Here is a 72,089-nt window from a genome sequence, read left to right as displayed (position 1 = left end):
GTGCATTAGAAAACTAATGAAAACGGGTGTGTGTAGCAGACAAATCTTAGCACACATATGCGCTCGGCGGAGGGGGTGCACCCGCAGGCTAGGGGGAACTCAGGCCTGAATACCCTTTAGGTCCCTTTTGACACGATCACACGATAATACTTTGTTTGCATGGCTTAGGAAACAAGTGGAAATCTTTATCTACCATGCATAGAATTACACGTCATTTGGGTGTTCCTGAAATACTTTTGGGCTTATTTTGAGTGGTCAGGGTATTGTGTTTTATAGACCATATTGTGGTAAGAATAGTGGTAAGTAACTACTTTTTCACCCGGGTAAGTCGGGTGAAAAATAAAGAAAATAATTAAATGTTCAAAGCTAATGTTAAATACGGCGCTTTCGTCTAATGATAAATATATCATTGTGATTTCTTCCTCAGGAGCAAGGTTTTAGGCTCAGGATTTCCTCAATCATAACCAGACATACAATAACTTTATTCTGCACTTCGAAAGATGAGAATGGTAACATACCATGTTTTTAGATAGACTCTATATGTATTAGTCTTCAAACTTCCAAAACTTATTGGGATAAATGTGCGTGCGTAGCGCGCAAAATTGGTATTTTACACCATGTCTGGCCCCATGATTGGGGTGAATTTTCGTGGGACATTTTTTTCCTTTGCCCCTCCATTCGTTATCAGGGGCCTTCAGGGCATTGCTTTATTGCCTCAAGCACCCTTTCAAAGTTTGAAAGTTTGATAGACTTGTTGGCAAAGTCCAGGGCTGGATTTATGATCTTCTTTTTTTCTAGTGGGGGGGGCTGTGCCAGGCCCCAAACTCACCGTGAGGAAGACAAGTACGCTCAAATGGCCAAGTTTCGGGTTACAAAAAGGAGGCATAAGATTGATAGTGGCGGTGAGGGTGACGAGCATGCATGTTGTTCCAATTTAACTGGTACATTTGTGCGCGAAGCGAGTGAAAAAAATTTCAATTTTGGACTATTTTAGCCCAAAATGAAGCGCTTGAAATTTGCAATATTACCATATTTTGGTCCAAAATATGGTGTTTTTGGTCTAAAAAAGAACATGGCCATGCAATTTTTGTTGGAGGCCCTGGGCCAATGGTAAATCCGGCTCTGACAAAGTCATGGTAGTATGTTTTGACACCACTCTTCAGTCCAGGTCGTCCTTTTCGCACTGGCACTTCTGACTTCTTAGTATCGATACACTGATTTTCCTCATATATGACTTTTTCCATAACATCCTCATTGCCCCCTCTGTGTAAATTTCCTCAGTTATGTGGCCTATTTCCACCTACCTTCACCCAACTTCTTTCTTTTTTTCTGTTTACATTAAATTGAATACCTCCTCAAATATGAATTAATACCCATTTCCATATTCTAACACCAGCACCTTCATCTTATTCCCTGAACAATCATGTGAATTCCTCAAAAGTTTGCACTTGAAACCAACCAGTGTCTTGAGATTTCCTCTTCCATTATAGGCTTAATTTCACTGCCTCACAGCCCTCACCTATTAACTTGTTATCTTATGCTGAGATGTTTTCCTCTTCGTCATCTTCTACCTCACTCCTCCGCCTCCTCCTCTTCCACGTCTTTCCTCTTTTTCTTCTTCCTCTCTTCTTTTTATTTCCTTCTCCCTTCCTCTTTTTCCCTCTCTTTCTTTTTTCTTCTTAAGGCATCATTTCCTCAATTTTGACTGCCATTTCCTAGGAGCGGTGCTCCCCGCTCCCGCACAATTTGCATCCCTGAAATAAAACATAGCTCAATCATAACTTAAAGCCATATTATAACATTTGCTGAGTCCTCACTGAATTTTTGAAATTCTTTTTACACGATTAAATTGTACTTTATTAAACCAATATAGGCCTACCCTGCAAAAATCAAGACTATAGGTGCTGTAGTTTTGTGAAAATCCGAGATTTTGAATAAAACGCCGGAACCGGCGCTTTATTATTACGATGGAATTATTAGTCGAACGCATACACGATGTTCATAACACACAGCGTACACGGCGTGCGGGACGGTGATATACACAACAAATGGTCGTACCACAACATGACCGAAGGAGTGGTACGTATTGGCGACATGTGCGCTGGTAGTAAATTCCAATTTTCTTTGCTTTCCCGTAGTTGTTCGGCTCAAAAATAAAAGGGCATATATCTGACAGTAAAAGCTAACATTTTATGGCAAAGAAATACTAATCTATTTTGTTTGAAAATGTTATAATATGGCTTTAATCAAACCAAAGGATGATCTTTTAGTTTGAACCAAATTAAAAGGGCATTACGTGATCCACAGCATCATACAACAAAAAAATAAAAAAAGGTTGAGATTTTTATACCACTGGAAACCTCTGGCTACATAATGTTTATGTACAAAGAATTTCTTGCAGATTAATTTGTTTAGCAAAGATATCGTGAAATTTTAATTACAACACATTGTCTACAGTGTAGGCTAATACAATATCATGCATAATTCGCAAACGCAAAATCGGAATCAACTGAAATTTTGGAAATGCGACGAGTTGTGTTGAGTTGCGGCAAAAAGTAATCGATATATCGGCACCGCACCGCACCGCAATTGCGGCGTAGTATGAACGGACCTTTAAGCACTCCTTTTAATCCAATATTTCGTCACACATCAAAATTGACGAAATATTTTGACTTTTATTGCCAGTTTAATAGTTCCAACTACATGATTAAGCTAAGTTCCATTGGCAAACCAGGGTAGACCCTGATACCTTTTTTAATCCCAGAAATTTAGTGCTGTGTGTAGATGTAGAATTGGGAGTAGTTACAAGAAATTCGCTAAGAATCGCTAGTTCTCGGTGATACTCACTTGAGGCCATCCTTCTCCCGCATTTCTTTGGTACTGAAGTTAATATAGCACCCACATCCATTCCAATCTCCCTCCACTGGCTTAGGATCCAAAGACACTCCCACACCAAATTCTTCCGCCACACGGTACATAATAAAACGCGAAATCCAGCATTGGTCGGCTGCCTCGACACCGGGTAGTGGGCCAATTTGGTACTGCCATTGAGCGGGCATAGTACCAGCGTTGGCACCACTTATTGTAAGGCCAGCGTAGAGGCATGCACGGTAGTGGGACTCCATGATGTCGCGTCCGAAGACCCTGTTTGCACCTACAGCGCAGTAGTATGGTCCTGTAGGGAAAATGACAAATCTGGTTGATTTTTCGAACAAATTTTAGCGCTGTCTGAAAATTCACATTCAGATTTTAACGCATCCCCGCGCCGTTGCCATCATTTTGGAAAGAGCAATACTGCAGAAAATAAAGTAGGCTACACAATTTTTTTTTCCAGCTGCAAGCTGACATACACAATAATTATCATTAAACGTGATTCACGATCAGAATGCCCAAATTCCAGCATATCGGCATTACTTCATGCCACAAAAACCAAACGAAAAGTACAAACTATTGACACTGCCATTCCGGGCTACCATTTATTTAATGCCTTGCTATTTCGGCAGCAAGCTATTTCGGCGCTGAACCCGGGTCGTCATGAAATGTGCGTCATTCCGATACACTGCAACGTTTAAGTTTCGGACTATATTATCGCATCTTTTATTGTTGGACCTATGGCAAAGAAAATGATTTTCGGACTCGCGTATCCCTAGATTGTGTTGTCGGATTACCAACGGATCGGACTAACGGCGTGTCGGACTAGCGGTGTGTCGGACTATAGCAACATATATATATGAACCCAATTAGAACTTCTGCAGTTCTTCGCATTTACCATAATAACATCAACGCGAAGTCATTCTGCCTATAACGCGAGGTACTTGGTCATATCAACATGCAGCGTAAGACTATATCACAAAACAAGTTAGACCACGTTTAACTTTTAGACCTGGTCTAACTATGGAGATTAGTCCTATGGAGAATGAACATTTTGGTATAGATCCTGATGAGGGCAAATACGTGTAGCTTAAGGGATCTAAAATGAGCGTTTATTGCGTTTCGACAGTATTTTTTGTGGCACATGAGAGCACCTCAGACCTATCGAATTGTATTCTGAATACGAAGCATGTCTTTCTGATATCAAATAATTTTCATTTTTGAAAATCACAATATAATACAAATTTTATGACAAATTATAAAAATTTGATATTTTTCGAATTTTTGATATATAACAGTCCTCGAAGTTAATTATATAAATCTAATGATATATTCTTAAAGTGTATGTAGCAGGGAGGAAAAGCCGACGGTCAATTGAAAATGTTGACCTTTCATATTGAAGATATGGATTTTTTTCCCAAAAAGACCTAATTTTTTTGGGTGTTTTGGGAAAAAAATCCATATCTTCAATACGAAAGGTCAAAATTTTCAATTGATCGTCGGCTTTTCAACCCACCTACATACACTTTAAGTATAAATCATCAGATTTATAAAGTTTACTTCAAGTACTGTTAAATATCAAAAATATCAATTTTTAATGATTTGCCATAAAATGTGTATTAAATTGCGATTTTCAAAATTCAAAATTATTTGATATCAGAATGACATTCTTCGTATTCAGAATGCAATTCGATATGTCTGATGTGCTCTAATGTCCCACAATAAATACTGTCCAAACGTTCATACCCCAGCCCTTAATATTAGATGGCTGCAGTTTAACTTTTAGAACTAACTAGGAGTGAAGAAGGAAAAGAAAAGAATCAAGCCCCCCACAAATCTAGCCTTTATAGTTAGACCAGGTCTAACATTAGACCTGCATGGTTTAACTTGTTTTGTGCATTCCGACCAAGTTACGTTTTAGGGATGAAATCAAAACTCGACCGGCGGTTGACCGGCGGTTCCATCCGGTTGCCATTGTTCAGGACAATAGCAACCGGACGGAACCGCTGGTCAACCGCCGGTCGAGTTTTGATTTCATCCCTATTGCCTTATGTGGTCGATTGACACCCTCTCAGACAAGAAGAGCAGCTATATTGTTGTTTTCTTGATCAAAATATTTCACAATTTTGAATAGCGCCACCGTTAATCCATCGTGATTCGGTCTAGACCTACTTACCTTGTGGACCAGGGAAGCCCATCTTAGCCCATCCCAGAGGATGTGAATCTTGTGCCATGAAGGTGAGCTCCTGTTCAAATCCAACCAATGGCTGATGGTCACTAACAGCTGATCTTTCCACTGTCTTGCTTAAGGCAGACCTGAAATTGGTTTCTGTTGACAAATTAAAATTAAAACAAGAGCACTAGATTGGTTTTTTTTATCTAGAAACATTTTACTGCGCATCACAGTACAAAATAAATGAGCGCAACATTGCGCTAAACCAACAAGTTGCTCACTATGAGCGTGTTTATAGTGAATATACCGCATTTTGAGTATACCGTATACGATAATCCCCGCGATAATCCTTGTATATGTACCGATACCCTTGCTGTTTATAGTGAGACACAGTTACCGCATATACCAACTAACATTATCGTACATTTGCAATGACCCCGAGGTCACACAATGTGTAAATATTGTGGCGCGAGCTATAACATACTGCAGTTACTGTCCGTTTCCCTATACACAATACACAGTGCTCTCACCATTGACGCGTGACCCCTACAAATGATGTATGTTGGGAGAATGGACACTTGCCTAGTTAACATCACTGTGTGAAAAATAACCAGCCAATATTTTATTTATTCTCCAAAACTTCTAGCAAATATATTTCTCTAACATGACCTAAAATTACAGCTAGGTTAGATGTTCAGAAATGGTCGTACTTTTGTAAAATATGAGTGAGGGCAAGGCATAGCTAGCCAACTCCCCGTGTTATTTGAATGGAGATTTGACCGAAAATATTGGTATCGGACCGCTCACTTCTGAAGGATGCCACAAAAAACCGGTAAAAGCTACATTTAAATTATTCTAAATAGGTTCTAGAAAATAAAGTTTTGTAACATGTCCTAAATTTTTAGCTAATTTAGGTGTTTGGAGAGGTCGTACTTTTGTGTTTTAGGAAGGACATGTAAACGACAGATAACACCAAAAATATGAAGAAATTATTTCTAAACCGTGTTCAGTCAAAAATCATTATGTTGCTCATTTTCAAGAATGCTGGTTTACAAAAAGCACGACATTGTCTGATTTCGTGAACAAAGCCACACATAACATTGTTTCCTTTCGTTTCCTTTATAATCGGTTACCCAACTGAAGCTATGAATACCAGCTTTATTGCGATATCGCACATGAAAACAGTCACTTGTGCACAACCAGAGAAGATCCGATTTAATCAGTTGAGCTGTTTCAATGAGTGTTATCTTGGTTTAATAGCTTTTAATGGGGTTAATCCTGCAAAGGTCGAGATGAATTCTACTGTAGACATGACTGCATCATGAACAGCCCATTCAAAATATGATCATGGCGGCAAGCTTCTGTTTTGATAACTATTGGGGTGAGAATCGTTCCGAATGTCCTGCGCGCATTCTACGCATCATGAAGAAGCTCCTACTTCCGGTAATACCGCACACAATTTATACTGGTGTGTTTATAGTGCAAATATCTCGCGACAATATCCTTCGGTTGAGAATTAAGGATATCGATGTACCGTACAAACATAGGCCTATACTGCTAGTGTTTATAGTGGGAAGTATCCGGATAATTTCTGACCGGATAGAAATTATACCGCAATGTACCGCACATCTGCTCCCACTATAAACACGCTCAATCATAGTTTCTTTAATAAAATTGTCAAAATTATTTTGAAGTGCATAGATTACGGTAATTCATAAACATTTTGGTTGAAAGTTCGTAAAGTCTGCTTTATTATAAACTGTTCGATTTTAGTATGTCTCCAATTCTTAGTCAAATGCTCCAAATTGTATTCACTGTCTTAAATAATGTCTAAGGATTTTTCGTGGAAACCCTATCCATTGAAGTAGCACACGTATGCCTTTACTATAATGCGAGTAGAATAGAAACGTACGTCACGTAAAACTTTGGAATAAACTTGTATTTCTTCGTCACCATTCTAGATAGAGATGAAATCAAAACTCGACCGGCATGATCGGCGGTTACGTCCGGTTGGAGCCGGTTTCTATTGTTCTAAACAATGGAACGCGGTTCAACCGCCGGTTGACCGCGGTCGAGTTTTGATTTCATCCCTAATGTTATCCTTACCAGCAACTCTCTGGTCGTACTTGTAGACATCACACAGCACTAATACATTAGGTGCTCTGCGGAATGGATCTTTGTACATGGCTCTTGGAATTATGTACATATCACTGTTAGATCCCTCCGCTTGATATGTGCTGGATCCATCGTAGTTCCACATTGGCAGGTCTGCATGGCAATAAACAAAATCAGAACTATTGAAATTATTTCATAGCTATTGGCGTTATTCAAATGCACGGTTGGTTGGTTGATCGATCGGTCGGTCGGTCGGAAAAATACACGAGCAACGCAATCTGAATAGACAGATTGACAGAACAGAACAGACAAATTTCTCAAACTGATTGAATTAATCTCCTGTGAAGCAAAGAACGCCTTTTTGAATACCAATCTTGATCGCGTCATCGTTGGAAGTGGTCTCCTAGCTGCAAACAGCTCTTTTCACAACCACAAAACTTCGACCGATCGATTCATTCTAGAGCCACCGTACCAATTCTATGGGCCGCAGACTAGGCCTTTCATCTTTTCAAAGCCATCTGTGGGCAAAACTCAGGCTGAACTTTAATATCCCTTTTCAGAGTCACTGTCGCGGCGGAGAAAGGTAAATCCATCGTCCGACGTCTATGATGTGCGATCGCTGCCATAAATGGACAAATTGACATATGTCGATTTGCTTATTAATGCCAGCGATCGCACGTTATACGCTGTCGAAGTTATGTAATAATCGGATTAACTACATGTACCATAGCAATAGGTGAAAACAATTTTTGAATATACCGCGCTGCACTGATACGTTCACCCTGTACCTCTTCATTGAACCATATCATTCTGATTACTTGCACCTGTAAGATTATTATCTTTGAAAAGACCAGTACTGTATTCAATCTATGATTGCATACATACACAGGTGATGAGTGTAACCTGCTTGTAGTGCAGCGCGATATGTTCAAAATTGTTTTCACCTATTGCTATGGTAATTAACCCGATTAATTACGTAACTTCGCCAGAGTATATATACGTCCGGTCCGAGGCTATTGCAATGGAAAACGCAAGAAAAACTTTGAAAATGTGTATGGGTCTTTATACATAATGAAAACTTGTTTTTTAAAACAGCATGTCGGATATTCAAAGAATGACAAAGATAATTTGTCACAAAACATGCAAAATGACAAAGGTGATTACTATGCGAAAAACTGATTTGGATCTCAGCAAAGCGAACGCATCACATATGCTGCATGCATGGACGTTGAGCATGTTGAGTGGCAAATGCCTTAGGTTCAGGAGTCTCATATATATCTTACCTACGATAGAATTTGGCGGCTTCGACAGTGTCTTTGTTTTACATCGCAAGCCTTCTCCCGTACCGTCGATCCAGATATACATGGCCTGGCATTCATCTGGGTTTGCGTTGGGCAGGTCGTAATACTTCTTAAGTACCTTCTTGTCTAAGGCTCCTGAAAACTTGACCATGATGAATTCTTGCTAATTTTATACGATCTGAAAACGTGTTTCTGTTAAGCAAAATTAAAATGAATAAGTTGTAAAAATGTGATTTGTCTTCATGGCTTCGTGTCAAATGTGAATTCACAATAGAACGTACCTCTTTTTTCTTTCGTTCGTTCGTTCGTTCGTTTTCTTTCTCTTTTCATATACTTTCTTTCGTTCGTTCGTTCGTTTATTCGAACCAAACCTTTCAAATCAGCAGATAGGCGAGATCTGCTTGTTTTCTGTAGACAAGGGGCAGTCTTCAGTGAACGGCTCTTTTCAGAGCCACCAAAGCTTAAAATTTAGCAGATAGACGAGGTCTGCTTGTTTTCTGTTGACAAAGGAAAGTCTTAAGTGAACGGCTCTTTTCAGAGCCACCAAACCTTTAAATAAGCAGATATGCGAGATCTGCTTGTTATCTGTTGACAAGGGACAGTCTTCAATGAACGGCTCTTTTCAGAGCCACCAAAACTGTAAAAATTTAACAGATAGGCGAGGCCTGCTTGTTTTCTGTTGACAAAGGGCAGTATTCAGTGAACGGCTCTTTTCAGAGCCACCAAACCTTTAAATTAGCGGATAGGCGAGATCTGCTTGTTCTCTGATGACAAGCGACAGTCTTCATCGAACGGCTCTTTTCAGAGCCATCAGGCAAGGGCGGCGATGTACAATGTATATTTGGTGTGAACTACCTGTAGCCTACTGCAGCCCATTCTCATTGCCCAGGAATGTAATAACCTCCGGCGCTGTTTGTTAAATGTAATAATTAACCCAATTCGACGCGTTTATTTAATTTAATTTCAGTTACGGGTGGTCTTATATGCCCGATTCCGTTAAAAGTTGGTATTGATTTGTATGTAAATTAATGTATAAATTTCCATTTTAAAAGTTGCATAAAAATTGGAGTTGTCGTTTTCTTAAAATGGCTATTTCACGTCGAAATTAAGGATGTGAACGCGCTTTGAATTCCAAACAATGGATATAGTCCATCAAACCAATATTTACAATTATTTTGACATTTTTTAATATAAAAAGAAATATGATATCACTCATTGCAAACAACCTTGTTCCAGTATGTCCCTTTTTAAAGGGATTTTTATTTAATCATGCCGGAATTCACATACTACGCAATAGGCCTTGGGCATGGTTTAAGGTCAATGCCAAGCCTTGCCTAGGTTTTGCTAGTGCCTGGATAGGTCTGACCTTCTACCATATGCCGTGCTGTTTCCCATTATATCCCTGCCAATTGTCAGGAAAAGTAACCTGAGCATTGAGGCACTGCGCAGATCAACAACCTCCCAATAACTGGGTCACTCCCACTATGCTTATACAACTGTTAGGGAGTGTTCATTTATATGGGATGTCTAAAGAAAGTCGGGAAGAAAGTCAATTCCCAGTTTCCGGTTAGATTTTTTTCAACCATTTTTGGTGCAAATTTTCGAAGTTTGTCAAAATCTTAAAAAGCAAAAAACAAAACAAAACAAAACAAAACAAAAAACGGGTCCTTTTAGATATATGTTTATCTAGTTTTAAACTAATAAAAATTTGGGCCATAAAAAACAACTTGGCTTTTCTCCAAAAAGTGAGCATTTGTACATGGAGGCCTAGTGCCCAAATTTAACCTCACATCAAGTCTTTGCGACTCTATAAAGGCCTACCTTGATACATGTATTTTAGATCAACATTCGTCTGTGGTAATGAGGCCCAAAAGTTTGCGACAACCCGTTGGCACGGTACACGGGCGTGGCACGCGCGTTTTCTTTGGTTTTAAATGTTTTATGCTGGATGAAACATTTTGGTTTACTATGGCAACTCATTGGTGTTTTAATATTTGATCTAGGTCAAGTCAAGCAAATTCTGGTGATCGTGGTCCGTGAGGGCTTGATTTTAAAATATAGCCTGCATGGTATATCATTGTTCTTGTTTATAGAACCCCAAATCCTGATTGAACATATTTACCGATTCAAGTTCAGCCTAGTTCGCTTCTGTTTATTGTAGAAACATGGTTCTTGTGTAAAAGTGTCAACACAGCTAGCTGTAAATATTTCAATCTTTTAACGATTGATGACAGGATTCAATGTATTGAAAAAGGGATTGAAATAGTTTTTTGGTTTAAAATCTTACTCTTTTTTTTGTAGACTGATCACTATACATACATACATACATACATACATATTGAGCATTTATAAAGCGCTGCTATACATAAAGAGCGTAGCGCTACAAACAATATTGAAGGTGGCAAAAGGCCAAAATATATACACAAGCAAAATATATACAGAGCAAAAATATAATTAATTATACAAATGTGTCTTAAGAGACTTCTTAAAAACGGAAAGTGATGCAGATTCACGGATATTAACAGGTAAACAATTCCAAACTATCCAATCATGTGTTACCCGGTACCAAATAATGTACTGCCAAATGGCATGTGTTGCATGTTTCGAATGAGATTTCTAACTTTTTAGAGTGAATATTTTCAATTTTTTTTTAATTGGAAAGGATTTGTCCCTAATTCCTGTCTTCAAAGAATTGAAAAACAATGAAAATCAAACCTTTTACTGAAAATTCAATCGAAAAAGATTCGCCCCTATTAAACGTTAATCGTTTTGATTAAAAAAAAAAAGTCTGAAAATTCAAATCACTCGACGAATACAGTCGAAAACGATTTGTCTCTAATTCGGGACGGCAAAAGATTTTTGATTGAATATTCAAATCGGGCAATTTAAAATCCCATTCAGTGATCCCAGCGCAAGTGTAAAAAATAAAATTGTTTATAAATTGCTTAAAAGTGAAGAATACGTCATTCAAATTGTCCTTTGATATTTTTTGAAATTAATAATTAAATAATAAATAAATCATTTTGGCAAAAAAATTAAGAAAACAGCAGTATTGCCGAAGTTGAAGTGCCCCCTGACAAAAAAAAATGAAAGAAAAAAGTGCCCCTCTGACAAAAAATAAAAGGGAAAATCAGGAGGGCAAAGGAAAAGAAAAGGGGCAAGGAGCCCTTTTCTACCGAAATTCAGCCCGAAAATACACAATTTTTCCACGCTACGCGCGCATATTGCAAAGATTTCGCCCATTATCAGGATGGACATGAAAATTATAGGTCAACCCCATAGAAAAGCATATAAACTCAATTTTTCCAAGAAAATTTATGGTCATTTTTTTCAGGCCCCCCCCGTAAGAGGGTCAAAAATTTTCTGGCATCAGGCCCCCCTTACAAGTGTTTGTGAACGGTCCCTAACGTGTTTAAAAAGTGTTACAGATAGGGATTTACATTGCCCTTTTCAAAATCAAAAAATCAGATTGATTTCTGGCTACTATAAAATTGGCCATGATGTAATGCATCTTTAAATGGATCTGGCTTGTGATTGGTCCCCCAGATCTCGTTATGGTTTAAATCCTCCGGCACCTGTCATTACCATTAATAACTACATGGTACACAACTATATAATACCGCCCTTTGTGTTGGCGGGAACATTAAACTTTCTGTAGGTGCATGAGCGCGTCTTGTACTTGATTGCGGTTTAATTGGATTGATAAACAAGTATGATTGACAGTGTGTGTGTGTTAGGGACTTTGCCCGTTCAAAGTCCCGTTTAAAATTCAAAGTACATAGTCGATTTTTAACTCGGGCTTTCGCGATTAATAAACTGGCAGATTCTAAAATTAGAATTGTTCAGTAGTTATGCCATTATGATATGTTGCATTCAATAATATAAGCCTACGTATAGTTTACAGCTTTTACTGTCACAAATATAATTATAAATATAATTATATATTTCATAACCATTTTATACTAGTATTTTGATGTAATAAATATCAGTACCGTATAATTTCGAGTTCAACTGAATGCATTCATCATGATTAATAACATATTTTTATTTATCAAAAATCGACTATGGCATAGTCTATAAAGGCCTTCTTAGCTATTTGATCATTATCCAATTCAATTCTAGCGACAATTGACTTCCGCTTTGAAACTGTGTAGACTCTCATTCATCTGGGTATGTTGAAATTATTTGATTTAAATCAAATCTTAACTTCCGCTTTGCGCTTTTTGCCCAATCTTTTCACAATTCACATCGAAATTTTCCTCCGTCCGGTACTTTAATAGTTTTACACAAACACATGTGTATTTACAAAACAAAACCTTTGGCCCTTCCGGCATGTTTGGGATTTTTCGTTTCTGGACCCTGTAGTTTGACCCTATGGTTTGGCTCTGTGGTAAAGTCCGGGTAGGTCAACCCACAGTCGTGATCCCGGTCGTGATCCAGGGTCTGTGATTTGGCAGGGAGCTTGTGAGGTCCGCTTGGCGTACCTGTGATTTAATTATAATTGGAATAATTTGTATGGACACTGAGCAGCAAGTGGATATTTTACATTCGGATTTAACTTTCTTTGTTTGTTTTTCATAAAAATATTAAAATAGATGATCTTTTACACCTTGATATATTTATATTTTTGATATTTCCATTGTAACTCAAGTTGTCTATGTTGTATGGATAAATAAAATTATTTGATTTATGCCTATAGTAAAACATGCGTCGCGATCGCGCTACCATCTGTGACCATTAAAGGCCGGGCCATAAGGAACAAACCAAAAATAGATCAGACGATCTATAAAATCACAATTTGTAAATATCACACCTATACGAAAATTGCCTGCTTTCAGAGATGCGCCTGAAGAGTCTTTCAGAGCTCTAATTTTTGGTCAAATTTAAGGGGTCTTTTGGAGCTGCGAAATCCAAGGGGGGACAAACTGTTATGGTCATTTGGGTTAAGCCCGCCCACCCCCACCCCCAAGTAGTGACTCAGTTATGTTAGTCTCATAATGCGGTATTAACGTATTTATTTAGATGATAAAAGTAAACGTAAGGATAAAAAACAACTGTCTGTTGAATTGCGTACTCCTCGATTAAATAGTCTTCAACAAAATCATCCGCAGAATCACGGTGTAGGCCTAATGCCATATAGGCCTACTAGGCCTTTTTGTAGGCCTGAGTTTGAAAAGTTTCTCGAAGTGGTAATAAGTATCCTGTTCCCGGATCCTGTTGCAGCCCCGTGTCGTGATAGGCCTAGATGGATTTATTTTTATTATTTGTCAGCGTAGCGAGGAGCCATTGAAGTTTTAGTTAACCCTACTTCAGGTATGAGAATATGCAATAAACTTCTGGGGGGAAGGGGAAAATGCGTAGAATATGGCAAAAATGCTAAAAAACGGGCTAACTTACATGCTTAAGGAACAGAGAAAAGGAAAAAACGCGGAAATCTGGGCCAAAGACAAAAAAAGGAATTCCTTTAAAAAGGAAATTCTCATGCTGGTAGGCCTCCCGGGGTACTCAACTTTAGAAGTGACGGGTATGTGCCTACTGGTGTCGCGAAGTAGGGGCCTATCGGTAACAAAGCGTTATTTTTAAAAAGCCGGTCATTGGGTACAAACAAAATAAAAAAAGGGGTCATTGGGTATAATATTTTGAAAAAAGGGGTCATTGAGTATAAGATTTCAAAAAAGGGTCATCGGGTAGAAAATTTTGGGAAAATGGAGCAAAATTTTGAGCAAAATTTTGAAAAATGGAGCAAAATTTGAAAGTTTCGGCATTATTTTGTTGCATTTTGATGATGCTCTTCTAGAAAATCTAGAAAAAAAGGGGGTCATTGAGTAGCCGCAACCAAAAAAAGGGGGTCATTGGGTAGCCGCAACTAAAAGGGGGTCAAAAAAAAAGGGGGGTCATCGGGTATAGTCGACTTCAAAAAGAGGGGCCTATTGACAGGCATATAGGCTACCGTCACTTCCAAAGTTGAGTCCCCCCCCCCCGGGGTAGGCCTACTTCTCCCTCCCATTGGTCAATAAAAATTGCAAGTGGTTGTCGCAAGCGATTTTAATAATGACGCAGCTTTGAAAGTAACCCTATTACCGAGATGATGGAATAAGCTATGGAGGCATTTCACACATGCAACAACAACATCCCCATAAAAAGGTTCAAACCCCGGCACCATCAGTCCATCATGACCATTTAATACATATACACACAATTAAATGCCTCGGACAATTTATCGCAAATAGTTTAACTTTAAACTATAAACATATTAATATTATAAAATAAACTTACTATTTTATAAAATTCCTGCAAATGACCAGCGTTATTGGATCCGAATCATCTGTTGTTACAAAACTTATATCCAAATGACCTGTTTAATTCAATGGCGTAGCGTTCCAAGTTAGCTGAACATAAACCGCATGCGCATGCAGTGTTTATACACACGGAATGAACTTGAACTTGCTTGAGGAATTATTGATTGTGCACTGATGTGCACTGTTGTACATTCAGCAGTGCCGGTCAGCAGTTCAGCCCACGCGGCCATGACCGTAAGGGAGCAAACCAAAAGATCGACGACGAACTATATAATCACAATAGTGCGTAGCGAGCAAATATATCAGGTTTTTAGTCGGATGAGTGTAAATTTGGGTATGACTATAACATGTTTTGCTTTAGATATTGACATTTATGAGATAGCTTTGAATAAGAATATAATGGGCACCCTTGAGCTTTCCAAAAAATTCAATTCAAGGTCAAAGTTTTGATAGGGGTCAAAATTCAAAATTTTGTTCCGATTTTGTTAAAATCTGTCTCAAAATATTCCCCATATTATAAGGATTTAGAAAATACATGTAGGCCTATAGTTTGACCTACCTACGACCAATCAGTCTGGAGTTGTTGGCGAAAAGGTCAAAGGTTGCAATTTGGAAGGTCAAAGGTTGCAATTTAGAAGGTCAAACACAGAAAAGTTTAACAAATTTTGATGAAAATGGTCTCAAAATGTTTGTATTGTTATAATCATTCAGAAAAGTAATAGTTTGCACCATCTACGATGTTTCGTTACCATGGTAAGACACCAAAAGGAATTCTGCCCAATAGGCCTAAGTCCAGTGGGTGTTGACGTATTATCCCGCGTTACCTAGGAAACGAAATGTCGTACATATAGTGAAAACTATTCTTTTTCTGAATTATTATAACTAGACAAACATTTTGAGACCATTTTATTTTATCACAATCGGATAAACTTTATGTAGGCCCTATTTGACCCCCTATGAAGCACAAATTTCAATATTAATGCTGAGCTTTTCGCTAAATAACTCCAGATAAGACTTAGGCCTAGCCTACTCCAGATTGATTTGACGTAGGTATGTCAAACTATATAATTTCTGAATACTTGTGACCCGGAATATTTTGGTATAGCTTGAAGTTTGACCCTGTATAACCTTTGACCTCATATTTCTTTTTATTGCTCAAGGGTGCCCAGTAGGTACCTGTCACTTTTGACCTCTCAGCCACAATAGCCTCATCCCAATGGCATTGTCTGATAAACCTCAATTCAATAATCATAGTGCAAAATTTGACCTCAAGTTGCAGAGTATGAGTTTTTGTACCCAAATCTTAAGGTCATTCAATGAATGTACAAATGTATTGGGGTTTAAGAACTGTGCCCCCGATAGATGAGCCCCGGAGGGGGTTCTTCCTGGTTGAAGGTATACGGGGATGTGCCACGGTTTTGGGGTACATTTTCAGCGATTTTGGTATATCGATGGGTGGGTTTTCAGTGGAGACCAATGCGCCCAATTGGGCGTATTTTGGCAAAAGTGCCCTTAAAGCGCCCAATTATGGCAAATTTGGGTGCTTTTTGATGAAAATTGGTATACTGATGGGTATCAAAAACAGCAAAAAGTAGGTATAGAGAAAGTCAGCATACGAAAGTCTGCGTGGCACATCCCCCGTACAAAATTTTTCGAAGAACCCCCCCGGGAGATGAGCATGTTGTGGATCCTAGTGTTAGGCATCAATTAAAAAAATACATATTAGTCATACGTAACTTTACACGAAAGGGAACATAACTAAAGGCATCTACTAGTATTGGAGTATTTTTTATGCTTTTTGGTCAAAAAAAGGTCCAAATTTTGGGAAGGTCCACTTTATATCACAAAGTCGCCCACGTCATCGATCTTTTGGTTTGCTCCCTGTCCGGGTTTGCACTGCGACTTCCCCTACATAAAATTCGATTATTCCAGGGGGAGTTAATAGTTCATGTTGTTTGGCTGAAGCCCGTATAGTTCTCTCAACAGCTTCAGGCACGTTTCAAAGTTAAATGTATGTGACTATGTTTGCATTTTAGGGGCTGATTAGGGACCGTTCACAAACACTTGTAAGGGGGGGGGGGCTGATGCAAAACAATTTTATCACAAACATTTTTTTGGGCCCCCTCTTTACAGACCTCGAAAATTTCAGGGCCCCCCTTTTTGACATGAAAATTATCGGTCAATCCCATAGAAAAGCATATAAACTCAATTTTCCCAGAAAAAATTGTGGCCATTTTTTTCAGGGCCCCCCTTAGGAGGGTCAAAAAATTTCAGGGCCCCCCTTTTTGCACCAGGCCCCCCCTTACAAGTGTTTGTGAACGGTCCCTACATGTTCTCGCTATTTTACACCGAGTTTTTATCTGTTATAGCGCAGTAACATGAGGGACTTCATTCAAATTTTGAAAATTAGTGGAGTCGCATAGGCCCCTATATTGGAACAAAATATCTGTGGTGGATTCCACCCCGTCAAGTCCATTTTACATAAACAGAAATGAGAAAGTGCATAAAACTGCATAAGGGACCGTTCACAAACACTTGATAGGGGGCCTAATGCAAAAAGGGAGCCCTGAAAAATTTTGACCCTGGGGGGGGGGTGAAAAAATGACCAAAAATTTTCCTGGAAAAATTGAGTTTATATGCTATTCTATGGGGTTGACCCATAATTTTCATGTCAAAAAGGGGGGCGAAAATATTTGAGGTCTGTAAAGGGGGGGACATTTTCGCGATTAATTTTTTTGCATCAGGCCCCCTTAACAAGTGTTTATGAACGGTCCCTAACTGCATAATGGGATTTGCAGACTATAGGACGGAGTTATTCATCCATAGGAGTTACTATTGAGCCAAAATGATCTCATCCTCTATGTCAAAGTTCAATAACTTCCATTCAAAAAATATAGCCTAAGTTGACCTGAAGTTGGCGAGTATGGGATTTTTTACCCAATTAAGCCCCCCCCCCCCTTTCCCAAAGCCTATGTTATATTGATCATTTCAGCATGTCTCAAGTCAATTAATGAAGAAATTTTTGAAAATGGAGTGAAGGGTGTTGTGTTGCATGTTGGATCTAGTATACCTAACCATTGTGATAGAAAATACTATGTTGGAGTATTTTTTATGCTTTTTGGTCAAAAAAGGTCCATAGGAAGCCCGATAAGAAGGTCCACTTTAATAATAATAGGCCCTACTAGTACCACAAAGTCGCCCACGTCATCGATCTTTTGGTTTGCTCCCTATCCGGGTTTGCGCTTACATAAATTCGAATATTTCAGGAGTTATAATAAGTTCATGTTGTTTGGCTGAAGCCCATAGTTCTCTCAACTGCTTCAGGCACGTTTCAAGGTTAGATGCATTATGTGATATATGTATTTAGGGGCTGGTCACATTGTTCCCACAATTATGTGTAGGGGGGCCTACCCCGGGGTGGTGAATTCTCAAAATGGTCTGCCAAAAATCGCTTGCCCCCCCTCTCACCGTGCCAAATAAATCTTTGCCCCCCCCTTGACGTGCCAAAAACCTTTGCCCCCCCTTTTTGATGTGCCAAAAATATTTGCCCCCTCCCTTACACAGCAAGATTTTGGGGAACCTGAATTTAAAACCTTATATTGTCTTATCATATAATGCGAGCAGGAAATTTTGCATATTTCCTACACCTTTTTAGGGCCTAATATAGAAACGGTGCCCAAAATATCTGTGCCAAAAATTGCTTGCCCCCCCTTTTCGACCTGCCAAAATTGCTTGACCCCCCCTTTCGACCTGCAAAAAATGCTTCCCCCCCTTTTGGCCTGCCAAAAAATCTTTGCCCGCCCCCCCTATAATTCACCACCCGGCCCATGGGGGGTACACATAATTATTGCACCACCCCTTACACCGAGTTTTGTCTGTTAACGCAGTAAAATCATGAGGGAGTCGAGGCTCCATTCAAACATTCAAATTTGGAAAATTAGTGGAGTCACAGATGGAACTAAATATCTGTGGTGGAGTCCACCCCTTCAAGTCCATTTTGCATAAAAGAAATGAGGAAGTGCATAAAACTGCATGGGATTTTGCACTTCTCTGCTCCTGGGGATGAATAACTCTCCGTCCTGGGCTAACCCCAGGAGTAATACCATTGAGCCAAAATGATCTCATCTTATATGTCAAAGTTCAATAACTTCTATTCAATAAATATAACTCAAAGTTGACCTCAAGTTGGCGAGTATGGAATTTTTTACCCAACAAATTCACACACACTCACAGGCAGAGGCTCCGGAACCGGGGGGGGGATGGCAGCCCCTCAATAATTTGGTGAGGGCCCAAGTACCCTAGAGCCCCCCAATAATCTGAGGTATTCATTTCATTATTAAAAATCACTTGCCCCCCTACCCCCCCCGCCCGCCAAAAATCGCTTGCCCCCGGCCCGCCAAAAAATCTTTGCCCCCCCCTGCACATGCGCAGTTTTCAGTACTCAAATCTTAAGGTCATTCAATGAATGTACAAATGTATTGGGGTTTAAGAACTGTGCCCCTAATAGATGAGCATGTTGTGGATCCTAGTGACATTGCATTGTAATTTTCCCCTTCATTATGCAATGGCCAGTTGAAATCCATACACCCTAAACATGATTCTTCGTAAGGAGTGGTGCAGATTTCAAGTGGGGTTACCTGCAAGGGTGAAATCCACACTCAGATGTGTGGGAGATTGAGGCCATGTCTTCCACAGGGGGTGTATGGATTTCAAATGGAACTACAACAGAGAATAATGTTTTCACACATCATGCATTATTCCAGTGTTTATATACACCAGCGCAAAACACATCATCTTGGCCAATTAAAGTAAATTGGTTTGACTAAGATTTGTGGGAAGTTGCGAACTTAGAATATGCACAATTCACTTAGTTGATGCTCTAGCAGCAACTGTTTAGCAGCATTCTGTTTAGCACTGAACGTATTGCAAGATTTTATGAGTGATTTAGCACAGTTCAACAATGCAACATGGGAAGGCATGATTTGTGCTGGGATGACCCCAGGCTGAGTGCCCAACATCTAAGAGCCCTAAAATTAGCATAATGGGAAGGCATGATTTGTGCTGTGATGACCTCAGGCTGAGTGCCCAATATCTAAGAGCCCTAAAATAAGCATCATGGGAAGGCATGATTTGTGCTGTGATTAACCCAGGCTGAGTGCCCAACATCTAAGAGCCCTAAAATAAGCATCATGGGAAGCCATGATTTGTGCTGTGATGACCCCAGGCTGAGTGCCCAATATCTAAGAGCCCTAAAATAAGCATCATGGGAAGCCATGATTTGTGCTGTGATGACCCCAGGCTGAGTGCCCAATATCTAAGAGCCCTAAAATAAGCATCATGGGAGGGCATGATTTGTGCTGTGATTACCCAGGCTGAGTGCCCAATATCTAAGAGCCCTAAAATAAGCATCATGGGAAGGCATGATTTGTGCTGTGATGACCCCAGGCTGAGTGCCCAATATCTAAGAGCCCTAAAATATGAGAGGGTGGAACAAACAAACGATGGGGGAGGAAATGGAAAGTGAGAGCGGAAGATACCAGAACCAACTTTTGACTTCTTACAAGGGAAAGTCCAATCCCTACAGGCAAACTCTCACCTGTCCATCCAGGGAAAAGGCACAATTTCTCATTTCTGACATACTGTCACTTAAAGGAAGGTGACCTGATATATTTGGAATATCAAATTCTTTAAAACTTTAGGTATAACATAAAATATCGTCCCTTTCAACCATTCATTCAAAAAGAACACATAAATGTGACTAATTCCTTATGGAATTTATTGACATTATTTTATACAGTGTGAAACTGGTAGTCATCATGATCATGTAATAAATTTGTCTAATATTGAAATTAGGAGTAGGGGAGAGCGGGGAGTGTTCGCCCTAGGGGCAGGTTCGCCCACCCCTTGTTTCTCAGCACTACGGCTATCAGGGAATTTGGTGATGGCAAAATTAGGTGACATAGGTCATTATAAACTTCTCATATTAGCTACGCGTCATATAGGGACGTGTTCATCGAACTGCAGCCAAAACAAAAAAATTACACCAAAACGTAATGTTTTCTTGCATTCATAATGTTGTATTATCATTAATACATAAATACAGATGGTTTTAATGGAAATCTGTATTGGGAACATATGGGATTTGTCAAAGATTTAATGCAGTTATAAACTCTTTATTCGATTTGTGTTTTGCATACCCAAGAAAATACAAAAATGTGCACAAGGGGCTCGTTAAGCCCTTTTGAGGATGGGGCTTGTTCGCCCCATATCTTCCCGGCGGACTTACCCCAAACTGGAGGGGGACCTGCCCCATCAGCGTATTATGCAAGATATTGATAATTAAACCATTAACAAGGTAAAACTACTGAAAACATGTTTTTTAAAGTTATGTGATATCGGTATTACTCATACCACCGTTTATGTCCTAATCCATTTCTCCCGAAGTTGTAAAACATGATACGCTTAAGCTCACTTTGGACCCCTACATTTTACCCTGACCCGACCCCTGCAACAAATTTAGTAACTCCCCAGAAGAGAATGAATACCCTGTATACTCTTGCTAAATGTTTGCATTGAATATGTTATTGTTATGCAATGTTTAAACCTTTTTGTGATTAGGGTGAACTTACCCCACCATATGGGCGAACCTGCCCCAATATGGGGCAAGTTCACCACTTTGCAAAACTTTTTTGTTTGCTCTATCCTGTTGCTATTGTAAGGCCTATAGTTCTGGGATTGTGGCCATATATAGCTAAGACATAGGGCTTTCACATGGGCTAATCAGGTCATCCCTAACCTTAAAATTGACATCGCTAGGCTGGTCAGAAAAAATAGGGCGAACACTCCCCGCTCTCCCCTACTAAATCAGTGTATATCCGAAGATATCATCAAAAAACTGTTGAATTAGTCTCAAACGTGGTATACCACAGTCAAGAGTAATTAGACTGTAAACAGCTCAATGAGCTTTCACCTGATATCAAAATCTGCATTTTGAAGGGGGTAAAGTGAGTGGGGGTGGTGAGGCTGTCAATCAGGTTACCCACCTTTAATAGGTTCTGTAGCATCCCTAAACTGCACAATGAACCCTTGGTAGGTGCCAAAGATATTATACCCAGAGATGACCGACTCAAACCTCATCTTGACTTGTCACTCATGGAGGCCAGATAATGTTCCTCCAGCATTCATTATGCTATTCCAAACTACCCCTGTGGAAAATTTTGGAAATATCTTCCACAAGGGGAGTATGAATTTCAAATGGAATGAACACATTCGCAGCTCCATTTGAAACTCACCCTCCCTCAATGGAAGATTCAGGTTGAATCTTTCTCAGAGGGTATATGAAATTCAAACGGAGCTGCCTAATGTGTTCAATCCATTTAAAACTCATACTCCCCCTGTGAAAGATATTTCCAAAATCTTCCACAGGGGGAGTGTGGATTTTAAATGGAATAGCACAATTGGACGATAATTTCCATCTTTTAAGCTTGAGCTTTACAAATACATGTTTATGCATGCGACGCTTAGCGTACATTTTTGACACAACATCTTACATACAGAATGCATACAACCTGCAATTTGAAATGAAGTTTGCTGGGTGTTTCAAAACAATCTGAAGGTACATCAAGTCGCATCCATGAGCCGCATGCAAACATGCCGGAATCGGTACTCTTTGATTCTACCTCATTGGGTTGGAACAGATAAGTCAGGTTACCGCCATCATGATTTATTAGTTTGTAATATGAAATTTTAATAAAATGACAAGTCAAAATCAGACACTGAGTGCACCGTCTCAGCTTGAATTTGCCACAAGAATAAAAGCGTTTATTTTGCAATTTCATAATTTCATCCCACAGGATCCTACCCCACCCAGCACCACACCCGACTACTGTAAAAAGTGGAAATTTTCGTGCTGTATTTATTTTCGCACTTTTCACATTCCATGCAGCTACCATGAAAATAACAACACACAAAATATTCCTTTTTTGTGTAGAGTTCAATGTAAGGCAGCTTAGAATCACAAATGGGCTATTCCAGTTGAAATCCAAACACCCCCTATGGAAGACATAACCTTAACCTCCTACACAGGGAGTGTATATTTCGAATAGAGCCACCATACAGGTAACTCCATTTGAAATTCACACCCCTGTGTGAAGATTTAGATCATGTCTTCCAGGGGTGTATGGATTTCAACTGAAATAGCTCAATCTAAAATCAACTGAAAAGTTCAAGATTGACAAAGTGTGAAAAATAAATCCCACAAACATTGGGCTATTCCAGTTGAAATCCACACTCCCCCTGTGGAAGATGGGGGATGTTTTTTAAATGTAATTAGTCAGCGTTAATCATTTTGAAACTCATACTCCCCCTATATTATGCCTTTACTTTTTCTTCCACAACTGGAGTGAGTATTTCAAATGGAAGTTACCCAACTGTCTATTCTATTTGAAACTCATACTCCCTCTGTGGAAGATATTTCAAAAATCTTCCATAGGGGGAGTGTGGATTTTAAATGGAATAGCCTGATGTCTTTTGAGTTCAAAAACAAGCATCCACATTTTACTATCTTCTCCTTCCTTTCTTGCTTGTCTTGGCTTTCCCCCTGACTTTATTTCCTTTACGTGATATTTTGGGTAGAGCTCGGTTACTGCCTTTGCCTTTCTTCCCTACTCTCTGTCGTTTCCTGGCGTCATCTTTAGAGCCGTCCTGCTGCTGCTCGACCATCTCGCGGTTTGTTGCCTGAAAAGAGATTGTTGTATGCGCACATTTAGAAATCTCATGGGGATCACTAATCTTTCATAATGTGTACATCCAAAAAAGATGCACTTGTCGGCAGCTACATGTGTCTCTTTACAAAATTGCTAGGAATAAATACCAGACTCATCTCAAGTGGAGGCAGGCCCGTAACCAGAATTCAATTTTTTTGGGGGGGGATTTTGAAAAAGTGGACCTTTTTTCCAAAATTTGGACCTCTTTTGACCAAAAAGGCATAAAAAACGCTCACTACATTCGCAAATGGGACATTTTGGGGAAAAAAGGGGACTTTGGGTCATTTTGGGATGGGGGAAATCTGCCCCCCTGGTTACAGACCTGAGTGGAGGTTACTTAAAAACATGCCCGAGTTACATGATTTAAGAATGAAAAATACATACACTTGGAATAAGCCTTTATTTATTTAATTTATTCGAGCTTATTTGTAGCTCTTGTGTAAATGTAGCAGCCGACAAGTGCATCTTTTTGATATGGATGTACACATATATCTACATCTGTCCCTTGATCAGAATAGTGATTGCCAATATATCAATCTCAAGTCGCTAGCATGATGGCTGTAAGTGTCAAATCGCAACCTGTTGTCTTCAAAGCATCTTTCTAGTGATATCGCTAGCCATGACTGAAACACTGGTAACATTGTACAGTCACTATAGTACTTTTTGTTCACTATTCCAGAAAAATACAGCACTAATTTTTGTTCATTAAAAAATGTTATCCAATTTTGCCAAATGAAACAGCCAAATTTCTAATCCTTCAATGAAGGATGAATGACAATGAAAGTCAAATTTAAATATTGTGGTCAACATGAATTTTTAGGGCATTTTTCATAAGCAGTGATGATCAAGCCCAAAGACAGGTAGGTACAAAGACTAAATTCAAGTTATGCATTCTAATTTAACTAAAAATGCATTTTCTAATCTTTTTCATAACCAATTGTCAAAATTTTAAAAAATTAAAAATTATGAGCCACCTCTTAAGCTTCTTAGCCCGATACTCAAGATTTTGAATTTTGGTTTTGATTTTTGACTTGTGCCAAGTCTATATGCAAACATGCCAAATTCATTTCCCTCAAATTGTAAAAATATTACAATTTGACTTTTATTGCCAGTTAGAACTAAAGGATATAGGATTTAGCTATATTTCATTTGGCAAAACAAAATAATCTTTTTAAATTCCAAAAAAATTATTGCTGCATTTTTCTTGCATTTGGAGAAGAAACTTTTTTGCAACAATAACACCTGCTAAAATGCTAATCCTAGAAATATCACTTTTCAAATTTACCTTTGTAATGTTCATCCTTGGTTTCTTCTTTAATATGACATCAAGTATGTGTTTCTCCCTGTCCTTTTCTTTGCCGAGACCTCCAAACACTGGCTCAAACTGGCAAACATAGAAAGAAAAGACATCAATACATACATGGACACACATTGCAAGAACCCTAACCAGCAGCCCTCGAATTAACCCACGGCACCCATGGCATTTTGCCGTGGGTGCCCATCCCCACTGCCGTAATGCCCTCGAAATATGTCCTTTACCCAAGGCAGTCACTTGCCATGCCCTCTAATGAAGTTGCCGTCGGTGCCCCAGCCCTGCCCCTTCATTATAAAATCATCCATCTATGTTTGTGTGTGTTTTCTTCACTTTTGAGAAATTGCCTTGGTGCCCTTCCCAAATTTTCAACAGTTGCCATGATGCCCTCTTGAAATATTACAAACTGCCGTGCTGCCTTGCCTTTTCAGTGAAAATCCAAGGCAATTATGAAGTTGCCCTAAAAAAGTTGCTGTGCCCCTTCAGATCCTTAATTCGAGGGCTGCCTAACCATACTGAATACTACAAAACACTACAGACTGGGTACCTCCGCTTCAGTAGGGTTGGGGCGGGTAACACATAGGGCACCTCCGACAAAACGTATGTGGGCATTCCGCTAGTACAAAAAAATTCTTCAGTTATAAAGTCAAGTTAGCTCAATTGGTAGAGCCATGGTGCAGTCCCTGTTTGTTCTCATGAATAATTGAACTTGAAATTTCCCTGGGCAAAGATCAAACTTCTTGTTGGTCTTGGTTACCCCTACAAAAACTTGCGGAACTGATCCTGGCTGCTATGGCTTATTGTGGTATGTATAGGGTGTGCACTTCTTTGCTGCAAATCCCCGACTGTTGCTTAATGGTTTATATATCTTGGGCCACAGGGTACAGGGAATTACTGTAAAGTGTGCTGAGGCTTGTGGGTTAATGCCTGTGTGTAGTGCACTAAAATCACTAAGCTTTTTTCCCTTTTATTTTCTAAAGGCTAGTATCTAGTTTCACACTGTACAAAATAAAAGACATCCAGAAGAAGAACAAAGCCTCCAAACAAAGTTAATCAATTGAATAGAAAATTGTACCCAAAAACCAAAGCTCTAAGCAGAGAACCAAAAATCGCTGCAGGGAACTAAAACGCACTGTAAGTCATAGCAGCAGACAAACGGCCAGAAAATGTCACAGTACATACTGGCCTAAAGTAATTACTCTCTTACCTTCCTCCTCTTGCCCATATTCTTGGCTCTTGGTTCCTTAGGCTGAAAGAAGAGAAAAATATATGGGGTTACTTATTTCTGCTGTTTTAACCTAACAAAAAAAAAACACCCAAATATAATTTTTCATCCAAATCTTTGGCTGCAATGTGGAGTACCTACTAAAGATATCATGTGTTTAACCCTACTACTAGCGCTAAAAGTAACTGTGGATACGAAAACATAAACGAAACAAATCATGTTGGAAGAACTATGACGTGACCTTTGGGTCGCATAGGATGATTCATGACCCAGATCAATGAGGTCATAGATAGTACTTCCTGTCCATCTACTTGACATCACTATTTGTATGGATAAGGCATTTTAATATGCTAAAAAAGTTGTTTCCCATAGGTAGTCTAAAAACCAAAATGAGGATTGCCTTTTACATTTTCTGTTGTCTTCAAGGCACCTTTCTAGTGATATCGCTAGCCATGACTGAAACACTGGTAGCATTGTACAGTCACTAGTACTTTTCGTTCACTACTTCCTATTCCAGAAAAATACAGCACTAATTTTTGTTAATTAAAAATTTTCAATATTTAGAGTCAGGATTTATGGTAACATAGACATGGTGTTACAATATTTTAATGTCAAATCAGTGCCGAGTAGGTTAAATACAAAAATTGCAAGTTTTAGAAAAATTATTGGAAGATTTTCATTGGAATTTTTGATTTCAGTCAATTTCATCTTCAAACCACCCATTATCTCTTTGAAGAGATGCTTTTCAGTTTCTCTCAACAAAACTGAAACCTGGCAAGATAAAGCTGAAAAAGAGCTTTAAAAAACCCAAACGGGCCCAATTAAATACAAACACTTATATTTTGACACACAGAAAACCTGAATTCAGGTCAAAACCTGAAAAGAGGCATCTCTGTTACTTGGCCATCCATGTTCAGGATATAACTTACCAGTTTTTCTTCAAATTTGCCTATGGATGCTGTTGACTGCTTGGCTATGTGTATTGCTTTGTTCACTACATTTCTACTGGGATTTGCTGTAGGTTTCAAGCCTTCTCCTGCCACTGTTAAAATAAAGAGGAAAAAAGAATTAATTATTACTTACAACAGCTCTTTTCAGAGCCACCATCTCTTTAAAGGGCAATCTAATGTATCATTGGGCAAGGGGTAACCCACATGCAGAGATGCCAGTCAGTGTTGTCAAAAATTCCTGAAATGGCAAAATATTTCCTGAAAAATGTACTTTGCCCATACATTTGTACAGGATTATCTAAGTAAAATTTCCTGAAATCAGGAAATTTCCAGAAGACTGGCAACACTGCACATGATACTTTCTGTAGAAAAGGGGTAGTCTACATGCAGAACTCCCAGTAGTTTTGTACTGAAGAAGATGGAGCTGGTCCTGACAAGGCTTGACAGTTTTATGCTTGTCCAACAGTGAACCCGTTGTATAAAGAATACCCATCATACAAATTTGTGATAGGCTTTTACGACGGGAGTCCATAACAATTATTATGAATTGTACAGGGTGACAGGAGGCGGATGACATGATCGAGCCGGCAACTTGTGAAACCGCCCGGCCGTATGGCATTTTCCAATATACTCGGTTAGTTTTGTGGGGTTCATTATCGAACCCCAACGGTTTTAGCTTGTATTTATATTATTTATCAACATAAGGCTATTTGTTTGTGATATTTCAAGCGTTTTAAAATTTCAAAATAATCCCATTCAATTACACGGTTGACGATGAAAATTTACTGAATTTAGAGAATGCAATGCGCCACCACCTGCAGGGTGAGTCAAAAAAAGTGCAATAGAGAAAAGAATCCATTTTTATTTAAGAACCGATTTGAACCTTTTAGGTTTTAAAACATTTTATAAATGATATATCCATTAGTGACCTTGTGAGAAAAAACCAAGGAATTAACATTTACCGTTTTGTTTTTATGACACATTTTATAGCGATACCCAATTTTAATGTTTGTCCAAGAAACATCTAAAATTTGAATGTCAGCCCGCTCTGTGTAAGGTAGATTTGGAACAACTGCTATTTTCTTAACCTCATTGGCATTTAAATTAAATGGAGCACCCAAATTATTATTGTCCTTGGTCTTGTTTAAGGAAAAGAAACATTATTTGTTGTTATTTTAATTTTACCTTTACTTTAAAGATGTTTATTCTCTATCAAAACATACACATTTGTAGGTGGATTTTTTCAAATGTCAAAATGAAATGCGCGCAAATTGACGTGGAGTGAATTATAAAATATCCAGTAAGTTGGACATATTGGGATTAAAAAAACTGGAGTTGTAGTCGAGTGAGGTATGAAGGACTTAAAGTAATGTTAGAAAGTTTGTTTGAACAGAAAAAAGAAATCAAAATAACGCAAAAATCAACCCTATTTAAGTTAAAGTCAGTTTCAGAGCTGTTGCCTTTATCCTGCATTGTGTGCTCTCATTCAAAATACATGTATACCTCGTGGACAAATAATGAAACTGGGTATCGTAGCAAAAGGACTCATAAAAATTAAACGGTAGATGTGATTGACTTCATTTTTTCAAAACAGGTGACTATTGAGTGTAGCATTTATAAACACTTTCAATAATTGGAAAGTTCAATGTGGTTCTTACATAAATATCGATTCTTTGCTCTATTGCACTTTTTTTGACTCACCCTGTATGACTATGAGCCTGTAAAAATCATTACATAACATACATGTGCGTGTTTCGTCCTCAAGCATCCACCGATGAGTGAGCTGTCCAACAGCCAAACCACTACAAACTTACTAATTACCCATCATACATTCACTTAGAATTTGTTGGAACCTACTTCCAGTCTACCTAGTACAGATCCCAACTCATACAGCATTCCAACATGGTCTCTGGACTCTCATCAACAGTGGGCAGATCATCGTAAACAGACCCAGGGATCCAAACTTTAGGTCACGACTTGGCGGCTGCAGTCAACAGCAACAGCCCATCGTGATCTACTAGCTTCATCACCAGCTGGATTTTTTACTTGCACTGTAAATATTGTCTGCACGGTTGTTTCGATGTGAACACATGTGATGTTACCTTTCCACCCTGGACAAGTATACCTTCAACAGGTCCTGTTCCAGTATCAACGTAGAAGTAGAAGTAGAAGAATTAATACTATCACACATACTACAGGTAAATTAAGTAAATTCATGGCCAAGCTTGAATACTAGTGGCTCCGCAATAAACACATGCGCAGATATTGTGATACACAAGAAAGCATGCACGCGCCTTACAGTGCATACATGCTTTGTACGCTATATGGACCCAACACGCATGTTCCAGCTTGGCCAAGAATTACTTAATTTACCTGTATTTACTGTTTGTTTGTTCCCTTATTAACTCTCTTCACGCGGGTGTCGACTGCAGACGACAAGTTTCATTTTTTTTTTATTCCAAAAATTTCAGAAATGTAAATTTTCATGACTATATTTGGAATCAGCGTGAAAAATGCATTAAAATGAGTACAAACAAGCCTAGTATTGGTTCAGTGGTTTTTGAGATAGGTCGGGATATTATGAGAAAATATCTCAAAACTTGGGACTTCTCATGTTGAAGCCTATGGCTAGCATGCAAAGCATTAAGGACAGCTTCATTACCTTTCAACTTTTGTCCTCTTGCAATATTCTTTAATCTCTGCAACTCGTTCTTTGATGTACGCTCTCTTTTCTCCCCTCTCTTCTTTGCAAACATGTCTGTATTTGGATCTGTAGGGAGAAAATGACGTATATTAATTCAAATTAACACCATGCGGGACGACCTGAAAATCCGAAATACCAAACACCGATGCGGACCAACTCTTGCCCACGGCTGCAGGGCATTAATTCAAATCAAATCAATCAACAAGCAAGTGAAATCAGGGAGGTGAAAAGAAAACCAATAAGGCCTGTGAAAATATTAAGTAATTGAGAAACTAATACATATAAAGGATTTATAATTCCCATTATTATTGTAGTGTTTTGATGAAAATTGTGATTCTCTCACAGCAAAAATAGGCTAAAATGTTTGTGAATCCCATGTCTTCTTAGGGGTGCCATAATACTGCCATTAATTTCTGGCATAGCCCAATTTCACTGACTACTGGCTAGGGCATCAAGAGCTTTCACAACAGCCCTTGCAAAAATATAGGAACATTTGATAGGACAAATATAGGACAGCAGAAGTTAAAACAGTGAGTAAAACTGTGAACATAGGTCATAGTATACAAATATTAACTGCTATGAAGGGCCCAAATTATAGGCCCACGGTGATCTCAAAACCATATGCCTCGGGGCATAGTCATGGTTTTGAGATCACCTTGGGCCTATAATTTTAACCATGCCCCAAATAAAAAGCAGCCAATATTTGTTTTATATACCAAATCTTAAGATTCTTGTCATCTGTTTGGTTAAAAGCATCGATTTTGGGAAGAGAAATTAATAGTTTCAATGCGAACAGCACACAGATTACAGTCTGCGATTTCTGCGTAATTATAGCGCGTGAAAACATTAACACATGCGTAATATCATTTTACGCTGGGAAAAATGCGCACACAGAACTATGCCCAGGGAATAGTTACTTTTGCAGGCATAGTTTTGAACCAAACAGATGGCGGGAATCTTTAGAGGAGATGAGGTATATAATCCTGAATTCTACCCAGTCCATGTTTTCCATTTTTGCAAATTTATTTAGGTCAAAGTCTTCCATATGGGTCTATAGCCTGATGCATGATTGGAATGCATGCATGCATGTATCCCTGCTTAGACCCAATCTTGCAATGCTTGCTTGTTCATGTCCTTCCTGCACTTACCAACTGAGCCCGGTACTTCTAATAGCCAGTCTTGCTTCAAATCATTCTTGCTGCCATAGCCCCATCTTGGCACCCATTTCTACAGGATGAATGGAAAATATTAAGAACATGAATAAAGACAATGTATCACACTTCCTTTTAATTTCTAATCTGAATATAATTATAAATAGGCAGTTCTGTTAATCACACAGGATTAAAACCAGAGAACCAGGACTTGACCGCCATCTTATTCTTAATACATGCATGGGGTCAAAATCGAGGGGATTTGGTAGCTCGGAATGTGCTTGAGGCAATCGTTGTCATGTGAACACAATGTCACATGAGACAATTGGGAGACACACTTGTGCGATACATGTGCCATACCTAAACGCTTAAGATGAGATCCATTATTGTTTTCATTAGTTGTTTCCGAGCACTGTCGGCAAGGATCGGAATACCTCAGATTTTACCTCCATAGCTGACGGCGCTATTGTACGTGGCGGTGTAAGGAGTCCAGGTTCTCTGGTTTTAATTCTATGGTTTATCCACATGTCCGCAGTTTATTTCTAACATCCCAAGCTAGCACAGAAAATATTTCAAACTTGCATTTGAAACTCACAGATTAGCTAGATTTTCAAAATATAATTTTTTCCCAAACTATCAAAACGTTCATCTTTACCAACTTTAATTATCTATTCCAGCTCCAGTGACACCATGTTAATTTCCCTGGACTTCTGCATGTATTGAAATAGGTATTAGCATTTTGCTTTGAAAAAAATCTGCTAGTGTTCATGCCCCTCTAGTGAACAAAGACATAATCATACCCCGGGAAAATATGCATGAGGTGTCACTGGAGTTGGAACAGGTAAAAACAAGTATTCAAATTAACTCAACCATCTTTCAATTTAAAAAATTACAATCAGTGAATAGTCAATTATAATCTGATCAGATCATAATAGGCGGGACTCATAGCACTGAGGCTTGATATAAAATGGCGTACACGCAACTGGGCATGGCACCTATCCGAACTATTATGTGAGGACACACACTGTTGTGAATTGATGTGGGCGTAAATTGGGAATTTATTGACATACGCCACAGAATTAGAGAAGAAGAGTCGGGACTTGGCCGCCATCTTGATACAGGCATGGAGCAAAAATTGGGGGTATTTCGTTTTCCCTCGGAATGCACTCAAAGCAATCGTTGTCATGCAAGAGTGACATGGAGGACTTGAGAGACGCACTTGATGCGACCTGCACGCTATACCAAGACGCTAAAGATGAGACGCAGAATTGTTTTGGTTCGTCTCCGCGCACCGTCGGCAAGGACCCAAATTTTCTCCCCATAGCCGACGGCGGCTATGGGGAGTAACCTGAATGGGCTCCATTTGATATCTACACTCCCTGTGTGGGAGATAAGGTCACATCTTCCATAGGGGGTGTATAGATTTCAACTGGAATAGCCGAATGCTATGAACACTTAATACAATTCATCATTAGTTCTTGTGCTAGAGTCACAGTTTACAATGCAATAATATCTCAGCTATCTCATGTAGATAACTTACCTTTTGTTCTTCATCCCACACTTTCCTTCCTTTCTTCTTATTCTGAATACCCTTGAGCTGTGCATACTGCTCCCAACGAGTTGCTGGTTTGGCTTTAGGTACCTGTTTTAATAATGGAAAAACTTCATGTGATCTACCTGCTTTATATTGAAAGATAATGAGGGCACTTATAAAAGGGGCATTTAGAGTTCCATCAATCCCAAACTACACATCCCACATGTATTTTTCTTTGAACTTTCAGAATGTTTACTTATGTAGTAACTGCCCCCTACAATCAAGAAGAAAGGCAGTGCATTTTTTATTTCTGGAGAGGCAAATCTTAATTCTCTATACCCAGGTATAAGGAATTCCTGTGCAAATCCAATATAGGATGCAATCGCAAGGACGAGTGTAACTTTTCTGTTTTCTTCATATTTTGTTGATCAATGTTTCTGAAAAGAAAACGGTGTAAGGGTATTTTCACAATATATCATTCATACAAATTTGGACACCCACTCATAGAAGAGGGATTTTTTTAGTTTTTTTCCACCTGCCCATTTTTTCTGTGTAAACTCATCTAGAATACTTACTGGTTTTTCTCTAGGCAATGGTGTAGTTGGATCAGGTAACTGTGTGTGTAAATACAGATCATACTAGGTTACTATTATGACATCTAGAGTGAAATATCATTTGGGCACATGCTAACACTTTTATGTTAAAACATTCTACAATTTTCAAAATTCTGATAAAATTAAGTAAAAACCAACAGGACATTGACACATCTGGTGTAAGCAAGGCATGCATTCTTGGGCGGGTTTTCAGGTACCTGACCGAGATTTCACTACCCAGGTAAAGGTTCTTTCATCCTACGCTGCAATTGCTTTGCAGTGCGTTGCCAATATATCAATTACTGCCGCAACTCACTCATCGCATTTCCAAGTTAAAATGTATTTAATTGCGATGCCACATTGCAGTATTTTGTAGTATGCATCGCAAAGCAATTGCGACGTAATATGAATGGGAGTCAGCAGTGGGTTATTTATTTTTTCGGTTTTGGGGTGTCCCTGGACCTAGAGCTAAATGCTAGGATCATTCATGGTTGACTCTTTTTTTACTTACACAATTTCAGGTATCCGCTTACCTGCCAGAAAATGGTGTCGGATACCCAGGTACATAATTACCCAAAAATGCCTGTCTTAGGTGTACGCATAAATGGTGATACATCATAACATGTGTATCTTCTGTAAAGTATTATACAACATGTATACAAATTCTGTGTAAATTGTTGGCAGGTTACAAGGAGACAATTAGCAGTAAGTTCCTTGTCCACAGGAATTTCAAGCCAACTCAATTTTTACACGAGCGTACTAACCATGCCGGGATTCGAACCCGCAACCGCTCGCACCATACTCAAATGCCTTATCGATTGAGCTAACTTGAATAGTAGGCCTTAGCCTTCATAAACCAACCCTATGGAATATTAAAACTTTTGGACATCCTTTAACTTACCTCTACAACAACAGCATCTTCTACTTTCTGCACTGGAAGCTGGTAATAATAACATAAAAGTGAAAATAAATTTGAATCGTCTCTTATAATCCAAAGCCTGAAAGTCAAGATTATGCCTTACATGTATATGTTAGAAAAATAATTATCAATCACAAATCAATTGGTTGTATTTAAAACAAACTCATATTGACCATAAAAATGACGTCCCAGTAATACAATGAAAGCTGGCGACAAATGAGCACAAATAATCATGACGTCATTGCCCTAGACAATTTTGGCACAGGAATTTAATCAATTCAAAAAGTGGACATAATTCACCTGCGAACCACAATCAATATGATCACCACACAAAGTCTATGGTATGTACAAAGTCACATAACTACCTTTAGCTAGAGGATAAATTAACTTTCTGAGGAGTCTGTTCAGGGGTGTCTATGCTTCCAGAAAATTAAAATTATGGAACCCTCACACTACCTTGACGTGGCTACATCCTTGCTCAAGCTGGTCGAACCCCCCCCATGAATTGGTTTCCAAAACTCAAACCCCTTAAAGATTTATAATTCCAAACCCTCTAAAACTAACCATCAAAAGAAAATTTGAATGTACCCTCTACCCCCACTAGTTGAAATTTGGCCTGGTAAACACAAAATTTCACCTTAATTTTGGGTTACAATAGTTAGCAATTGAAAAACATTTCACACTTCACACACAATTAGGCAAAAAAAAATGTTTGTTTGTCCATAGAGGCTTATGAAACAGTTGGGTCGGTAGGTCGGATTTTTTTTATTTTTACAGATATTACATTTGAAACTGACCATTTGAAGACTGGTAAATAAGTCAAAACACACAGCACTTTACTGGTTTAACTCTTGAGATGGTTCTGCATGTTATACTGTTCATTTTCTTTACATTTTCTTTCTTTAAATTTATACTAACCACTGTTTTACTAGCACATGCAACGCAAATTTTAAAAAAAAGACACGGTCGGGACCATGGTACACGGTCGGTCGGACGTGGACAAACAAACAATTTTTTTTTTTGTCCTTATCACAGTAACATCGGACCAAAAATATGCCCACCAGGAATTTTTGTCTTTGCCCCTTCAGACAAGAGATCCTGACAAGCCACTGAACACATCAAATACTTGGACACCCTACCCCTGAAGGATTCTTAGGCCTAAAAAACCAATTGTTTGATTGGCTTTAACATAAAAATAAGATAACAGTGTATGGTCACGCCTATTTTTAGGGTCGGTCGGGTTACGCCAATCAAACAATTTTTTTGGGCCTTATAAAGACCACACTGTACCTTCCATAAATCATTAAATAGAAGCTGTGTGTTGTCTCTTGTTAATTTCTTCAGGTAGTCTTCTTTGTTGGATCTGTAAATAATGTGAAAAATGAATCAAAATATAGTTACTTTGTGTCAGAGGTATGCTCCCTAAACACTGGGGAGGTGTGGTGGGGGAGGTGTAGTGGGGGAGGTGGGGTAGGGGAGGAGTCGATTGGTATGCTAATAGATGAATGCCTCACTTGGGAAATCTGTCACATAGATCATGTACTTTTTCAAGAAACGTGAAAAAACAGTTGGTTCTAAATACACTTTTAACTTGTTGCCTTACCTGAAAAATGGAATACTTTTACATGTATGGGGCCTAACAAAACTAATGTTGTGTTTCCTGTAACCAGACTGACTGTGCAAAAAACGTGCTGACCGCAAAAATTTTATCCACTTAGAAAAAAAAGTTGATAAAATTTGTAAGGTCAACATGTCCCTGTTTTCTTGAGTGTCATAATGTAATAAACCATTTACAAATCATAGCAAAGCTTGTAGTTTCTATTTATTTCCACTGTTTGAAATTTCCATGTTAATACCAGAAAAACATTCAGGCAGCTTTTATTTTTCCACAGCCTATGATTTTTGTTTCAGAGTGGATACAAATTTTTTTCACAAAATAAATGTTTTTTCTTTTTGGTTGCTGAAAGTGAGCCATGATTTGAAAAGCCAACTAATTCTAATTTCAATATCCTAATCGCTAAATGCGATTTGAATTACAAATTTCCGGCTCATTTCTGGTCATAAATTTGTGATTTTTGAATAAAAAAATCCGGATTTTTGGGGGGGCATGTTAAAAAAACCTTGAATAACAAGACAACAGGTGGTAGGTTAGTCTCGGCACACACTGTATGTGTCTATAGGAACGACGAGCGTTAGGACCGACGCAAATTGGCTGTGCAGAGACTATCGCTTGATGGTGATCAATGACGATTTTCACGTAACTTAATCAACCAGTCCTTCAACTGCTTACGCACCGTCATCGGGTTGTGCTTGTTCCGCCATGTTTATTGTTTTGAGATCGGGGCCTTGGGATTTAGGCTATTTTATTGGAACCAAAACAACAGCGGGAATTGTGTGTTAAATTGACATTGAAAAGAACAGGAGGGATCAGCGAAATTTACTCTTGTGCGCACGCGCAGTGAAATTTGTCATTTTTCATTCGTGATCATTTTTGTTGGACACGGGGAGAGAGGCGGCTTCTTAAATCATCTTTATTCGCCAAAATTCCAAATGATATTGCGTTTCAAGAATTTGGTAAGAATCCTAGGTAAGTTTCTGATTCTTATAATTATATGAGTACAGTTTTACATGCATCGTCCAAATTTCAAAGAAATTTTTTTAAATGCCACAGCGGCGCAAAGTCTTAAGCGTGTAAATCACATTCACACACAAAATGTAGGTAACCCAGGCAAACCTTTAGTTAACACATTTGCTAGTCAGCCAAATTCGCCGACAATGTCAATGCATTTTTACATAGAAATTTAAAACAAGTGCCCGAAGAAAGAAACCTACATAAATATGTTTTCTATACTTCACTTGACCCAAATATGTGATTTTTTATGGTGATAACTGATAAGTCACCCGCACATGGAATTTTAGAGGGATTTGGATAGCAGTTCCATTAAAAAAAAGCTGCTATCAATGAGACTTAAGATCTAGAAACACCCCCGAAATGCCGTTTTGGGGGATTTTGCTAGCTGAAACTTTTTGATGAAAGTCAATCTTTGACAAGATGTAACTTTGCTACGGAAAGTGCTATGAAAAAATGGTTTTCAGTTTTGGCTTTGTTTACTCAAGGGCTTTAATTTGATATATGAAATGATGCAGTTTGATGGCAAATTTGAATTCACCTAGCATACCTACAAAATGGGAAAAACGAGTCTCAGTGGACGAACGGCGTCCATGAGACTATACTAAAATGCAGCAAACCTTTTACGAGCGCGACTACCGTGATGTTGCAAATTCGGCGCTAACAACGCGTACGGCGCACAGTTCATTCATAAATTTCCACTCAGCAACAATATATCGCCTTAGCAGCCAATCAGAGACAAGTGCGTTCAACGCAGTATATACGCGATGTATCCTTACAATACGCGCTCGTCTAAGGTTTTCTGCATTTTAGTATAGACTCAGCGAGTCTAGATTGTGCGGTAAGCTTAAACTTTTTACGCCATTTCTTACCGAAACGCCTTTTCGTCAATTGGATTCACGTCAACTGCCAAGAGATTTCCGGGATCAATAGCAAGATCTATATCTTTCAGCACACCAATTGTCTTGAATTTCTTAGCTTCTTCGTCAGCAGCTTTCAACACGTTTTCGACAAGTTCGCTTGTGGGGGTCGCCATTTTTCTTTTTGGTTTTTAAATGGGTTGCCGTCCTATTATTAATGATGCGATTCTATCACCAACATTATGAAAATCCCTGGAAAATCTCGCCTACTCCGGCATCGTTTGCTGATGTCACACTGTTCGACTCCCAGGGTTCGACTCTTCGACTTTCAGAGCCAACTTGAGCTTTTAACCCATTAAGAGTTGAAATGATAAATGATAGTCCCTTGCAAAAGCTCAATTTGGGAGCAAAAAGGTGCGTGTGACTGGTATTATTTCTTCTTCTATTCCCATCTGGGAATCCAAAAGTTGTAGCAGAATAGATAGAGCACCGTCCTAATCTAATGGGCTATTCCAGAAAATAGATGCACACCCCCTATAGAGGAGTTCGGATTTCCGGACTTTTTGTCCAGTCGTGACTGTTGGAAACTCCAGACCTTTAAAGTGTCCAAAGGCGAAAAAATCCAGCAGAAAAATAGTTCAAAATCAGAAATCCTCAATTTGAGAGCTCATTTTGGACATTTCCGTGATTTTTCCTTCATTTAATTGGATTTCCAGGCTTTTTCAAGTGACATTTGCAACTGGAATTCCAGTCGTTTTCAGAAAGCAGACCTGGAAATCCAGACATTTCTTTGATTGAAAATTTACTCCTCTATAGGGGGTGTGCGCTTATTTTCTGCAATAGCCCAATCAAGTTGTTTGACTTTTCTATCAGAATACCCCATATAAATTTCGTTTTACATTTTGTATTTGTCTTCCACTAAACATAAACACTTTTATCATAGGCATAATGCCCCAAAATGCTAAACAACTTCAGATTGTATAGATTTTTTTATGCGGAAGAGGCGATATTATATGGAGCGGATATAAAGGAGCATAAAGACAATGGGATGGTTTAGGTCTATTGACATTATGCAGTCATGTCTACAGCAAAATTCACCACGACCTGTAGGACTTAAACCCCATTAAACCAAGATAAACCTCATTGAAAACAGCTCAACTATGTTAAATCAGGGATGTGTCTCATAGCCCTGGTTAAATCCATGTTTCTGATTTACCTGTGCGATATTCCAATGTGCTGTGATGAAATAGGTATTATAATTTCAGTTGCATGCACCATTACAAAGCAAACGCACAGTACAATACTAGTAATACTGAGCGTGGCCTTTGTTTCCGAAATGAGAACAATAGCTCTGCTTATTGTTATCCAGCCAGTCATGTTGATGGTACAACTCATGTCAAACTTGTCACAGTTATTGTGATCGTATCACACAAGTCAATGAGAAACATGTGATTTTGGATTTAACACGGTTTGGAAAACGTTTTTCCATCTTTAGCTCCCTATCGGGCAGTCAGAACTTCATAGTTGGGATGGCTCGACAACAATCTTCCCAAAATCGCATTTTAATCATTTTTAGATGACCATAGAGGGAAAGAATTGAAGATTTTTTACAGCTTCTATGGCAAAAATTGATCAAACCGATCACCCGACGGTGCCCCTTTGAATTTGGAGCTATCACAAGTCAGCTGTTGAGCACAATTTGCCATTGAAATTACACGTCCGACTGTTATGAAATTATTATTGTTAAATGGTCAAAATAACCAGTGAGGGTTCTTTCATTTTACCTTGTTAAAGTTCCCGGCAGTTATTACTTAGGGGCTGTGCAATAATTATGAGCCGGGGGGGGGGGGGGAAAATTTCCGAACGGCCCGCCAACGCTTGCCCCCACCCCTTTCGGCCCGCCAAAAATCTTTGCTCGGCCCCTCCCCCCCCCCCCCTTTACACATGCCAGATTTTTGGGATCCCAATTTGCAGTTTATCTTAAATGGTCCAGATAATATATCTTGCGAGCGCAGCGAGCAGGAAAATTTGCATATTAAAGCATTTCCGTATCGTACTGTTTTCCTCAGCCTTTTTAGAGCGTAAAAAGGCGCCCCATGAATGTGTGCCAAAAATCGCTTCCCCCTTTTTAGTGGCTTGCCAAAATTTCTTGCCCCCCCCCCCCCCAATTTTACCCTCCCATAGGCTATCAGCCTTTTTTCATCCCAGTAAGGCCTAAAACAAATTTTTGATTGGCGTAACATAAAAAAAAATGGGTAGGGATTTTTTTTGTAAATTGCGTAATTTTTGCGTTTGATAAAGGACTCGGAGCTTTTTCTTCTTTTTAAAAATTTATTTATTAAATTTTCTTTTTTAAAAATCTTTTTTGCAAAAAAAAAGTCATGGTCGGGCATATATATTTTTAGGGTAGGTCGGGTTACGCCAATCAATCAATTTTTTTAGGCCTATTATTATGCCTGTATAAATCATGATAATTGTCAATTTTCTTTTTCAATTAGAGAACTGGTTAAATGAAAGCAAACGTTGGTGGCGCTATTGCTTTTTGCGAAATTTGTCCCATCTTACTTTGCGGCTTCCTCTTCGGTCATCTCACCAAAATGGTGTGTATGTGTGGTTGAAATATCATAAATAAATCTTAATAAATCTTGATAATCCCGCAAGTGTTTTAACCGAAATCTTCATATTATATAAAATAAACGTTTCCCTTCTTTTTTGTTTATTTTATAGGGTATCGATCTTGACCATTCGAATCTGCGGAAGGTCCGCAGAAAGGAACCCAAAAGCTATGACATCTACTTGCGGCTCCTTGTGAAGGTAAGTTGAACACGCACACATTTACATGCATGCATGTTCAGGGATAGTGTGGTACAATAATTATGCATACCGCGGGGTGGTGATTTACAGAGGGGGTCAAAGATTCTTTGGCAGGCTAAAACGGTGAAAGCATTTTTCTGGGGGGGGGGGCGTTCGATTTGGCAGGTCGAGGTGAGGGGGGCAATTTTTGGGCGATCCTGACTTTTAGACCACCTTCGCTATAGTATATGGGTCATTCCATGAAGTTGGCACTCGGGCCCAAATTGGCTGTTGCTGGTCACTCATGGAATATGTTTTTCTTGTTAAGTTTTTATTGTTATTTAAATTTATAGTACCTGGTCATGTGTCTTATGGTGGGGCACATTTGCGTTACAAGCACTGATTTTGATCATGTGTCTTCCTTTTCACTAAAATTGATACATGACTAAAACTAAACATCTCACACTGGTCAGCAAAACTATACATTTTTGGAAAGCTTATGTTCCAAGGAATCCAACTATGCAAATTTAAAGTTGGTTTACAGGGTGTGTAAGAAAATATATAGGGTGATATCATGAAAAAATTAAATTTTACTAGTAAATTGATTATTTACTGCATTTGCTACTGATATGGAATACCTCAAATGAAATCTAATTTTGGGACAGGCAACACTATGAGCTTTAATAAAATGTATACTTTTGCTATGTTATGACTGACCAAAGTGGTGATACAGGGTGCGAAAATATACATAACTTCATGCACAAAATGTTGATTACATTTTTGAAAATATTTTCTTTAGAGTGTATCCTACATTTATTTTAACTGCATATTTAGATTCCTGGGGTAAAAAGCTTTCCAAAAATGTATAATTTTCCTATCTTAGGGTGTATAATTCTCAAGATACAACAATTGAAAGCCAAAATGCATGTTGTGACTGAAAATTTTTGCATTTGTGTGTAAGTGAATAGTAAAAAATTGTGGTTCTTGTGACTTGCAGTTCTCAGTGAATACTTGTAAACACGATTAGATGAAATTAATAGCTGAATATGAATAATGAATAAACAAGCTTTCATTTCAGGTATGATTTGCATGTATAGCACACAATTTGACAATGATATAATTAAAATTCAAAAAGATTTCATGTCTTCAAAGCATTTGCCATAGAGATTGTACATACTCCTCTACCACATATCCTCTACCACATATCCACCAGGTTTACCTTCGTTAACGTTTTAATATTTTTCGCTAATTAAACGAATTGGAATTCCAAATTGTGAAACATATTTGAAAATTAGAATAATCAAGCTGTATAATGAGCCCAAACTTGATGCAATTGGACAAAGAATAACTTTGTGACAACAAGTTAAATCAGAAAGGGAAGAGAAAAATGTAACGCCACCAGGTATTTTGTGGTCCCACCATAAGACACATGACCACCTATGCTAGGCTTTCAAATGATACCAAACTTGTTGAAAAACAATAAGTTTTTGCTTATAAAATTTTGCAAATGTAATCAAATTCATCCGAAAAAATGGAGTAAAAGTGTGACATTGAAAACAGTAGCATTACATTCAAATAGAAACAGTTTAATTTGTACATATGAAATGATTTCTTCCTCATAATTGTTTTAAAATGTACAAAATATAATGTAAAATCCGCAATAGCCAGATTAGCATATATTTTGTAACTTATGTTGCACCCTGAAAATTATGTGCTACGATGTCACGTTTGGTGTCCCCTTGGGTCAATTTTTACAGGGCCTCTATTTTGAACAGACTTATAGTTACAGCCATCATTTTAACCTGAATTGTTAGCTATTGACTTGCTATTGATGGAAAATAGGATAGGAAAAGTTTATTTTAGAACCAACTGTAAGCGGAAATGTTCCCTTCCAGGACACGGTGTCCCCTGTTACATCGTTGACATTTTTACTGGTTATTGCCCAAATATTATAAGAAAGTCACACTTGAAAGTTCCAGTTGCCACTGTAGTACTTACTCTTGGACAACCTTTTAGGGACAATAAAAAATATGGGCTTTATTTAAACTACAACTGAATTACATTGCATTAAAAACATGGTGTCCCCTGTTACATCGTTGACACACTGTTACCTAAAAAATTAAGCTGCCTCTACCTTCAAACAATATTGACAGATTTTATGTGAATAAAAAACACAAGTTAGTGGTATGGAATAGTAAAAGCACAACTAAATGGGATTTTGTATGTTGCTTTATACTACTCCAACTGAAGCAACGATGTAACAAAGTAACGATGTAACACTAACAGGGACACCGTGTCCCTGGTTTTATCCACAGTAACTCAATGGGAGTTGATGGGATTGTCTGCAGAAAGGGTAATATACTAAATATTCTGTGACAAAAACTCTTGAGAATGTTGAATAAAAAGTATCAGAATCATTTAATTGCAAAATTACTGATCTTGGAGCAATTTGAATTTTTGGATGCTATGTCACACTTTGTGTCCCAATTTCATGGAAAGACCCATATACTAGGGCTCAAATATTACTATTTCATCAAGGTTTAATATTCTAACAAGCTTAAACTAAAAGTTTCATCTAAGGAGTCAAGCTTTAAACTATTAAGCAACAATATCCAACAAGCTAAAAACGATTTTTTTTACCCGTTTTTTAACAAGCTAAAACCAATTTTTGAAAAGAAGCTTTAACATCAATTTTTTCATTGTAAAAACCATCTAAAGAGTCATTCCATGCCAACTCAACATAGGCATCAATGAACATGAAAGTTAACCCATACTCATGGATTTTTTCCTTATTTTATGTATACTATTGAGAAATAAAAAAAATTGAAAATTTGAGGTCGTAACTCCCTTTCGTTTCCGCGCTACAGCAATTTGAAATTTAGGGGGCCACGCGAAAATAACGCGTCGCGCGGTCTACTTTGATTTTCAGGGTGGCGTAATTTCATAAGTACCTATATATCCCACACCCCTGAAAATTTGTATTCTGGGCTAACTTTTTGTGTAGAATCCAAATATGCAACTTAGAAGTTAATAGGATATACCATATTGAAGATATGATGGTCTAAACATAGCCGAAAATCAAAGCTGGACCCACTTCAGGGGGGTCGTATCACCAAAACCCAAAATATTTTTAAGTCCCAAATTTTTTCATAAGCCTGCACCCCCTACTACTCACACACACAAAAAAGAGCTAATTACAAAATTTTGTTCAACTGAGTTACAGGTCTTCAAAAATGAAAGAAATTAATTTTGGCCCAAAATAGACCCCCTGAAAGTCCACATCGGACACCTCGAACCAACTTCTGGTTGATATATGTTTGAGATATGCCATACAATGTAGCCTGCGAAGTTTCAATCTGGTTTCTTGATTCCTTCACATTGAATCAACAGCATCCTTAGGCCTATTCCCATTGCTCTCTATTGGGCAAAGTGCGTTGACCCCATTTACTTAACTATAGAAGTCTATGATGAGAATGATACTAGTGATTCATAGTGAAGGAATTGAGAAACCAAAATGCCTCTTTCAAGGCTTGGTTATGGCCACGCGTTTTGAACTCGCCACCCAAAAATGGTGGTGTTGTTACGCTTTTCCAAATCGAGACTCGTTCAAATTGTTATATCTCTGCTTAAACAAAAGGTATTGAAGTGTGTTTGGTGTCATTTTGTAGCTATATAAGTGCCCTAACAGACCTCCAAAGGAGAATTGTTTATCAGCTAAGATAGTGGAGTTAGAGTTGTTTGAGTTCAGAATGACCAAGGTGGTGGATGAGGCGGTGGCGGATGAGGCGGTGGCGGTATGTGCAAAGTCTATGGGAAATAAAGATTTTGTGTGTGTGCGTTGAATCAACTGATCATATCTTTGCATCCATATGGGCTACAGACATGGTTAAGAGCTTTTTTGAAAGATTATTAATTCTGTTAATTGTTTTTAATCATTTTAACTCTTTATGATTGGTTTAGTCTATAAAATGCAAACTTTTATGTACAAAACTACCCGCTTTCATATTAAACACTGTAGTAAGCAATGCGGATGTCTTCAAAATCTAAAAGTTGCTGTAAATTTTAATTACTTATCCTATCATAGTCAAAGTTTACATTTTCTGAGAGGAAATTTGATGAGGAATCTAAATATGGACTTACTTTTTTGTATGGGTTAGGGGTAAAATGTTTCAGTTCAAAATATGTTGAATTGTAAAAAAATTTGAACATATTTTGGGACACCCTGTATTCCAAGATTACCAAACAGCTGTGATTTTTTTTTCTTCCAGAGTCAGTAGGCTCCCCCTAACCTCTAACCAAATCAATGTTGTTTACTTTCAGTTTATAACTGCAAGTTAGTAATAAGCAATACATTAAATGACCCATTTTTTTATTTGGATTTTTTTATTCCACCCTGTATAACTTCAAGGTCACCCTGTACAGTGAGTTGAAATGTGTATATTTAAATTGCTTTGGCCTTCAGCTTTCCAAAAATGTATACTTTTGCTAGTTTAGGGTTGATAGTTGTGGAGATATTCTAATTTGAAACTTGATTGGTGTAAAAATTCATAATATTTGTGATGTAACGCTAAGGGTGGCGAGTTCAAAACACGTGGCCATATATGGCATGTAGCTCAAACATATCTCCAAGAGAAGTTGGTTCGAGGTGTCTGATGTGGATTTCCAGGGGGGTCAATTTAGGTCCAAAATTAATTTTGTTCATTTTTGAAGGCCTGTAACTCAGTTGAACAATTTGGCCTCTTCTTTTGTGTTTGAGTAGTAGGGGGTGCAGGCTTAAGATATACTAAGAAAAAAAACACTATTTGGAAACGTTTTTATCTTGAGGGGACCTTGAGTACTGGTACATAACATGAACATACATTATAACATACATTTGAAAATTGAAATGATATTTTGCAATGGTACAGGTCTTTTAAGATATGATAAACTCATTCTGGTAAAATGGAGTTGGGCCCTTCCACTCAGGTATTCAATTGAAAATGTGAACAAAATAAAGAAGGGAAGAAAAAAACTAATGATGTAAGAAAGAAAATTAAGCTAAAAGAAGAAACTAACGGTAATCAGGAAAATGAGGAAATGTAAGAAAAAATGGTTCACTTTTTAGTAAAATAATGAGAACAGAATTAAATAACATGGAAATGGGAAATCACAAGCTAAGCAGCAAAAGAAGCTAATTTTGAAATATGTAAGAAAGGACAAATCATTCAGAAAATAATGGGATGGGGGTTAAATAAATAACATGGAAAAGGAAAATCACAAGCTAAGGAAATATTTTTAAAAATGGGAACAAAATAGCCATGTAAAAGAAACTGCCAGAATGAAAGAAGCTTGGATGTAAGAAAGACAGATTTAGTTAAAATTTACTTTTCCAATGATTCTACATGTTCAGTAACTGTTTTAGTGAACGCTTCCATTTACTCATCTCTCAGAGATGCCAATCTTCGATTTAAATCGAATTCCGATTTTTTGTATTTTTCCAAAAAAATCAGATTTTCTATAAAAAAAAAAAAAAAAATTTTTAATTTTCAAAAATATTTTTGGCCAAAAAGCAAGTTATAGACCTAAATTACTTGTTATTCAAGGTTGAAACCATAGAAATACTGCTATTTCAAAAAAAAATTGCCAATTTTATTTTACAAAGTTGGATAAAGTTGTACATTTTGATTACTTTTGCTTCTATTGAACAGTCAGGAACACATTGAATTAATATACATTGCTAGCTGTTCAGTAGAAGTAAAAGTAATTAAAATGTACAACTTTATCCAACTTTGTAAAATAAAATTGGCAATTTTTTTTTTTTTGAATTTTGAAGTAGCAGTATTTCTATGGTTTCCAACATTAAATGACAAGTAATTTAGGGCATATAACTTGCTTTTTTGGCCAAAAATATTTTTTTGAAAATTTAACAAAAAAATAGGGGGTGGGGGTCAAAAATTTGATGAATCATCGTTTTTATATTACGCATTATATATATCCATTTCAGCCATGTAGGCCATGTTATTAGGCCAAAAAATACTTTGGAAAATGGTCTCTCATGTACAAAAGTATAGGAAACTGAACATTTAAAACCACTTTTTTGGGATGAAGGAAGCACTCACACCCTTAGTTAGAACTGATTCCGGCAATTTATAAATTAAAGGTGAAACCAGAAGTCGGTAAAGAAAAAATTTGGTATAATCTTGGGAAAAAGTTCTGCACCTTGTAGAAGCAAAGGAATGAAGTAAAACAGTCAATTGAAGAAAGAAATTAACTTAAATTGATCAAAAATGGTAAAATATTGATTTAAATAAAAATCTTTTGATTTAAAATCGATTGATTTAAATCGTGCCAACCCTGCTTAATTTGTTCATTGTTTTTATCCTCAACAGCTGTACCGCTACCTGGCCAGACGTACCAATGCCAAGTTCAACAAAGTGGTGTTACGGAGACTCTTCATGAGCCGTTCCAACAGGCAGCCAATGTCCATTGCTAGGCTGGTAAGTTGTAGTGAAGCTAAAATACTGAAAATAAGTTTTGGCAATTCACCCCAATGTACCGGTAAATCACAAAATGGCCCAGGGAAAAATGTATTGATGACATGGGTTATTCCATGCCAACTTAAACAGGGATGTACACCATACCTCATGGATTTTTCTCTTTGTTTGGGTACGGTATTGAAAGATAATCAATGAGAAATGAAAAACCTGAAAATTTGAGCCTCTAGACTGTTTCGTTTTAGCGAAGCATCAATTTGAAATTTACCTGGGATAAGCATGAAAAATGTGTTGTTGCCCAAAAGTCCAACTTTAGGGGGCCATTTCTCCCAAACTACACCCCCTAGAACATTCAATGTCTCTTCTCAGGGGTTTTTCAGGTTTTCTCTATTGCACTCTTTTTACTCGCCCTGTAATATCTTGCAGTTTTTACCCTAAGGCAAAAGTTGTAATTGTAATTGGAAAATTTTAATCTCCAGAATATCAGGGCCAGAGATCTCATTTCACGATATCACTTTTATCTCTGCAGATTCGCAAGATGAAACTAGAGGGACGTGAAGGAAAGACAGCTGTAATTGTAGGATCAGTCACCGATGATCTGCGTGTCTTTGACATCCCCAAGCTCAAGGTAACATATAGATCAATAAATAGGGTTTGAACAAGTTCGCTGTCAGACTTTAAAAAATTGGCCGATGGCATATGATTAAGGGGAATGAGTCGCATGTCGAAAATGAGTTTTACAAATGTTTCTCAAGAGGACATTTAGAGCTTTCAGAAACTAAAAACCCCATGTTCATGTGACTTTTCTTTGTGAAGTAGTTACATCAATTTATCAATTGCTGAAAACAATATCAAACAAAAGAATTTTAACACTTTGTTTGCCAATATCTCAAAATCAATATTGGCGACATTCGACTCATTTCCCTTGATCATGTCACATATTGAAACCTTGTTTCTCATTACAAGTTCCTGTTCTGAAAAGCTTACGAACACTACTTGAGATGAGGATTTTAAATGGTCACTTGCCCATGGTTAGTTACATGATTGGTGTTCGCTTAACTGAAGTTTGGACTTAATTGACACGCACAGTAACAAAATTTTCACCAATTACAAGCCAGACAAAGCACTATAATTATATATTTGTTTGTTATTTGTCACAGATATGTGCCCTTCATGTGACAGACCGTGCCCGGTCTCGCATCCTGAAAGCTGGAGGAGAGATCCTGACCTTTGACCAGTTGGCTTTGAAGGCACCTAAAGGACAGAACACAGTGCTCCTGCAAGGTAAGACTTGACATGAAATAATTAAAACTCATTTTTGTTAATAACAATCTGCAGCAGGGTTCCCTATCAGGCCATGGCTTCATGATCAAACATCTAGTCCAATGATCTTATAATTTTGCCATAAAATTAGTACGGTGGAAACTCAATAACACAAAGTTGTGCGGAATTCAAATTTTACTTACTGTTATCAGGAGTTTGTGTTATCCAGTTCTAATAACATGTGAAATGTATGCTTGGGAATGTAAAACATACTTCTTGTTATCAGGATTCGTGTTAACGAGTTGCCACTGTTATTGTATGGTGAATTTCAAAAAATCAAACTTATTTGATTTCAGAAGATCATTCCTCATATTCAGAATGCAATTTGATGTGTCTGATGTGCTCTCATGTCCCACAAAATATACTGTACAAACGTCGCTATCCATTCCCTTAACTAAAACTTTGAAGTGTGCAATGTCTGTTAAGTCAGAAGTCCTCAGCCAATACAATTAGTGAGCTCAGTTACTTTTTGTAAAAGTTGTAAATGAGCAGCATTTTGTGTTGAGAACAAACTAGATGCAGTTCAAAGACTGACACACAGCCCTCGAATTAAGGATCTGAAGGGGTACAGCAACTTTTTTAGGGCAAGTTGATAATTGCCGTGGATTTTCACTGAAAAGGCAAGGCAGCACGGCAATTTGTAATATTTTAAAAGGGCATCAAGGCAACTGTTGAAAATTTGAGAAGGGCACCAAGGTAATTTTTCAAAAGCGAATAGATGCATTACCGTCAGCTGAATTCGACACCAAAGTAAAATTTGACTCTCAACTTTACACTAAAACTAACCTGATTGCTTAAAAAACCTGCTTTATAATAAAAAGCAATAAAAAATCAAGTTTAATTTTGCGATCCCTAGTTCTGAGCTGCAAAACTGACTCGAAACAGTGATGAAACAGCTGTAACTTTGGTAATAATATTGATCAAATTCGCCGGGATAAAAACTATTTCGTGCAAAACATATCTAGAGATGGGCTCACATGTACATGATAAGACGTTACAGGAAGGGTATCGCCATCGGTTTGCAATGGGAAGTCAATGTTTGATAATCGAGAGAACAATTGATTTGCCCAACGCTCAGATTTTGTTCACGACACAAGGTCGAGGAAGCTTTAGTTACTAACAGCGTTTCTGAGTGGTCGATAGTACGTTGAAGGTATTTCTCTGACCAATCGAGAAAATGAAGTCGGATTTCTAGCAACCAGAAATGTATAAAAGCCGATGTGATTGGCTGAATATGTAAGCTTATGTAGGGGTAATGAATATTAATTCACAACAAACTATTGTGTATGTGATTGATAGCTGGGTTTATACGATGCTCAAAATAGCGATCGTGTTTAAGATTTTCGATTTAATATGCCACAATTTTGCGGGATTTAACCAGTACTTGTTAATGATTTTATAATGAAGGGGCAGGGCTGGCGGCTAGGGCACCCACGGCAACTTCATTTAGGGGCACGGCAAGTGACTGCCGTCGGTAAAGGACATATTTTGTGGGCATTACGGCAATGGGGGTGGGCACACACGGCAATATGCTGTCGGTGCCGTGGGTTAATTCGAGGGCTGCTGACAAAAGTCACCCATCTAATGATTACTTTATTTGGTACTTTAAGTCTTCTGTCTATCAATTTGCTTTTGTTTTTAAGTATACAGGTACTTTTTGTGCTCGGTATACTTACGTGTATAGGACTCAATTGATCTAGAAGTTGAGGTTTTCCCCGAAATCATGTAATTGTTGTGAACTCCTTTACACATCGTTGTTTCAATTAAACTTATTCTCCTCTTTTTATCTTCTACAGGATGCAGGAAATCCAGGAAAGTGTTCAGGCACTTTGGCAAAGCCCCAGGAACTCCACACGCACGTACCAAACCATACGTGCGCTCCAAGGGACGCAAATTTGAGAAAGCACGTGGAGCGCGTAAGAGCAGGGGTTACAAGAACTAAAGTGCATCATCCAAGGCTCAAGATAGTATACATTGCATTGAACAACATGACACAAGTAATAGAAACATTACGTGAAGATAATCCATTTGTAATTGTTTGCAACCTTCTTAATGGTCTGAATCTTAAAAATGGACTTATAAGAAGATTGGAAATGATGCTAAGGACACGTACTATGGTTGTACTGGAACAGGATAGTGATACAAAATAAAAGAATAACAGAATGGAAAGATATATCTAATGGAGTTTTTTGTTTTCTTTTCATTGTGAGCAAGTATAGGCAAGAAAAAGATTGTTTGATTGTCCTCATCAGAACAAGCTCTAATTGGGACAAGTTTTTACTTTACAAAAGAATACAGTCTATTATACAGACCATAATTTTGGAAATTGTAGAAAAAGGTTTATTTTTTCTTTCAAAATAGTAGACATCCTGAAAAGTTTTCAAAGTTTCTTAACTCATGAAGTGATATAGTAGAGAAATATTTACACCTATTGGGACAATTTATTATTAGCTGATTGGGTCATGCATGATTTGGCTATTGACCTACCGACCTTAAGGGATGGGGTATGAACGTTTGGACAGTATTTATTGTGGGACATTAGAGCACATCAGACACATCAAATTGCATTCTGAATATGAAGAATGTCCTGATGATATCAAATAATTTTAATTTTGAATTTTGCAATGTAATACACATTTCATGGCAAATCATTAAAAATTTATATTTTTGATATTTAACAGTACTCGAAGCAAACTTTATAAATCTGATGATTTATACTTAAAGTGTATGTAGGTGGGATGAAAAGCCAACGATCAAATTCTGACCTTTCGTATTGAAGATATGGATTTTTTTTCCTAAAACACCAGAAAAAAAAAGGTCTTTGGGGGAAAAATCCATATCTTCAATATATGAAAGGTCAAAATTTTCAATTGATCGTCGGCTTTTCCTCCCAGCTACATACACTTTAAGAATATATCATTAGATTTATAAAGTTCGAGGACTGTTATATATTAAAAATGTGAAAAATATGAAATTTTAATAATTTGTCATAAAATTTGTATTATATCGTGAATTAAAAAAAATTCTTCGTATCATTCAGAATGCAATTCGATGTGCTCTCATGTCCCACAAAAAATACTGTCGAAACGCTTAAAACGCTCATTCCAGATCCCTTAACCCATAGGATCTATGGATAATCAAACAATTTTGTTTTTTGCCTTTGTAGTACCTTATGTTCAAATTCTTTCACTCCTTCCATGGTTAATCATAAGCACATATTTTGCGGACCGCAGTATCAAATTGTGCATCTAACAGGAAGGTGAACAGATATTTGGAAAATCAAATTCTTTAAAACTTGCATATAGGGGCCCCTGACATAAAATGATGTCCCTTTCAAGCATTCATGCAAACAGAACATGAAAATGTGATAAATTACTTATGGAATTGCGGACATATATACAGCGTTATACTGATAGTCGACAGTATTTTATTTTAAATGGTAATCATGAAATTGATATCAAATGAAAGATCCAATTTTTCTCATTAACACAGAGAACTTGGGAGTTCCAAATGGATGTATTTCTGAAGATATCAAAAAACTCAAAATTAGTCTCGAACGTGGTATACCACAGTCAAGACTAATTAATTAGACAGTTTTCTGATAATTTCTTCGGAAATATACCGATTTGGAACACCTAGTTTCAATGTGGTATTATGAGAAAAATATCAGCTTTCACCTGATACCAAAATCTACATTTTGATGGGGTAAAGTGGGGATGAGGCTGTCAATCGGGTCACCCACCTTTAACCTGATCCTGGAGTATTTCCATGCAGTTTGTCGGCACCGTCTAAAACCACTGATGTCGCTATCAAACTTGAAGTGAAATAAACTTGGTCCAGCAAACGCAAAACATTTAAATGTCTTCAAAAGAGTGCACTAAGGTTGTAAGAAAACGTTACCATATCAAGTTAAGGGGGTACTACACCCCTGCCCAATTTTGTGCCTATTTTTGCATTTTTCTCAAAAATTATAGCGCATTGGTAACAAGTAAGATATGTATATTATAGGGCAAGGACTACAACTACTGCACTGGAAATTTTATTTCAGCACAGACAACAGTTGTGGAGTTACAGTCAAAAATGAGGGAAAACCAATATTTGATCAATAAATCAATAACTACTTGCCTTGAGTTGCTGAATTTACAGTGCAGTAGTTGTAGTCCTTGCCCCTATAATATACATATCTTACTTGTCACCAATGCGCTATAATTTTTGAGAAAAATGCAAAAATAGGCACAAAATTGGCCAGGGTGTAGTACCCTTAAATGTTTTAATAACATTTTCAATTAAGTTCACCAAAACGTTTGTAACTAATGTTTTGTAAATGATGATGATGATGAAACAAGCTTAAGATATGTTTCAGTATTATTTTGCCAAGATAAAATAATTCTTTTAGATGAAGCTGTTCAATAATATTACATGTCAGTGTTTGTCAGATATTATAAAAACATTTTAAAACGTTCTGAAAATATTCTTGGAATTTGCTGGGGAGCCTCTGAGCATAGTTATAGTCCCATTTGTCTTCCTCGAGTCTGTTAAGGTGGTACTACACCCCCTGATAAATTTTGTGACTAATTTTGCATTTTTCTCAAAACATACTAGACACTGGTAACAAAAATTATGTATATTATAAGGGCAAGGAATCCAATTACTTCACTGAAATTTCATTGATTTATTATATATGTTAAGAAATGAGGTACATTCTAGCGGTTCCACTTTTCTTAATACAGTTGAAACTCGTTAATACAAGCTCTGATAATACAAAAAAACTGATAAGACAAGCTTGATTTTCAGGTCCCTGGCACTGAATCCCTATGTGATATGTAAATTTGTGATGGATAAGACAAAATCCTGATAAGACAAACTAAATTTTATGACCCCACAAATTTCGTATTAAAGAGTTTCCACTGTATCATAAATAACATTCCGCTTGTCTTGAGTCTCTGAAATTCCAATGTAGTAACAGGATTCCTTGCCCCTATAACATACGTAACTTTTGTTACCAGTGTGTTATTATTTTTTGAGGAAAATGCAAAAATAGTCACAAATTTATGTGTAGTACCACCTAAAAAGTAAATTTTGTGATTTTGCTCATTTTTGCAGGAATATGTTATGCTAGAGGATTATTGTGTCATTTCCTTTCTGAAAGTGAATATTTTTGTCTCGCCTGATAAGGCAGGAGACTATATAATCACTTTTCCGTGTGTATGTGTGTGTGTATGTGACAAATTTGGTTAAAGTTTTGGTTAAAGTTTGCTTTCCGCCTATTTTCTCGCACACTAGGAGTCGCACATTCCTCAAACTTGGTGGGTGGGTGCATCTTGACCCAAGACAGAACCGGTTTGTATTGGTTAGTGGGTCAAGGTCACTGAGGTCATGTAGGGGTCATCTGAGGTCAAATGAGTAAAAACTGTCGTATGGGCATGAAACTTGGTTGGTACAGTCAACATTTAAAGCCAAATTTTTGGAAGGTCATTTCAAGGTCACCAGGGGTCATCCGAGGTCAAATTAGTAAAAACTGTTGTATGGGCATGAAACTTGGTGGGTACAGTCAACATTTAAAGCCAAATTTTTGGAAGGTCATTTCAGGTCACCAGGGGTCATCTGAGGTCAAATTAGTAAAAACTGTTGTACGGGCATGAAACTTGGTGGGTACAGTCAACATTTAAAGCCAAATTTTTGGAAGGTCATTTCAAGGTCACCAGGGGTCATCTGAGGTCAAATTTAGTAAAAACTGTTGTACGGGCATGAAACTTGGTGGGTACAGTCAACCTTCAAAGCCAAATTTTTGGAAGGTCATTTCAAGGGGTCGCCAGGGGTCATCTGAGGTCAAATTTAGTACAAACTGTTGTACGGGCATGAAACTTAGTGGGTACAGTCAACATTTAAAGCCCAATTTTTGGAAGGTCATTTCGAGGTCACCAGGGGTCATCTGAGGTCAAATTAGTAAAAACTGTTGTATGGGCATGAAACTTGGTGGGTACAGTCAACATTTTAAAGCCAAATTTTGGAAGGTCATTTCCAGGCCACCAGGGGTCATCTGAGGTCAAATTAGTAAAAATTTCAGATAGGCATGAAATTTGGTGGGTACAGTCAACATTTAGAGCCAAATTTTTGGAAGGTCATTTCAGGGTCACCAGGGGTCATCTGAGGTCAAATTAGTAAAAACTGTTGCATGGGCATGAAACTTGGTGGGTACAGTCACCATCAGCCAGATAATCGTGCCCAGCCGATAACCGCCAAATTCATTTACCGCTTCCAAAAGTAATCGCAAAAGCAGGTGGTCGCGAAAGCAGGCGAGACTCGTGGTTCGAGAACCGCCTTGTTATCTTTATCATTATTATTTTAAGGGATCGGATAGCAACGTTTGCACAGTATTTTTTGTGGGACGTGAGAGCACAGCCACAACAAATTGCAAGGAATTGGAATACAAGGAATGTCCTGATGATCAAATAATATTTTGAAATTTGCAATATATACAAATTTTTATGGCAAATGATTAAAATTGATATATAACTCCCAGAGTTTAAGTACTGGGGTACATATCATTTGTGAAGTTTACTTCGAGGACTAATAAAATATCAAAAATATAAATTTTTAATTATTTGCCATAAAATTTGTATTGTATCACAAATTTCAAAAAAATCTTTATTTGATATCAAAACTTGGGGACTTTCCTCGTATTAGGAATATAATTTGGTGTGTGTGTGATGTGCTGTCAGGTCCCACAAAAAATATTTAATGTGGAAACATTGCTATCTGATCCTTTAAAAGATAAAACAAGGCGGTTCTCGAACCACGAGTCTCGCCTGCTTTCGCGACCGCCTGCTTTTGCAATTACTTTTGGTAGAGGTAAATGAATTTGGCAGTTATCGGCTGGGCACGATTATCTGGCTGATGCTGACTGTACCCACCAAGTATCATGCCCATGCAACAGTTTTTACAAATTTGACCTCTGGTGACCCTGAAATGGCCTTCCAAAAATTTGGCTCTAAATGTTGACTGTACCCACCAAGTTTCATGCCTATCCGACAGTTTTTACTAATTTGACCTCAGATGACCCCTGTGGTGGTCTCGAAATGACCTTCAGAAAATGTGGCTTTAAATGTTAACTGTACGCACCAAGTTTCATGCCCATTCGACAGTCTTTCTAATTTGACCCCAGGTGACCCCGAAATGACCTTCCAAAAATTTGGCTTTAAATGTTGATGATACCCAATAGGTTTCATGCCCATCCGACAGTTTTTACTAATTTGACCTGAGATGACCCCTGGTGACCTCGAAATGACCTTCCAAAAATTTGGCTTTAAATGTTGACTGTACCCACCAAGTTTCATGCCCATACGACAGATTTTACTAATTTGACCTCTGGTGACCCCAAAATGACCTTCCAAAAATTTGGCTTTAAATGTTGACTGTACCCACCAAGTTTCATGCCCATCCGACAGTTTTTACTAATTTGACCTCAGATGACCCCTGGTGACCTCGAAATGACCTTCCAAAAATTTGGCTTCAAATGTTGACTGTACCCACCGAGTTTCATGCCCATACGACAGTTTTTACTCATTTGACCTCGGATGACCTCAAAATGACCTTCCAAAAATTTGGCTTTAAATGTTGACTGCACCTACCAAGTTTCATGGCCATACGACAGTTTTTACTAATTTGACCTCAGATGACCTCAGTGACCTTGACCCACTAACCAATACAAACCGGTTCTGTCTCGGGTCAAGATGCACCCACCCACCAAGTTTGAGGAACGTGCGACTCCTAGTCTCTGAGAAAATATGCGGAAGGCAAACTTTAACCAAAACTGTAACCAGGCGGCATATAGGAAGCGCAACACGTGACGTACGAGGCTGGCGAAGATACAGGGCTGACAGCCCCATTCAAAATACACGGTTAGCAATTATAAATGGAAAATTAACATACTTGCAGTGGGGTACTTTGTCGTACCCCGACGGTTTTAGAGTAAGATATTTTTCCTTTGACACCACATAACAAATTTAGAATTGTTTGTGACGATTTTCATGATTAGGCCCTATGTGTTAATCCAATGGCGACCTCAAAAAATTGGCGATATCGCTTCCATCACCGCCTGACTGTAACCAAATTTGTCACACACACACCCCCACATACATACACACGGAAAAGTGATTATATCAGTTCGGGGGCACTGCTAATTCAAAGACGTCTCTGATATTCAAGACTCTTCAGTGCCGAGTCACCTGACAGTATCATAATTCAAAGACGTCTCATAAATCACATACTCCCTAGTCTCAAAACCCAGCCGCAAACGATATTGTGAACGTGAACTGGCGCAACGGGAATAATTTTGCGAGTAGGCCTAATCAGCATGATCAGGGTTGTAGCTAGCCCAAGTGCCTGCTAGCTCCTGCTAATTTTACTATCCAATTTATGAATTAAATCGCGGGCTCGGGATACACTCTTTCAAGTGAACGTGAGAAATCGGAGAATGCTAAAAAATGTTGCTCTTTTTCATAATTGAGCTTAAATGCTGCAGAATAACTTTGCTCCCTCGACGACATTTTGCAGACTTTCAATTCTCCGGACACATCAAAACTGTTTATTGGTTATTTTCGAGCATATATTTTTTACAGATTTCCAACTGAGCCGCGAATTTTAGTTTTAGGCTTAGGGAAACTGGGGTAATTGTGGCCCCTTTTGCATTTTTACCATGTAATTCTTTAAGTATGAACTGGAGAAGTAAAATTTCTGCATGAGTGGATAGAGGCAATGGGTACCTATAAGATGTGATAAATATAATCATAAATATATTGCAATTTGCATAATAATTAACATAATGTTTTAGGGGCCACAATTTTGGGGTAATTGTGGCCCCTGAACAAAATAAAGAATTTAAAGAGTATTGTGAATCCAGTTCTTCCTGATAACTATTAATAACATGTTTTATAGTCATTGCGATAATTCTAGGCCATTTGGACTGGTTTATTTACCAGAAAAGGGCATTTCAAGGCATTTTGTAAAATACTTGTTATTATGCTAATTTTTGCATGCCGAAACTGCGGCCGGATCTGACTCCGGTATCTGACTGTTCATTATACTTCCTTGTTTTGACTTGAAAACATACTAAATATGTCTTTTTTGTTTCAATAATGACCCCAAATGGCTAATTTGATTAACATATAACAGATTAATGACCAAAATAGCTTTTTAGGGGGTCAGATGCAAGTAATTTGCTTAAGACATGAACAGGAGCCACATTTACCCCAAGCCGGGTATTACATAATATGCAAATTTAGCTCATTAAATAAACTTTTTTATAAAATTGTTATATCAATGGGAACTGTTATGATTACCTTTCATGTCAAACACATACAAAATAGTCAGTGATACAACCAATAAGTACCACCCCTATGAATAAAAAGTGGACTTGCCACTTTTTTAGAGCCATTTGCGATGTCGCTCCGCTAATTAGACCCCCCTCATAAAAATTTTAATGCTATTTGAATATTTTTTCACCAAACAGTAACATAAAGACCACTCTTTCATACAATACAAAGTTAAGTCACCTAGACCAATGCTTATAGTATAAAGACACCCTGATAAAGACAAAGTGGCCACAATTACCCCGGGGCCACAAGTACCCCAGTCTCCGCCTATATTTAACACTCGTGCTCAATAATTCCTTCAATTCAGCCTAAGTTTAGGCTTTTCTGTTTTGCTTGAGGGGGATGCGCTATAATAGGCCTATAGTCATTATATCTATGAAAGATAGGCCTATAATTCCTAACAAATTTCCTGCGGACCTGACTTCTACATGGGTATGAACCTGCTCAATTAGGCCTATATGGATAAATGCAAGTTAGCCTTTTCTTTTTTGACAGAGAAGGGTGCCTGAGGGGATGTGCTCCCTCAGAAGTTGGAGAATTATTTTCAAAAAGTTATGAAAGGCACAATAAAGTCATTTGGTGTAAACGTTTACACTTATTATTCGTATTATTTTGGGCATAACAGATTTCAACGGACCCGACTTGTGAGGGGAATATTATCCTCAAACTAAAAGCCAATTGGTGCATCATTTTGCATTAGGCCCCTATTATTAACTTATTTTTCCGACCATCATGATTAAGCATAGCCTATAGGCTATATAAACATGTCATGATAATGCATAATATGTATTTTAGAATGGATTTCCAGTGGATGCGACTTCCCGTCACAAATTTCAAGCATGAACATAATTATGATGCGTGTTATGACTCAGAACGTAGGCCTTCTCTTCCTCGTTTCTTCTTGTTTTCGTCCTTGTTTTCTTTCCACTTTTCCCCCTTTCGTTTGCCTAAAAATCCCCGGATATTGAAATGAGCCTGGGTGGCTGTGGCAAAACAAAATTTTCAACCCAGTTTTGCTAATATTTTGTCCTGATTTTTGTAACATTTTCGTTCCGGTATTGGCAGTTATTTTATATATGTTTTCAGTTGTCGGGTTATTTCTTTCAATTTTTGGGAAATCATACCGAAAAAGTAGACCTGTTTCTTTTCCCTCCCTTTTCCGCCCTTCAATTTTTGTAGGGGGCACTATACTGCCCCCACTGGCTATGCCCAGGCCCGTACGCAGAGTGGGCCGTGCGGTGGGGCAAAAGTCCTCAACAAAATCCTAATTTACGACCGTAGTGAGCAAAAAATATATGCTTTTTAGTCAAAAAGGTCCAAAGTTTGTGAAGAAGGTCCACTTTTTACAAAATCGCCCCTGGAAAAAAAAGAAACACCTTTTCAAAATCAGCACCCCGCAAAAAAAACGGGCCTGGCTATGCCACTGCTCTATCACTCCCCTTCCTCTCCCTCCCTCTCCCTTCTCTCTTTCTCTCTCTGTCTCCCTCATTTTTTTAAGACCCGGGCTGCAGGCCCCAAAGCCCCACTCCCTGGGGCACGCGCCTGGTTTACCGTAATTTGTTGATCTATTTTAAGCCACCTAATCATAACATAACCTTACCCCTATCAATACAATACAAGTGTCCATATTTCTCCGAATTCATCCCATGCACGTGTGCAAGAGTCAGGCCACGAGGTTAGGTCTGAACGTTTCCGTAGGGGCCTACCATTTTTCAAGTCATTTTTGAATATATTTTTGAAAAGTTGCCGCCACAATGCGTGCCAAAAAATCGCTCCCCTCCCCCCTCGTTGACTGGCCAAAAATTCATTGTTCCCTCCTTTTTTTGCCTTGCCAAAATATTCACTCCCCCATGACTTGGGATTTTTTGTTACTTCAAAACGTTGGATATGGCTCGATTTTGCCAATCTATTAGTGTTTTCTGGGACCATTTGTCAGAATTTGCACAGATAGATATGATGTTTGCACAGGCAGATATTTGCTAAACATAGGAAAGCATATTCCGATACAGTCACCTTCTTTCCGATATGCTGCATCTAGCCCCAAACTGTAAAAAAAAAGCACGACGTATGTGATATCACAGACCCCCGTATGTGAAATCACTGACCCGTCTTTGATATCAGAGACGTCTTTGAATTAGCAGTGCCCCCGAACTGATATAGTCTCCTGCCTTATCAGGCGAGACAATAAAAACAATGGCTAAATTACTGTCTCAAGGAAGACATCTAGGGCGAATTTCTCGACGGGTGGCTTAGCAGTTGGCTAGTCTAGCCTCAAGGCTTAAGAGGTCGTAAGACCAGGCTTAACTGAAAACACGTTCCCCGAAGCACGGCTACCATAGTCTCGAGGCTTCGTTAGCCTGTGGGCCAGGCTTGTAGGATTAGCCCCAGGCTTCGGTAAAATTTGCATTTCTCGAAATCAGTCTTCTGTAGCCGTAGTCTACGCAAGCCTGTTAGGCCAGGCTTACAGCGGCTTTTCTTGGCCCTGCCTCAGAGCAGGTCTTAGGTCGTAAGCCGTGGTCTATTTCAATTGAAAAATTGCTTAAATTGTTTAATGCAAAGTTTTTCTTTCATATTTTTGAGAAGTCGAAACAGATGCTGTCTTTCATTCAACATAGAGTAGGCCCTTCACCTTTGTTTCATAACCATGAAGGTATACGACATTTTTTGTTTTTGCTATAGCCCCCGAATGAAATTTATTTAATTATGTTTGTACTCACTCAGGTAGCATTGTGTGTGAATTTTACATCCGGACTAGACATGCTAGAGGCTATTCTTTTTTATGGGCATTTTAGTGTCTAAAATGGCCCAAAATGAGGGTTTTTCAATATTGCCGTCCATTTCTAATCGTCACCCCCATAGGCTTTACATGTAAAATAAAAAGGCTCGTAAAAATGTAATAGCCTCTAGTTCGGATGTAAAATTCACACAAAATGCTTTTTGAGTGATTATAAAGATAATTAAATACTTTTCATTCGGGGGCTATGTGGAATTTTTTTTTATGTATTCCTTGTACAATGAAATTTCACAATAAAATGTCCATTGGAAACAAAGGTGCCTTACCCCTAAGTAATAATTATTGTTCGATTTAGTTGAACGTTTCACCATTTTATTTTAGTGTTCATTCGAGTCAGTTAGGCCTACTCATTTTGAATGATGAACTTTCTTTTGGAGCAACGGTGCCAAATGGGTGCAATTAAAGCGAGACGCAATCTTCGACGTCAACTTCCTATTCGGATACCAAATTTAAATCGCGCTACCGATTCAGTAAAGGCAATGTTTTAAGGTTTACTGATCTGCTTGAACCTAACTTGTAACGGTAATCAAAATTATAGGAGCAACATATTCAACAAATATTGCTAACCTTACGATATTTTGCTACAAGAAGTACCATCATCATCATCATCCAACATCATCATCATCAAGGGCGGGGAACCAGGGGCCAGTGGCCCTCCACTTTTTGACCGGGGCCTGCCCCCCCCCACACTTTTAACCCATAATGTGCTGTGTGTAACATGTCTGGGTGAACATAATATAAGTAATCAAATCTCTATTCTAGACCCTTTTAAGCATGTTTTAAAAAAAGTGTAAAAATGATGCACAAAATGGCATCAATTGGTCCTTCATTTTGCAAAATTTTTCAACTCCCCTGTGTTAATACACAGTGTGTAGGCCTATGGATAAACAAATTCCCCTTTTCGCTTCTGCTTTGGACACCCAACACTAAAAGCAATAATTTATAGAATAATAGTGAACACTTACCCACGAATGGCTTCAATTTGGGTCTTCATTTAACCCATTTTCAGACTTTTCAAACTAAAATTGTACACAATAATAGTGCCAGAATGATCCAACAAATGGCTTCAATTGGGCCTTCAGTTTGCAAAAATTTCTCACTTCAGGCACCCCCTGCTTTCGCCCTTTTTTCTGCTTTGGCTTTAATAGCTTCATTTTACCAATTTTCGGCTTTTTCAAACTCAAATAAATTGTACACAATAATAGTACCAAAATAGTCCATCAAATGGTTTCAATTGGGCCTTCATTTTGCAAAAGTTTCTCACTTCTGAGGGGGCCACATCCCCCCTCAGACACCCCCTGCGTCATGATGGCCGCGATTATTTCGATTTTTTACATCATCCTGACTGCCCCCCCCACATTCAAAATCGTTCCGCCGCCCCTGATCATCATCATCATCAACTATGCACTAGGCCTAATGCTAAATTCGCAAATAGAACATGAAAATATCAGCAGTAGATAGCACGCACGATGGTTGTCAAATGCTTAGTTATGTTTTTGTTTTTGCACCAAAATTATGCTTAAATAATGTTTTACTTTTGACAAACATGCGTATGATTTGTTTGAAGTGTGAAACAATTTTTGCTTTAGGCCTACTTTTAGGGGAATCAAAGTTTCCTTTCTGTAGGCTTGCAGTTTGACCCTTTTTGAAATGCAAAGAAAAATTAATGAGTCAAGTAAAAAGTATAGAAGTATCATTCATGCAAGCAGGACTCATGTAATAAAGTAAAATGGAAATAAAATAATACATAAAAGACACAAAAACAGAAAAATACTAGTCTTGCATCAAGTTGTGTACGGTGTAAGTCCAAGCACAAGACCGCCGGTCCAGGCTAGTCTTTGCGCTGGTAACCTTGTTAGTATACGGTAAACCGTGAAGGACAACAGCTTATGCACATCTACCTCCAACTGCCTATACAATTAAGTCGCTGGTAGAAAGGGACGCGGTTGTCAAGCGTTAAGCCTACAAGGCCACTAAGACCAGGTTGAATTTGCGTTCAAGAAATCCGGCTACAGTTAAGACTCGGGCTTCGAGAGCGGGCTAGGCTTAGTAGCCTCAAGGCCACCTTAAGCCTAAGGCTTCCTAAGATTCCTATCGAGAAATTCGCCCATAGAGGTTATCCACTTTACTTATGCGTGACTTCTAACAAAAGGCGCTGATTCCCGTAGTATTCCTCATTCAAACCAATTCAATGCACGACCTCGGAGTTACCTGCTTGACTTTGGCGGGCTATTTTGAAGTAGTCTTGGTTGCACATGCAGGTACTTCTTTTGAAAGTCCTAAACAAAGTATAGCAGTCGCTGATAGGATAAGCAACTTATAGAACACGGATAACCTCTTATGATAACTCAAAATCTTAATTTTAAAACAGCAAAAAGAAGCACAGTTATTTTCTGTTTGAAATGTGAACAAGATACAAATTCAGAATGTTGCTAGAGTGCCTGGTCATTGATGGTCAGATCATCTTTGACCAGTCACCTAGAGAATGTAATTAATGTTTTTCAGTGCAACTTTTTCATTCAAAGCTGATCGATACTTAACTTGCGCATTTTACGGAATCTTGCACATTTGCTCCACTCAAGCGCTTTCTTTAACATCAAAACAATTTGCCTCAAAATGGGCTGAAATTTAGAAAATAAGATTTTTTCGTAGATGCCTTAAAAGGAGGATCCTAAAATCAAGCAATGCTCCTTTAAGACCACCCATTTTGTCACTCGAACAGGCCAACTGCTAAGCCACCCGTCGAGAAATTTGCCCTGCATGTTTAGCATTGCCCCTGAAATGAAAGACTCCAATTTTGAAAATGTGACCAAATTATAAACATGCATCGGTTACCAGTGGCGGCACCAGGAATTTTTATCGGGAGGGGTGAAGTGAATTTCAGGGGGGAAATTGCCGCAAAAAGTGGAAATTTACGTAATTTTGGGTTTTTTTCCCTCAAAAGTGGGGGGGGGGGCAAGAAAAATATTTTCAGGGAAAATGCCCCCCCCATACTGCCGCCACTGTTGGTTACCCATGTATTTCTGTGTTGAGTTGGGAGTCAGAGGGGAGGGTCAAGAGGGATCAGGATGACATCCCAATTAATGCAGCCGAGTGAAACATGGCAGGTAATACCGTACATTTTTCTTCTTGTGTATAGGCCTACTCCAAAAAATTGAAATAATCCACATTTTATAGCTCAGTATTCCGGAGAGCGATTTGATGCCAAATCAGTTGAGTGAGAAGCCAAACAAAATGCCATGGGGGTCATTCATTTGGGTTAGAACTTAGCCCCTAAATATATGGGGGTCATTCAATGAGACTTGGGCAGTGCCGCCGACATGGGGGGTGCATTACCCCCAGGCCCGGGGTCCTAGGGGCCCGTAAGAATAAAGAAAACATACATTAATGGGCCCATTAAAGCAAAGAAAAGACACTTCAGGGGGGCCTGTGTGTTAATTTTACCCCGGGCCCGTAATGGCTCTCGGCGGCACTGGACTACAATACAAAATTGTCAAAGAAGGAGTCTAGCCTAAAGTTTTCGGGAAAATTGCAAAATTCTGGCCATTTTAGAGAAAATAGGGGGTCATCCGGTGACGGCAAAACCGGGGGGCATTTCAGTGAGTGCCCCTACCATGCCCACACCCTGCAAAAAATTCCAAAACATGTTTATTGTTAAGTTTTAAATATTGAATACAAGAAAATTATCTAATGAGTCGCTAAATACTGTTTTTGTGGTAAATTTAGGCAATATGTTCTTTTAATAAAGTTTACCAACTTTAAATTTAGGCAAGTAATATTTTAAGTAATTTGCTGGTAATTTTCCCAGGAGACATGGGCCTCAACTTCTGAGTCTCCATCATCTTAAAAGTTCTGAAACTGTTCTACTATTAGGTCTGGTTTGCGTAAAATGCCAATAAGTTTCCGCAAACAGGAGGGCTGGTGCCAACCCCTTCTTCATTTTGAGATTAACTTTTTTGCATGTATTCACAATTAAAAATAAAACAACAATTAATCAATCCATATTATTTCATTATTTTATTTTTATCAATTACACAATGGCAAAATGGTCCACTTTAGTAGTACACTTTGGCAATAGAGGGTGTCCCACAAAGAGCGGGCCCCAATCATGTAGTGATATACTTTAGTGGTACACTTTGGCAATAGAGGGTGTACCACAAAGAGCGGGCCCCAATCATGTAGTGATATACTTTAGTGGTACACTTTGGCAATAGAGGGTGTCCCACAAAGAGCAGCCCCAATCATGTGGCGATATACTTTAGTGGTACATTTTGGCAATAGAGAGTGTCCAACATGAGAGCGGGCCCAATCATGTAGTGATATTTTCCACATTTTCCAAAAATCATTCAATGTTTACATTATGTGAAAGCAACACCTTTGAGCTATCATTTGCACAATAAGCATAGATAAATAAACAAATATCGAGTTCATTTGCTCAAACAGTTTTGATGGGCTCACATCACAAAATCAAGCTCCTTTTCTTTATGTGCAAAAAGGTACAGGAGTATTATCTCATTGTCAAAACGCCATGGTGCATACAAAACACAATTTTGTCCGAATATTTATATTCTACCCATAATCAGCAATTATTTGGCAGTTGGGCTAGTTGAATTTTTAGATTGGTGCATCGAACACAATGTAATTTAGTGAATTGAACCAAACAGTGTGCCTAAAATTTCTGAATAGTAATATCTTTAATATTCTTATGCTTAGATATTGTGTAAACCAGGAGTACTTGGATTTTAGCTGGATACCCATGCTCGATCCGAAGAAAAGGGAGACTATAGAACTAGTCTGGGGACTCTCACAAGGGGTATCATCAAATTTACTGCAGCCTCATCTAGTACCGCTAGGGATATCAAATTCACCCCTTATATATAGTCTCCAAAGGGGTATCACATTTTCCATGCCCACATATCTAATATTTTGGATGTGTGACTTTGACATAAAAAGTCTTTTCTGGTACGATAATTGTCATATTTGTGCACTTGGTCTTATAGGGGGACTTTACCTGAAACTTCCGCCAAAAATAGTCACGTTTAGGGCTATAATTTCATAGAAATCTAGTCCCGCTAGGGGTTTGTTTCTATAGAATCTGGTCCCGCTAGAGGTATAATTTTACTTAAAACTGGTCTCGGTAGGGGTTACAATCAGGAACCCTGGATCTAGTATGGGTACCCAGAAAATCCTTGAGAGCCCCTCAAGAAAAATCAACCACAAAGCACAACTATCACCCAAAAAAATTCGCACATCAACATTCATTCCAATTTTTTTTATTAACTTGCCCATAGCCACCACAATTATTGGGTGGGGGCAAGTACGGATCCACTGATGGATGCACATAGCCTGATCACACAAGAAAATTGTAAAATAGGTTTTGCAACCATTCAATTTAATGTAATATCTTTAAAACTGTTTTATAATCACACTATTTTGCAAACGATGGCTAAGAGAGGGAAATATAAAACACTGAATCACTGTTTAAAACACAATTTTAAAGATAGCATTACATTTGTCAGGGCCAATTTTTGGGGGACACCTTGTGCAAAATTAAAGAGACTTTTAGTAGCATAGATTTGTAATAAAGGGAGAATTTTATATATATCAGGTCTTCCAGGGAGGCCAGTACATTTGTATTGATGGAATCCCTTGAATATATAAAAAATATAATTGATACAATTAAATTTTATGAAGTAACAACAATATTGGATAATATTAAATATATTTTTTGCAGCTATTCATTTAGTGCTTCTTTGCAAACATGTTGAGCAGGATTAAAAAAATGGTATGTCTCAAAGGTTAACAAAAATATCGTAAAAAATGTTTTAAAAGCATTTGTTGGTGGAATTGTGAGCTATTGTGTGATAACAATTTAAAGTTGTGAAAATATTTTTATGCATAGCATAAGTTTTCAAAGTTTCTAGCATCTTAGCTTATTTTTCGACGGAGTTTTTGAGTTGGGTGGGGGTGTAGGAGCGAACTGCATTCCGCATTACATTTTAAAATCTTCGCAAGCTTTGAGACATACATTTTTTGGTGTCTTATGTGCAATTGAATTACTAGAGACCAGAGATCATACAACACATGAACTAACCATGTATACAGGCCTCTTTAAACAAACAAACAAACATGCTCACGCATGTGAACAGAAAACTTTCAAATCTACACTACCCCTTTTGAAGACTTATTTTGGAAATATCTTCCACACGAGTATGAATTTCTAATGAAATTATATTTTAAACTAGGTTTAATCTTTCTCAGAGGGTGTATGCAAATGGAGGTGCCTAATACTAGCTCCTAATATGTTTGTGCCAATTTTCATACTCCCCCCTGATGGAAGATACATGGGGAAAAGTTTCCTAAATCTTCAACAGGAGTAGTGTGGATTTCAAATGGAATAGCCAAATTATTTCGCAAATATAGATTTGTGTGTTATGTATTTTATTGTAGTGATGGACTGATGGACATACGTTATACGTTTCTAATCTGGTCGGACGAAGCGACGTTGCGACTGAAACCCTCAGTCGTCAGCTGGGTTGTGATGCAAATGACCTTGAGTACTGAACACTTCATGTGTATATACCAATCGGCGAGGAATGTCCTTTATGATTCTGTCCCAGCTGAAAGTTTGGCCCAGATGCCCCCTCCACGGTTGAGGGATGGTTGCTCCGCCCTCACCCAGATAGCCTCTTTCACGCCACGCTCAAACCAACGCTGCCCACGATCTAAAATTCGGACATCATACAAATGGTGTCATTTTTGCATCACAACCCAGCTGAAGACTGAAGGTTTCAGTCGCAACGTCGGTTCGTCCATCAAAATAGCGATATCTGGTTGACCAGATTTAAATTTAATCTTAATTTCAACATACTCAGACGATTGAGAGCCTACAGTTTCATTTTATTTCATTTTACGACTTTTAAAAGTCAAAATTACAAGAAATAATTACATTCTTAAACACTTGACAACGTTCCTGCAATCTTATTGGTTCTTACCCGTGTGATATGACACGATATCACACGGGTCAGCGCGTGTGCATCGACGCAATACGCGTACTCGCTATTTGAACCATTCGGAGGCGCATAGCAACAACGGGACTGATCGATTTTAAGCCCTAGGTAATTCCTTGCAAAATGTAGGATTTAAATTTATTAAAATTTGTAATACTTTTTATTTTTTTATTTGAATTGAAATGTTTAAGAATGAGAATAAAGGTGTTGTTTTAGCCGCTGTTGTGGCTGTTGTGCATCTATATCGTCTCATATAATACTGGCAACGTCATTACTTTTGGCGTAAAACAACTCGGCTTCGCCTCGTTGTTAGTACTTAAAATACTGATGTCGCCCGTGTTATATGAGACGATAGATGCACTCAAGTGGCTAAAACAATACCTTTATCCTCTAAACATTAAAAATACTTAAAATGACATGAAAGGAAAACGGGTTGTAACCGATGAGTGAATTGCAATGAGTGAATGAATGAAATGAACAAGTGAAACAAAATGAGGGAATAAATCAATGAATGAATAAAATGAATTTGGACTATAATGTAAGACAAAGATAAAGACAATTTATCGCGTCTGACGTCACCTGTCAATCAAACTCGAGCACGGTTTGTTTACAAGTGTCGTGATGATGACTTGCTGAACGCGGATTTATAACCGGGCGCCTTATTGTTGATTTTGCACCTTTCGACATGCAAACCATCTAAAAAGTTAGGGCTTTATAGTAAGAAACTTTCTTTGGTGAAGGCACCATGTCCACAATCCCTAGAAAAGCTGCTTTTTGCCTTGTACAAGTACGAACTTTTCGCCATTTGCTGCTATTCCTTTTCTCCGATCAGCACCAGATAGATCGGTCTTCCTTTACGCGCTGATTAACCTGTGTAAACCAATCAAGGATCGTAATTGACAGTGACATCAGACGCGATAAATTGCATTTATCTCTGTCTTTAATTATAAATACCTGCTGATCTCTTATAATAATGACATGGAGGGAATAGTGCAAGAAGGCCCTATCTGCAATAGCTGCCATGTATCAGATGTGTACAATATACTGCAGTTCTTTTGTCATATGTCAATAGGGCAGCTATTGTAGATATGGCATTCTTACCCTTGTAATATGGACACATGAATTTTAACAATCCTTAGATTTAGCGGCGTTGTAGCTCAATCGCTCCCGGTGAACTTCGCTTTTCCTTCCATTTCTCCCAATAATCTACTATTTCCCCACAAATTACATACAAAAATGGATTTATTGATGAATTGATAGGTAGTATGAACCCTATTATCCATGCATACATTTTGGGGGATATCTTAATAACTTCACACTGTGCAAGGATGCATGTGACACACAAAGGCACCCAACAACAAAAGTCGGTAAATACAAGCGGAAACATTTTCCTAGCCATGCGGATTTCTTCATCACGGTTTTGTATTCGTGCTGCCCCATGTGCAGTTTTTCTAGCTGTTGAAAATATTTCTATGTAACAAGCTAAAACTATCATAAAACATACAAGGTTAACTCCGATAAATATCACAATGGAAAAAATTGGGGCAACTTGGCTTCCGGTAATTTCGTCAATGGTAAGAGTGATATTTGATTGATATTGTTTTTCATATATGGCAATATCTGTTGTTAGAAAAACTGTGTTAGTTGCTCCATTTTCTGCAAACTCTGCTTCAGTATCAATGTTTTCTGTAATGAAAACAGTCCTATTCATTAATATGGAAGTATCATTCAATTTGGTAGTGTGTTGACGAACTATTGGGATGCCAATGCACACTTCAGAAATGCTAAATACATCACCTTTTTCAGTTGTTAAACCAATGGAAATAGCGCCCATCAATATGGCTACTAACCAAACGAGCACAATACAAATTCTAGCCATTTTTGTTGTTAATCGACGGCTACCAAATGGGTATTTTATTGCCAGTAGACGATCAATGCTTATTAAGGTAATAAAAAATACAGATCCCTCACTAGATAATATTGACAAAAAACCTGCTAGTTTGCAAGCAAATTTGTGACGCCACAAAATGGCATACGATGGAAAGACCTCATTATAATATAAATCTGCAATAACTAAAATGAACATGTTGACACCCATAAGGAAGTCTGACAATGACAAATGTGATATGAATAGAGTTTGAACTTTGTTTGCTTGTTTCTTTCTTGAGCGTAGGTAATAAGCAATTCCATTGGACATAAATGCAAAAAGTCCAATAATCCATATTGAAACCCTGATAGACAGATCTGGTAACATTCTACTACAGGTGAGATACTCTGAACGTGGTTCTTGAGATATGCATTGCTCTACATCCATAAAGCAACACGAAGCATATCTGTCAACCAAGACAACAGTTGAACTGTTTAATGTTGGGAAACTTCTGTGAGTAATTCTGTACAAATCATTTCCGCTGAGGTCAATAGTTTCAAGTTTGGTGTGGAAAGCCTTCAAGCCAACTTCCTGAATTTTGTTATTAGATACGTTCAGAACTTTAAGCCTATGTAAGTCATGAAAAACACATTTTGGTAGTTCTGAAATTTGATTATTGGAAAGAAACAGAGATTGTAAACTCTCCAATCCATGAAAAGTTTCAGATATCAAGTTTTTTAGATTATTGATGCTTAGATCTAAAACTTGCAAATCCTTTAGTGTTCTAAATGAAGGCAGATTTGAAAGAAAGTTTTTACTTATGTTCAAATACTTCAAGGTAGTAAGGCTTTTAAATGCACCAACTGAAATAGTCTGTAACCTGTTTCTAAATAGATCTAAACTTAACATATTTGCAGTTGAATTTAATAAAGTTGGTGGAAATTGATCAATTGCATTGTAGCTTAAATCAAGTGATATCAACTTGTGATATGGATTCAAACCTTTACCTGGCACTGTGACTAAGTAATTGTGACTCAAATCAAGAACCAGTAACTCTTGCATGGAGATGAATTGGATTGTTTCAAAATCGTTGTGACTAAGGTCAACGGTCCCTGTCATGCTCTGTAGTAAGATGAAAATATCATCTGGCAGCCTGGTTAAGTTATTATAACTCAGGTCAAGGCTACCCTTTATGGTCTTTAGTGAGGTGAACAGTCCATATGGTAGCGTGGTCAAGATATTATGACTCAGGTTGAGGGTCCCATATATATATTGCATTGAGTTGAATATGCTATCTGGAAGTGTGGATAAGTTATTATGACTCAGGTCAATGGTCCCAGACCACCTTAGTGAGGTGAATGTACTATTTGGTAGTGTGATCAAGATATTATGACTCAGGTCAAGGGTCCCATACATATATTGCATTGAGTTGAATATGCCATCTGGAAGTGTGGATAAGTTATTATGACTCAGGTCAATGGTCCCATCTATACACCAATCCGAGAGGCGTTTACTGTATTTGGCCCTCTATTGACGGCAACACAGATGTACCAGAGCGGGAGATTTAATTCGTAATTCAATACTCATGATTGTGTATTGAATATCACTGCTGTGTATAATTCCCGGGTACAATTATGTATAGCGCACAATAAATAATGGATGGAACCCCCGACCTCGGGACACCGCAGTTTTACATCTGGGACACCGCAGTAATGGCGAAGTCGGATAGGTGTATACCCCCTAGTGAGGTGAAAGTACTATTTGGTAGTGTGGTCAAGATATTGTGACTCAGGTCAAGGGTCCCATATATAGATTGAACTGAGTTGAATATGCTATCTGGAAGTATGGATAAGTTATTATGACTCAGGTCAATGGTCCCACCTATACCCCTTAGTGAGGTGAAAGTACTATTTGGTAGTGTTGTCAAGTAATTATGCCTCAGGTCAAGGGTCCCCTGTATATTAGATAGTGAGGTGAATATTCCATATGGTAGTGAGGTCATTTCATTATGACTCAGATCAATGTTAGTCATATCCAATATTGAGGTAAATATTCCATCAGGAAGTGTGGTCAAGTAATTATGACTCAGGTCAAGGGTCCCATACATAGATTGAACTGAGTTGAATATGCGATCTGGAAGTGTGGATAAGTTATTATGACTCAGGTCAATGGTCCCATATATATCCCTTAGTGAGGTGAAAGTACTATTTGGTAGTGTTGTCAAGTAATTATGCCTCAGGTCAAGGGTCCCCTGTATATAAGATAGTGAGGTGAATATTCCATATGGTAGTGAGGTCATTTCATTATGACTCAGATCAATGTTAGTCATAACCAATATTGATGTAAATATTCCATCAGGAAGTGTGGTCAAGTAATTATGACTCAGGTCAAGGGTCCCATATAATACCTGTAGTGAGTTGAATATTCCATAAGTTAGTGTGGTTAATTCATTATGACTCAGGTCAAGGGTTACTTCTCCTATTACATCTAATGAAGTGACGTTATACTTCTGGGAAAGGTAGAATGACTCATTCACACTTAAAGACAACATTGAGGTAAATATTTGATCTGGTAGTGCTGTCAGGTTATTATAACTCAGGTCAAGGGTCCCATGCATTTGCCTTAGCGAGGTAAACATTTCATCTGGTATTGTGGTCAAGTTGTTATGACTCAAGTCAAGGTAAAATGAATCAGGTACAGTTGGTAAGTCAAACTCATTGATTGTTGTAGTCAAGTTACTATGACTAAAGTCAAAGTAAGGTAAGTCAAACACATCCCTTGTTAGTGTGTGAATGTTATTGTAGCTCAGATCAAGATAATACAACTCAACCAATGAATGAAATATGTCAGATGTCAAGTCAGTCAAATAGTTGTAACTCAGGTCAAGTAGTACTAATTGTGTCAAGTTCTGAAACAGGTTTGCAGTAAGCATGTGAATGTTGTTGTGATCTAAGATTAAATATTTCAGCATACTGAGACCTGCAAATGCATTTGAATTAATGTCACTTAAGCTGGTGTTAGCAAATGATAGTCCAATGATATTTGGTTCATACA

The 72,089-nt window shown here is 38.1% G+C and overlaps 3 protein-coding genes across 3 annotated transcripts in view; 1 reads left to right on the top strand and 2 right to left on the bottom strand.

Moving 5' to 3' along the window:
- LOC140164502 (glutamine synthetase-like) overlaps positions 1 to 14,935 on the bottom strand; it is an 18,119-nt gene extending 3,184 nt beyond the window's left edge. The window contains exons 1-5 of the mRNA XM_072187797.1: positions 14,737 to 14,935; positions 8,443 to 8,652; positions 7,151 to 7,312; positions 5,048 to 5,200; positions 2,848 to 3,175 (exon numbers count right to left, since the gene is read on the bottom strand). Of these exons, the coding sequence (XP_072043898.1) occupies positions 2,848 to 3,175; positions 5,048 to 5,200; positions 7,151 to 7,312; positions 8,443 to 8,611 (812 nt within the window). The 5' untranslated portion in view covers positions 8,612 to 8,652; positions 14,737 to 14,935. The remainder of the gene's footprint in view (positions 1 to 2,847; positions 3,176 to 5,047; positions 5,201 to 7,150; positions 7,313 to 8,442; positions 8,653 to 14,736) is intronic.
- Positions 14,936 to 22,548: 7,613 nt separating this feature from the next.
- LOC140164490 (ribosome biogenesis regulatory protein homolog) lies at positions 22,549 to 37,600 on the bottom strand. Its single transcript, XM_072187780.1, has 11 exons — positions 37,414 to 37,600; positions 35,203 to 35,275; positions 33,895 to 33,933; positions 32,976 to 33,014; positions 32,407 to 32,508; positions 30,864 to 30,942; positions 29,674 to 29,781; positions 26,991 to 27,103; positions 26,044 to 26,085; positions 24,810 to 24,908; positions 22,549 to 23,495 (listed from the first exon to the last, which is right to left on the bottom strand). The coding sequence occupies exons 1-11, from the start codon at positions 37,575 to 37,577 to the stop codon at positions 23,319 to 23,321; spliced, it is 1,035 nt and encodes a 344-aa protein (XP_072043881.1). The 5' UTR covers positions 37,578 to 37,600; the 3' UTR covers positions 22,549 to 23,318.
- Positions 37,601 to 39,912: 2,312 nt separating this feature from the next.
- Positions 39,913 to 50,163, top strand: LOC140164489 (large ribosomal subunit protein eL18B-like). Its single transcript, XM_072187779.1, has 6 exons — positions 39,913 to 40,001; positions 40,129 to 40,215; positions 46,563 to 46,670; positions 47,197 to 47,295; positions 47,828 to 47,951; positions 49,787 to 50,163. Exons 1-6 carry the CDS (start codon positions 39,999 to 40,001, stop codon positions 49,930 to 49,932), a joined length of 567 nt encoding a protein of 188 aa, XP_072043880.1. The 5' UTR covers positions 39,913 to 39,998; the 3' UTR covers positions 49,933 to 50,163.
- The last annotated feature ends 21,926 nt before the right edge of the window (positions 50,164 to 72,089 follow it).

Source organism: Amphiura filiformis, chromosome 11 (assembly GCF_039555335.1).
Source record: "Amphiura filiformis chromosome 11, Afil_fr2py, whole genome shotgun sequence".
Classification (NCBI taxonomy): Eukaryota; Metazoa; Echinodermata; class Ophiuroidea; order Amphilepidida; family Amphiuridae; genus Amphiura; species Amphiura filiformis.
This window is presented reverse-complemented; position numbering and strand designations above follow the sequence as displayed.

Bases quoted from the DNA above. Each gene is read 5' to 3' on its own strand.
- LOC140164490 (XM_072187780.1), bottom strand. From the start codon at position 37,577: ATGGCGACCCCCACAAGCGAACTTGTCGAAAACGTGTTGAAAGCTGCT. The intron at 35,276-37,413 runs GTAAGAAATGGC...CATTATTTACAG, and splicing joins ATTGACGAAAAGGCGTTTCG to ATCCAACAAAGAAGACTACC. The intron at 26,086-26,990 runs GTAAGTTATATC...CTCTTCTTTCAG, and splicing joins GCAAATTTGAAGAAAAACTG to CCTAAGGAACCAAGAGCCAA.
- LOC140164489 (XM_072187779.1), top strand. The intron at 40,216-46,562 runs GTAAGTTGAACA...TATCCTCAACAG, and splicing joins ACTTGCGGCTCCTTGTGAAG to CTGTACCGCTACCTGGCCAG. The intron at 47,296-47,827 runs GTAACATATAGA...TATTTGTCACAG, and splicing joins TTGACATCCCCAAGCTCAAG to ATATGTGCCCTTCATGTGAC.